The sequence below is a fragment of the Nicotiana sylvestris genome, chromosome 7, assembly GCF_000393655.2.
Source record: "Nicotiana sylvestris chromosome 7, ASM39365v2, whole genome shotgun sequence".
In the NCBI taxonomy this organism is placed as follows: Eukaryota; Viridiplantae; Streptophyta; class Magnoliopsida; order Solanales; family Solanaceae; genus Nicotiana; species Nicotiana sylvestris.
The window spans coordinates 111,755,702-111,827,790 of NC_091063.1; the positions used below are offsets into that span (position 1 = coordinate 111,755,702).

Consider the following 72,089-nt stretch of genomic DNA (forward strand, 5'->3'; position numbering starts at 1 on the left):
GCCTTGTTCAACATTTAAAATCATCATATTAAGCATGGACAATACATAATGGAGTCACAACAACCATAGTATAAGACTCACGGGCATGCTTGACACCAACGTATAGATACTCATCACCACACCTATACGACGTACTCAACACTTAACACATAGCAAATAAGACCACAACTCTTATTCCCTCAAGCTAAGGTTAGACCAAACACTTACCTCAATGCCACGAACACAATCAAGCCTCAACTACCGCTTTACCTGTCGATTCCACTTCCAATTCGCTTGCATCTAGTCACAATTTACTTAATGATATCAATAAATGCTAAATAAACCAATTCTAATGCATGAAAATAGGTTTTCAAATGATTTCCTCAAAAAGTCAAAAATCAACCCCGGGCACACTTGGTCAAACCCGAGGTTTTAACCAAAACCCGATCACCCATTCATCCACGAACTCAAATATATAATTTGTTTTGAAATCGAACCTCAAATCGAGGTCCAAATCCCCAAAATTTGAAAATCCTAATTCCTACCAAAAACACCCAAATTCCCATGAAAATCCCTAGATTTTATGATGAAATCTTGTTAAAAGATCGATTAGATTGAAAGAAATGAGTTAAAAATGACTTACTAATGATTTGGAAGAGTTCGTGCCCTTGAAAAATCGCCCAAAGATGTTTTAGGATTTGAAAAGTTGTAAAAATAAAGAAGAATCCCGTCAGAAATCCCATTTATCAGGTACAGATGTCGTAATTGCGACCAGGGTTTCGCAATTGTGAATCCTGAGAATTTTTGCTAGCTTCACAAGTGCGAAGAAACTTTCGCATTTGCGACCCCTGACAATTCCTGCCATCTTCGCAATTGCGAAGGAAGATGTCACATTTACAACTTCTGGGATTTCTGAGGTTTCGCAAATGTGAGCTAGGCTGGCCATGGCTTATTTCGTAATTGCGATCATCCCTTTGCAATTCCCATGCCATCAGACATCACATTTGCGATCTCTGATCTCGCATTTGCGAGATTAGGGGCCATAATACCCGAACTGAACCTGCAACAATTTTCCTAAATCCAAATACACTCCGTAGCCTATCCAAACTCACCCGATTCCTCGGGGCTCTAAACCAATCATGCACGCAAGTATAAAAACATCATACGGACTTGCTCGTTGATCAAATAATCAAAATAACATCAACAACTACGAATTCAACCTCAAATTCATAAAATTACACAAGAACATTGAAATTTCCATTTTCTCAAATAAAGGTCCGATTTATACCAAACGAACTCTGATTCATACCAAACTTCACATATTCGACTTAATTATTATTTTAAACTTGTACCGAGCTCTGGAACCAATAAACGGGTTTGATACCATCAAGAAATTGTATCAACTCACTTATAAAAGCCTTTATATTTACCAGCAAACAATTCTCTTTAAAAATTCTTTTCTCGGGCTTGGTACCTCGGAAATCGATTCTGAGCATACGCCCAAGTCCCATATTTTACTATGGACCCTACAAGACCGTCCAATCACGGGTCCGGGTCCGTTTACAAAGAATGTTGACAAAGTCAACTTTAATCAATTTTAAAGGCCAATTTCATAAAATTTCTTATATTTCACATAAAAGCTTTTCGGAAATGCGTCCGGACTGCGCACGCAAATCGAAGTGAGACGAAAAGAGGTTTTCAAGGCCTTGGGACACAGAATTTACTTTGAAAATGAGCGATGACATTTTGGGTCATCACACACCCTTATCACTCTGCTTATTCAACAACAGTGAGATACCACTGTTATGCCCCGCATAACAACAATAGTGAAATTCCAACCTTATACTCCACATAACAACAACCAAACTACACAACAATTCACAAATGCTAACATCACAACAACATGACATAACAACTCGTAACACAAGTGCCCATAGGCCACAACCTTTCCAAAGACCCAACAATATCAATAATTCCATAACGAATAGCTCACGGCTCAAACACAATATGTATAAAATCTCAATAATAACAAAATGAATGGGAAAGTAACTTAACAAGGAACAACACCCCCTTTAAACACAACTTCAATTAAAATAGAGTAATAACTTTTGATAACCTCAATTCTAATTAATTATTTAAGGATGAACTCGATAGTGAAAAAATTTCCATGAAATGGCACGCTTCGGATTCTAGTGTATGAGTTAGTCTAACAATGAAGGAAATGGCACGAACTAGTAACTATGTCAAAATACATGAATAGCCTGACAACAAAATGATATAATGTACAACAATTTCAACTAATAATAATTCAACAATAAGATTAATCATATAATTGTAAAAGTGGTAACAATTACAAATAAGGCATACATGAACAAACTCGACAAGTAAAGAATGTGACATGTAACGATAACTTCAAATAAAGCATGTGATATCATACACGACGAATAAAAGATACAACATGTGCTAAGAAATTCCAAATAAATACATAAAGGAAGACTAAGAGTCCCAACTGGTAAATCTTGCACATATAAACCCGAGTATGTACTCATCACCTTGCGTACATGGCTTTCACATGACACAAATAGCACAAATGACTCAAATCCTAAGGGATAGTTCCCCGATACAAAGTTAGGCAAGATACTTACCTCAAAGAAGGTAAACCAATACTATAAAATGACCTTCTCATGTGAAAAAACCTCTAGAAGGCTCAAATCTAGCCAAAATAACTTAATATCATAAATAAAAACCATAGGAAATAATTTCGGATGATAAAGATTTGATCTTTAATGAAAACTAAAAAGTAAACCCCGGGCCCTCACCTAGGAACCCGATAAAATTTACAAAATCCGAACACCCATTCTGATACGAGTCCAACCATACAAAAATTATCTAATTCCGACATTAAGGCAGTATTCAAATCATTATTTTACATTAAAAATTCTCATTTTTTCCCATTCAAATCACTAATTTAATAACAAAGATGGAATCATAAAATATAATCTAATACGGATAAAGAACACTTACCCCAATACAAAATGTGAAAATCCCCTTCAAAGTTGCCCAAATCTGAGTTCCATGGCTCAAAATGTAATAAAATGATCAAGACTTTTGAAATAGAGTACTTAATACACTTCTCTAGAGGTACCCTTCGCGATCGCGGTCACCAACCTCGCAATTGCGGCCATTTCTCTACGATTGCGATGAGCAAATTCTCATTACCCTTCCCAAGCGCTTCTAAGACAGTCTATAGTTGTAACGAGCTGGGCGGTCATTTTATGAATTTCAGCCCTATTTCCCCCATTTCTTCTTCTTTATATCTTGTTCAGTTGTATTATGTGGTATCGGGTTGGTTGGTTCGGGTTCGGAGTAGTTTTGGAGAGGTATGACACACTTAGTCTCTTTTGAGTAAGACTAAGTTAGAAAAAGTCAACCGGATATTGACTCATGTGCAAAAGGTATCGGATATGAATTTTGACGATTCAGATAGCTCCGTTAGGTGATTTTGGGCTTAGGAGCGTGTTCGGAATGTGGTTTGGAGATCTGTGATAGATTTAGGTGTGAATTGGCGAAATTGAAAATTTGACATTTTTCGATCGGCAGTGGAAATTTTGATATCGGGGTCGGAATGGAATTCCAGAAACTGGAGTAGGTCTGTAGTGTCATTTGGGACGTGTGTGCGCAAAATTTTAGGTCATTTGGAGTTGGTTTGATATGTTTTGGCATCGTATGTGGACTTTGGAAGTTTTCAAGTTCTTAGGCTTGAATCCGAGGTTGATTTAGTGTTTCGATGTTGTTTTGAGTGTTCCGAAGGTTGGAATAAGTTTGAATAGTGGTATATGACTAGTTGGTATTTTTGGTGGAGGCCCCGAGGGCCTCGGGATAAATTCGGCTGGCTAACGGAAGGATTTGGAATTTGGTTGAGCAGCTGAACTTTGCTGCTTCTGTCATTTCTGCACCTGCAGATTGGAAACTGCAGGTGCGAGCCTCGCAAAGAGAGAGAGGGGCTGCATATGCAAAGAGTTGAGGAGCTGAAGAGAACTGCAGGTGCGCACAAGGACCGCACCTGCGAGACCGCATGAGCAGGAAGCTGACCGCAGAAGCGGAATCCTAGGGTTAAGTGAAAACCGCACCTGCAATGGTTTTTCCGTAGGTGCGGTATAGCAGAAGCGACTCTGAGACCGCAGATGCAGAAAACACTAGACAGAAGGCATAAAAAGTTCTTCTTCATGAATTTTGCTAAGTTTCTCCATTTTTGAAGACGGGAATTGAGCTTGGGCAGTGATTTCTCAAGAGGGGTCAAGGGTTGTCAGTTAGGTAAGCCACTTAAGCTTTATTACTTGTGTTTATGACCATTTTTCCATTGTTTAATCATGATATTAGTGGAAATAGGGAAGAAAGTTGGGAGATTAGGGCTTGAGTTTTGGAGAGCTTTGAGTGGGGATTTGAGGTCCGATTTCGATGCTTTTTGTATGAATGGACTCATGGGAAGATAAGGATTCTAGTGGTGTGATTTTTATCGAATTTCGATATATGGGCCCGAGGGTCAGGTTTGGCCAATTTCGGGATTTTTGAGTTAATTTGATAATTTTTATATGGGTTTCATTCCTTTAGCGTGTATTGATAATAATACACTGATTTTGGTTAGATTGGGGGCATTTGGAGGCCGAATCGAGAGGCAAGGGCGTCGCGGGCTAGAGTTTGGCTTGGCTTGAGGTAAGTAATGCTTCCAAACTTGGTTCTGAGGGTTCGAAACCCTAAATTATGCATTCTATGATTACTATTGAGGTGACGCAAATGCCAAGTGACGGGCGTGTGGGCGTGCACCGTGATAGTTGCGACCTGGATCATTCCATGGCACCGCTTAGTAACTCTTTCTTGTTGATATCCGTGTTTCTATCATGTGGTTAAGTAAATGTGTTGTAAAAACATGTTAGATATCCTGTTAGGGCTTTATGCCGATGCTGTTGAGACCCGAGTGGTCGTTTCTTGTTGTCATCTCATTACATTCATTGATATTTTGTGCTCAGTCTTGCTCATGCATATCATATCATGTCTTAGTCTCAGTTGTGAGCACGTGATTTTTTGCCCTATATGAATTACTCTCATAAATTCAAGAAAAATAAATTTTCCCATTATTTGCAATTTCGTAGATTTTTCATAGGATTTTTGTTAAGTGTTTGCATTTTTCTGTGCATGTTTATAGTATAAAAATATCATGCATTGCATTTAGGTTTTAGTATACAGTCCCAGGATTGATTAACTGGTTATTTGTTTTGTTCAAAAAAGAAAATCACAAAAATTGGCTCATTTTTACAATTATTGTCTTTAATTTTAGATTATTGATTTTTCTCTTTTAATTTAGGATCAAATAATTTTTATAAATTTTGTAGTTTGGTAATTAGTTTAATTTTACAACTTAGACTAATTTGGGGTTTAATTTAAGATTTAATTAATAATAGAAAAGAAGAAAGGGGAAGAATAATAGAACAAAAGAGAAAGGGAATTGAGAAGAGGGTTTAATTTAGTGTTGAATTTGGGCGAGTGCACCCGACATTCCCCCTCCCCACCCCAAATTCGAGCCCAAAATCAAGTAACCCAGTCCAGGCCCCACTATAACCAAACAATACCGTTTCTATCTCTTTCCATCACAGCCGTTGATCTCATGTGATCTGACGGTTGTGAACTAGGCACCAATAAATATAAAACTGTGTGAAATCACTCCCCCCTACTTCGGAACCCCCATCTCACTCTCATCTCCCTCAACTCAGAAACCCTAGAGACCATCAGCCGCCCTTAAATTCTCTCCGCCACCTCCGCCGGCGGCGATGCCATGAACAACTCCAATCTGCTCCAAAATTACACCCTATAATCCATGTCCTCTCCTCTTCCTAAACCCCAAAACTATTTCCCTCGAATCCCTCTTAATCCTCTCCAATTTTAGATCTAGAACCAATACCGAAAACCCTAGTTCCTCCGAATCAACCCAAAGCTTCACCACACCATCTCCTCACTCCCCCCACCCCTAATATCTCACTGATTTCCCCCAAACAACCCCACAAAACTCCGCAATTCAAAGTTTAAGAGGGAGTTATGTTTGGTTCGAAGAAAACCTCCGAGCTGTCGTTCCATCAGTGCTCGAGTCCTGAACTACTTCCTGGTGTTTTCTTCTAGGATTAGGCTTTTAGGAGTCTTCTCTTTCAAATAGATTCGGTCAAAGCCATGCAAGACCAGATCCCTTGAAGGAGAAGACCTCTATTGGTCAATCATGGTGATGATGATATTAAAAGCGGTCCTGGTGTTTTCCACTCTACAAATGGTAAGGTCTCACCGTTTACCTCTCCATTGTTCTTCTCTTTTCTTCAGTATTCTTTCAGGTTGTTTTTCCATCCATAAATCTGTTTGTTCTTCATCTTTAAGAGTCGTCCCTGTTTCAGTCTTTGGACGTGTTTAAAATCAGTTTCATAGGGGGTTCGTTAGTTTGGTTTCAATTCATGGTTCATTAGGTTTTCATTCCTTTTGCTCTTTTGATTCTCCCTATTAAATAATAATCTTAGTGTTCATTTTAGATTTGTTAATTAATTCCGAAGCTTAATCATTAATTATAGTCAGTTTAGTTCATCATTTGAATTAATCCTTGTTCCAATGGTATTTTTCTGATTTTAGCTTATGTGAGAAGGATTTACGTTTAATTCGAGGTTCAATTGCATTTGTTGTGGTTTATTTGAGAATGGTTTGGAATGCATTAGTTTTTCTAGCACTTGTGAAAGTTCCATTTAGGGTTTCTTGTACAGACCAGTTCTTCATGAATTAATGTCATTCACCAGTTGTTAGATGCATTTCTAGTTTTGAATTTCATTTTTTTCAATCCATCTGAAGATATCAGCTTGTTTGTTTATATTCAGAACTTTAGGTGGTAATTGAATAGCTAGGAACTTAAACGGGTAATTTGGGGATTATTAACATGAAAGAATCTTTAGTAACTGATTGGGAAGCTTCTTAAAATGGACAGCTGCCCAAAATTGTTAGGATAAGAGGCTGAAAAATGAAAATATCTGAAAGGAAAGGGACAACTGTACATAAATCAGTTTTAAAAGATACCCTATGAGGGGTATTTTGGAAAAGATCCTATCTCCTTGCCTTGAAAGGCACACAACAAATTTCTGTTGCATAAATAAGGCCTTCCCCTCACTTTTCACACACAGAAAACAGACCTGAAAATCTTTCAAAAAATCTCTCAAATAGGAAGCTTTTTCTTTTTTCTGGTTTAAAGAAGAAAAAAAAGAAAGGAAAAAAAAATTGAACAATCTTGTTGATATTTCTGGATTTTAGAGTTCTTGTGACTTGAGACTGAAGCTGCTTGCTGACTATTTGCTGCCTTGCTCTCTATTTGTCGAAGTAGATGTGTTTTATTTGATATTTTGGAGCAGAATTTCAGGCACTAAGGTACACATCACTAAGGCACTAGAAGTGTTGCTTGAATGATAGAGTGTATATCTGTGTAGATTCTTATTTCACATGCTTGAAAACATATTATTCTTGTGCTCCAAATATATTAGTTGATATCTGCTGGGCTTAAGCTCTAAGTACACTGTTTTGTTTTTGATTATTCATGTCTAATATTTTGCTTTATGGTTTAAGTTGTGAGTATTGGCCAGGGGTCAGCATATGTGCAACATGGCTCTTGTTGGATCTGATCTCAACATGATCAGATCCATGAGAGTTAGAAGCAGAAATTGATATTATTCCTATGATGGAGGAGCTGGCAGCTTATGGAGGATTAGAATCTAAATGTAGATTTGGTTTTAGTAGTTTAGAGTAATTTTGTTTGTTATTTCATAGAACTAGGCTTATTAATCTCTATTTACTAGTTATTTGTTCTTTAATGATTCAAAGTTTTGTTAAAATAGTACTGAGCCTATATGTCAATTAATGTAATGTATATAAAGAAGTCGTAAGGGTCAGAGGTGAATGCTTCAATTTAGTTTATTTGGTGTTTAAACATGCTGGCAATCCCAAATGAGTTGTATAATGATTTAGGTACATGTTGACTTTCCAGTTTTGCCTCTATGTTATTTTGCCATGTTTGGGCTCAATGTCAAGCCCAAGAATATTCACCCTTATCCCTTCTTCTTTTCCTTGCACTTTACGTTTAATGGAATGGTTTGGTGACTGAAGCCCAGCATCCTGTTGGATCTGTGTTTGGCTTGATATCAATGCTGTGCAGTTGGCTCTCATTCTGAGAGATGGGCTCAATTTCGAGCCCAATCCAATGCATAACTCGCAAATCCCAGTTGGTCTGTAGCTGGTTCATTCTCTATTGAGCAATCAAAATTATTTAATTACCTTGATGTGTGGCTGTAATTAGGGCCTTAGATGGAACTTCGAGTTAGATAAACTTTGAGTGGATTCGTCAAGAGCCTTATAATCTCCTAATTGAACGTAGTTATTTTAGAGCGAGGTGTGCCATCCACAATTTAACCATTCATGGCCCTCGTATTAATCTTATGACTTAGAATATAAAAATGACAAATGCTCATAGTTGCTTTAGGCCCGTTTAATATACCATCGTGATTGCGTACACATTCGCGTGACAGGATTATGATTTTAAAAACAAAACTGGAGTATGCGTTCGTGCAATTTTGGCCAAACATTTCTTAATAATAACAACAAAGCGTTATTAATCGTGGATATGTTCGCGTGACATGATTTTTGACGCGCCAAACAAATGGGTACACGTGCGCGTGACCCGTTTCAAGATAATTTCTTAATTAAAAGAGGCCAATGCACATAGGTTCTAAAATCAGTAATTAGACAATTTGTTTAAGCCAAGTATGATCAAAGCGACCGTGCTAAAATCACGGAATCTTGGAATGCCTAACACCTTCTCCTGGGTTAACAAAATTCCTTACCCAGATTTCTGTATTCGCATACCGTAAATAGAGTCAACCCTCCTCGATTCAGGATTTTAACTGGTGACTTGGGACACCATAAATTATCCCAAGTGGCGACTCTGATTTTTAATAAATAATTCCATTTTGATTGTCACTTAAATTGGAGAAAAACTCTCTTATACCCTTTCAGGGGAGGTAAAAAGGAGGTGTGACATCAGTTATTATTATTTGGCACATCATATCATTGTTTCAGGCTAGTTTCATGACATTGTGAGCCCGTGTGTGTGAGACTGGAGAGTGATGACTGAGTGAGGCATGTAGCGACCCCTTTTTCCTCTCGAAATCGGGTTTATGACATTTGTAGGGCAACTCGTTCCTTTGGGGAACTGGGTTTTGCATTTTGAAGAGTCGCCACCTAATGATTTGAGGTGCATTAGGACACCAATGAGGTTCAGTTCTGAGTTTGTTTGGATAACCAGAGATTGGATAAGGGGTTGAAATTATCCCGAGGGGAAGGTGTTAGGCACCCCTCAGGATCCACTAGTGTGGTTCTCGGCCAGATAGTTTATTGTGAATTTAGCAAATATACAAGTACGAGCTCAAATATTAGGGGATTTAAATATATAAAAAGAAAGAACAATTAAAAGAAGAGTAAAAAGAGTTTGCTAATAAAAGAAAAGGGGGGGGTCCTAGGTTTATATTTAATATGGATCACGTCAATGCAATACCAGGTAATCACTCCTCAAAAGAAGGGTTACACATGACATTATCGCACCGGTCATCATATCCATATCTACCCTTCCCACCCTCTTAAGGTATTAAAGCGAGGATTGGTCTTGATTACTATTTCATGTTATTACCCGTCCCATTCCTATCAGTCCCGGAGGCACTTAGGACTACTTGTCCTAAAGGGTGGGATATTAAGCTGATTGGTTTCAAAGGATAAAAGTATAAGGCGACATACGAAACAAATAACACTGCACATTAGGGGAAAGCATGCAAGCAAATAAAGACTCAAGTATGCCTCTTCAAACAAAGCACATATATAACATGACTTGCACGTACTATTTAGGTCTGATAAAAAATACTAAAGACGAGGGGAGTTTGATTATTCAAGCAGACTTGTTTATTACATAACTCAGATAAGAAGTCTGAATCAGGCCTGCCTGCTCATTATAGCAATTAACAAAAAGCGGATTCAATTTTACAGCTATTACTCTAAGGCTTGCCTGAGTGTTTAGATGGGGTCCTATAGGCATGATATCTACTTAATTCAGAAGGTGGTGAAACAGTGATAACTCAAAACGAATTGCTTGAAATCCTATAGGCATGCTTGCTAAACCTTGTTAAAATAAGGAAATTAGGTTATTAAAAAAAAGGTTCAGAATGGACGAATTTTAAATTAGACTAGTTTCAGTTTCTGCAGATGACAGTATCCACTATCGCTGATTTTTACTCCTATGAACACGAGATCTAGGATTACTTATTTTAGACCTTATAGACATAATTGCTGATTTTAACCCTAGTATCTGAATAGTGTCAAACCCCTATAGGCATAATATTTAGTAGACAATAGAAACAGGCAGGTTCTTACTGGGAATTCCTATAAGTATAATTTCTATACATTATACCGATTTTAACATGCTACTGGGTTATAACCAATTGGGCACCAAAAACATGATATCTAAACGGTGACTAACACGCAGGATTTTAGATAATTCCTATAGGCAGGTTATCTAGATGTGAACAAGCAAGATTTAAAGTAAGTCCTATAGACATGGTTTCTAAATGTGATGTGAATATGCAGAATTAAAAGCATTCCTATAAGCATGTTTTCTAAATGCAAATTGAACATGTAGAAAACAAACAGTTCTATAGGCATGTTTTCTACCCTTGTGCATGCAAAACTACCCAACCCTTTTTCAGTAGCTAGCCCCAAATATTCATTACAAATTATTACAAACCGGGATTACTGAATTACATCAGAAGAGTACAAAGAAAAGTTACAACCAGAGGAAGCCTGAATCTTGACTTCCTCTCTGAGTTATGGAATAAACCACATCAAAATGCCATTGATCCAAAGCCTTCTCAGAATTGAGTGTGTCAGAGTTCCCCAAGGGCCTCAATAAGACCCCGGGCAGTGCTCACACCCAAATTACATAACCAGAATAGAGATGAGTTGCAGTGTGGAAATGCCAGCCCTCATGTGTCCAAGTTTAGAGGGAGCTCATGGGTCCCAAGGCAAGGATCACATGAGGGGGGCAGAACTTAAGTCTAAGAAGAGAGTGAAAGTGCAGAAACTGAGTTTTAGGAGCCGAGGGAATAAAGGAGAGGGGAAGGGTGATGGGAGATAGCCATTAACATTTCAGGGAGTCAATAACTTCACACAAAGGGGCACGGGATTGGGAATCCATTGCAAGGAGCCTATACACTTAGGCATGGATTAATTTTGGGCATGCAGAACAATAAGAAGTACTGACATGCCTGTAAATCAACCAGAACACACAACATATAAGAGAAACATGGAGGTTATAATCCTAAGAGGATCAAGTTTGGTTCATGCACAGCAATTTCCAATATTGTCATGCCCCAAACCAACCACAAGTATTAAACACATTGGGGTAGGGATTTTGGATTCACAGGTCATAATATATTTATTCAGAATAGGAGAAAGGAAATTACAGCATGATAAAGAATGGTACTGGGTTAAATACAAATAGTAAGAAGACAAGAATGCATGAAACAGTGGATAAGCATGTTGTTGTTGGTGCAGTAAACTTAATTAGAACATACCAGTAAGAAATGCAAATGCAGAAAATAAGCAAATTTTCCCATAGCCTAGCCTTGGCTTTCAGTCGGCTAGGTAAGGCAGCAATATAGTAGTAGCAAAGAAGAGAGAGAGGTTTAGTGTAGTATGTGTTTGAACTCAAGTGTTTATGCCTTGTGTTCGTGTGTTTGAAAGAGAAGAAGTGCAGGGTATTTATAGTTTTTGAAAACGAGTAAGAGAGAGGTAATAAGCTACAAACATGGAAACAATCATGATTCGGAATCAATTATACAAGTGATTCCATTTAATTAAGGGATCACTTGCTTAACGGGCATTGACAGGTTCAAAACAAGGAAAGAAATTAATTTGTCAGCAGGCTGACAATTGCCATAAAAGAAGTAGTAAAACATTAAGTAAACAATAGAGTCTAGGTACAGAAATACTCTAATTTTGGAAAGGATTCAGTAAGGTAAAATAGGAAAAGAAATCAGTTAACCTTAACAGGTGGGTGAAATCAGAATTTCACAAAGGAAAAGTTTGAAATCAGTCACAAGTTTGAAAATCAGTCAAAGAAGGAGACTCAACATATAAATAGGGTGCATAAACATTATATACGCGAGGCCAAACCTATTGGCAAAAGGAAAATAGCATACAATAGTAGCACAAAAAGAAAACTCAATGGATAGAAACACTCGAAGCATGATAGTCAATTGAATCAGTAGTGAAGAACATAGAATATCAAAAGCATGTGAAGGTCTCGCAGTAGCAGGTGAGGAAAACCCCTCTTGAAAAATTAGGGTTTCGAGCATACTTGAGTTCTAGAGGAAATAGGAACCCAGAATCAAAAGGATCACACAAAGGAATAGAGGTTTCGAAATAAAGAACTTCAGATTGAGCCTTGTACTTAAACTAACAGTCTCAGATCCAAAGCAATAGGGTTTTCAACAATAGAAGAATTTTAAAAGATGGATAAACAAACAAATCGGACAAAACTCAAAAAAACCAGCATTAGTCTAATAAACAATTCAAAAGGAATCAAGACTTTTACCATGCAAAATCAGGCAAAAGAATAATACGAGCAAACATAGCAAAACATGTCAAAAATCAAAGAAAAGTTTTTGAAATAACTTAACAGAACCCTAATTGAAAAGATAAGCAGTTTTGAAAGCAGAGTTTTAAAAGAAACTTCGAGAAAAACGCTTAAAAGTTTAGAGCAAACATAGATTTGAAACGGATCTAAGAGAAATCGAAGGAACCTTAGAAGGTAGGGTTTCAAAAGAACCCCAAATGATGAGAAAGGCTTTGAAAACCTTCGATCTAAGCATGAGAGTCAAAAGTCAGACTCGAATAGCCATGGCTGGCCTGGAGAAAAGTCAGAGACGATCGGAAAACAGTCATTAAGCAAAGATTGGACAAATCCCCTTCACGATTTGGTCATGAGACCACAGAATCGAACACGTAGAAGCCATGGGAGGTGGATACAGGTCTCCGATGACCTCGTAAGCCATAAATTTGGGAGGTATTAGGGTTGTAATTTGATGGCGGCGGCTAGGGTTTGAGAAGATTTGAGAGAGGATTGAGAGAGAATGGGGATTCAGAGGCGGCGGAGTTTGGAAATGAGGCTAGGGTTGGGGGTCATTGGAATTAAAAAAGGAAAAGAATCGTGAGGGTCGTTGATCTTTTAGATCAATGGCCAGGATTTAGCGGGTCTTGAGTCGGGTAGGCGAATTTAGGGCTTGGGTCGGTTCAGATGGCAATTGGGCTGGGTAATTGGGTTTAAATTGGGGGTCCAATTCTGGCTGTAATTGATATGCAATTGGGGCTAAATTTTAAATAACCACTTTTCCCTTATTTATTTTATAAAAAATAGCAAATTAATTTCTGAAAACAAATTGAAGGTACTAAAATGATTTTCAATACATAATTATCAATTAAAAATATTGGACTTAATTTTTAAAAATATAAATGCAATCAAATCTAAAAGAGGCTAATATTGCAATTATATGCAATTTAGCTTTAAAAATACTAAATGACTTTGTAAAAATATGCAAAAATCATATTAGCTATATTTTAGAATGACTATAAGAATCCAATAAATGAATCATCAAAATATTTTAGGGATGAAAATAAGGAAATAAATTGGTATAAAACCTTTTAAAAATTAAGGAAAAATAATAAAACAATTGGACACACTTATACATGCATACATATGCTATTTTGAAAGTATTTTACATAATAGAAAAAAAATTATATATATATAGGGGAAAATTGGGTATCAACAAGGCCGAGAGCCTGATTTTGATTGACAGTTATGGGATCGGGATGCACGCCGCAGCGGTTATGTTGATGATTATGATAGGACTTGGGCCGTAGGAGCCCCTCCGAAGTCTGTAGCATACCCCCAGTGAGCGCAGTTGATTATATTCAGGGATGGATCTTCCCTTGGTATGGAGATGCATCTTCTCCATGAGGCTGGTTGGCCTGTTCCTCGGTACTGGAGACCGATGGTCTGCGATGTGTATATATTCCGGGATGGATCTTCCCTGGGCCTTGTGATCCATATACAGTACCGAGGGGTTGTGAGGTTGTTATCATTGTTATTATCTGGAGATGGATCTTCTCCACAGGCTGGATTCGCCTTCCTCAGTACTGAGTGACTGCTTTCAGAGATGTATATATTCCGGGATGGATCTTCCTTGGGCCGTATGAGCCATATACAGTACTGAGTGGACGAGCATTTGAGATTGTGGGAACATGAGGCACTCAGCATGGTACATTCCATACAGCATGTGCACTGACTTATAAATGTAGCAGGGTCTTATTTCTTTACCATGTTCATATCTGCTCTATTCCCTGTTTTGAACTGTCTATTTAGCTGAAAGCATGCCTACTTTTCTGTATGTTATTTCTATTATCGTTGAGGAGGTTGAGTTTGTCACTACCTCTCAGTCCATAGTTTGGACTTGTTACTTACTGAGTTGGTGTATTCACGTTACCCCTTGCACCTTGTGTGCAGATCCAGGTATCTCGGGCCACAGTAGCGGTTGCTGATCATTTCAGTCATGGGCTTTTATTGGAGATAGCGAGATAGCTGCCTGGCGATCGCAGTCCCACCTTTCTCCTTCCTTATCTTCCTCTTAGTGTATTTGTTGGCCATTCTCAAACTATGTTAGTCATGTTTTATTTCGAACAGTTGTAGTATTTTGCTCATGAATTAGTGACACCCGAGGTCGGGCTTGTATTTTCCGCTTTGTTTTGATTTTTACTTTATGCTCCCTCTGTTCCAGTTTATGTGAACCTATTTCCTTTTTGGTCTGTTTCAAAAAGAATGATCACTTTCTAAATTTGATAACAATTTAGCTTAAACTTACCATTCTACCCTTAATGAGAAACTTTTATAACCACACAAATACTCTGGGGCCCTTTTTGACTTGTTTAGGACCGCAAATTCAAAAAGACTTCATTTTTTCTTAAACTGCATTCCCAGTAAAATAGGTTCACATAAATTGAAATGAAGGGAGTATCTTTTATCGAATTTCAGTTGAAAACATGGTTTTACTTAAGTTTTAAATGAAATATGGATTATTTGGAAATGAGTTGGCTGGACGAGTTTCACGATAGGCCCCATCACGACCGGGTTGGTTTTGGGGTCGTGACAAGTTGGTATCAAAGCCTAGGTTACATAGGTCTCGCGGGTCATGAGCAAGTTCAGTAGAGTCTCGCGGATCGGTACGGAGACGTCTGTACTTATCTTCGGGAGGCTGCAAAACCTTTAGGAAAAACTTCACATTCTTGAATTCTTGTCGTGCGAATCTATTGATTCTGGTACTAAACTTCTGTTATTCTATTCTCTCACAGATGGTGAGGACACGTGCTACCGGTCAGGACGGACGACCACCAGTACCACCAATTGGGACCATTAGAGGCCGAGGTCGCAATCAAGTCTGTGGTAGGGGCAAGGGTGTAGCCTGCACCGCAACTAGGATAGCACCTGTGGATCCACCAGCCGCCCCAGTTCATGATCAGGCTCCAGCGGGGGATGCTCTAGCAGTATTAGCTCAGGCACCGACTATGCCTATTGTTATTCCGAGTCTTTAAGAGACCTTGGCCCAGATTCTGACCGTGTGCACCAGTCTTGCTCAGGCGGTCACTGTTTCTACTACAACAGCTACTTCTCAGGCTGGGGAGACACTCAGACTCCCGCCGCTCGTACCCCTGAGCAGGTTGCTCAAGGACTTCATACACCAGAGGCACCACAACCTAGCTGGTTGTACCTGCTCAGGATTATGTGGTTCCAGTTATGCCTGATGACGAGCAGCGTCGATTGGAGAGATTTGGTAGACTTCAGCCTCTGACTTTGAGTAGTATAGAGGGCGAGGATGCCCAAGGTTTCTTGGATAAGTGTCAGAGGATTCTACGTACATCGGGTATTCTGGAGACTAGTAGGGTCTCGTTTACTACGTTTTAGTTCTCTGGAGCTACCTTTACTTGGTGGGAGGCTTATGAGAGGCATAGGCCTATTGGTGCAACCTCTTACCTGGTAATAGTTTTCCACTCTATTCCTTGAGAAGTATGTGCCGTATTCCCACAGAGAGGAGTTGCGCAGGCAGTTCGAGCAGTTGCGTATGTATGATATGACTGTGACGCAATATGAGATGAGGTTTTCTAAGTTAGCCTGTCATGCTGCTTAGTTGGTTCCTATAGACAGGGAGAGGATCAGGAGATTCGTGGATGGCCTCGCTTATCAGCTACGGACTCTTATGACTAGAGAGAGGGTCTCTGGTGCTTTTTTTAAGAAGGTGGTTGACATTGCTCGAGAGATAGAGTCGGTTTGCCACAAGGAGCGAGTTGAGAGGGAGGCCAAGAGGCCTCGGGGATCTGATAGTTTTGGTGGTGTTCCTTCGGGAGGTCAATTTCAGCATGACAGAGGTCGTTCATTCAAACATGCTCAGCCAGCCCATTCGGGCCACCATGGTGGATCATCTGGCCACGGTTCTCATAGTTCACATCAGGGTCACTCATTTCTCAGTACCCTTCTAGCTTAGAGTTTGACTCAGGCACCATCAGTTCAGGGCTCATCTATGCCTAGTTCTTCTAGTAGGTATCCCCGTGCTCGAGGCTCCCTTCAGTCCCACCGCCATTTGCTGGGAGAGGTTGCTTCGAGTCTGGAGATTTGGGTCATATCAAGAGGTTCTGTCCTTCGGGAAGTTCATCCCAGTAGAGGAGTCAGCCTTCGGCTTCAACACCAGTTATTCCCCACCCACCCAACTAGCTCGGGGTTGAGGTCAGTCAGCTAGGGGTCGCCCTAGAGGGGGAGGTCGATCAGGTGGTGGTCAGGCCCATTTTTATACACTTCCAGCCAGGCAAGATATCATTGCTTCAGATGCTTTGATCACAAGTATTGTCTCTGTATGTCACAAAGATGCCTCTGTACTATTTGACACTGGTTCCACTTTTTCATATGTGTCATCATATTTTGCTCATTATTTGGATACGCCCCACAAGTCTCTTGGTTCATCTGTTCATGTATCTAGTCTGGCGGGTGATACGATTATCGTGGACCATGTATATCGGTCGTGTATGGTGACTATTGGGGGTTTGGATACTCGAGTGGATCTCTTGTTGCTTAGTACGATTGATTTTGATGTGATATTGGGCATGGATTGGTTATCTCTGTGTCATGCTATTTTGGATTGTCATGCTAAGATAGTGACGTTGGCCATCCTGCAGTTGCCACAGATTGAGTGGTGAAGTTTGACTAATTTTGTTCCCAGTATGGTGATTTCATTTTTGAAGGCCCAACGGATGGTTGGGAAGGGTTGTCTTTCTTACTTAGCCTTTGTGAGGGATGTTAGTGTAGAGACTCCTACCATTGATTCAGTTTCGGTAGTGAGGGACTTTCTGAATGTGTTTCCTGCAAACCTACCGGGTATGCCACCGGACAATGATATTGAATTTTGTATTGATTTGGTATCGGGCACTCAGCCCATTTCTATTCCACCGTATCATATGGCACCGGCGGAATTGAAGGAGTTGAAGGAGCAGCTTCAGGTACTCCTTGATAAGGGTTTATTTGACCTAATATGTCACCTTGGGGTGCGCCGGTGCTATTTGTGAAGAAAAAGGATGGCACGATGAGGATGTACATTGATTACAGGCAGTTGAACAAAGTCACAATCAAGAACAAGTGTCCTTTGCCTCGTATTGATGATTTATTTGACCAGCTTCAGGGAGCGAGAGTGTTCTCCAAGATTGATCTCCTTTTAGGGATCACTAGTTGAAGATCAGGGACTCAAACATTCTTAAGACAACCTTCAAGACCCGATATGGTCATTATGAGTTCTTGTGATGGTTTTTGGGCTGACCAATGCCCCCAACAACGTTAATGAGCGTGTTTTGGCCTTATCTCGACTCGTTCGTTGTTGTATTCATTGATGATATTCTGGTGTATTCACATAGTTAGAAGGAGCACGCTGAGCATTTGAGAGTTGTGTTGCAGCAGTTGAGTGAGGAGAAACTTTATGCAAAGTTTTCCAAGTGTGAGTTTTGGCTCAGTTTAGTGGCTTTCTTTGGGCACGTGGTGTCCAGTGAGGGTATCCAGGTTGATCCGAAGAAGATAGAGGCAGTTCAGAGTTGTCCCAGACCGTCCTCAGGCACAGAGATTTGTAGCTTTCTTGGTTTGGCGGGTTATTACCGTCGGTTCATTCAGGTATTTTCATCTATAGCATCACCCTTGACCAAATTGACTCAAAAGGGTGCTCTTTTCAGGTGGTCAGATGAGTGTGAGGCGAGCTTTCAGAATCTCAAGACTACCTTGACCACAGCTCCAGTGTTAGTGTAGCCATCAACTTCAGGTTCATATACTGTATATTGTGATGCTTCCAGAGTTAGTATCGGATGTGTGTTGATGCAAGAAGGTAGATTGATTGCTTATGCTTCTCGTCAGTTGAAGCCCCATGAGAAGAACTACCCTGTTCATGATTTGGAGTTGGCTGCCATTGTTCACGCATTGAAGATTTGGAGGCATTATCTCTATGGTGTGTCTTGTGAGGTGTTTACTGATCATCGTAGCCTCTAGCACTTGTTCAAGTAGAAGGATCTCAATTTGAGGCAGCGGAGATGGTTGGAGCTGCTAAAGGACTATGATATCACTATCTTATACCATCTGGGGAAGTCTAATGTAGTGGTCGATGCCTTGAGTAGGAAGGCGGTGAGTATGGGCAGTTTGGCATATATTTTTGTTGGGGAGAGACCTCTTGTAGTTGATGTTCAGGCTTTGGCCAATCGGTTTGTGAAGTTGGATATTTTGGAGCCCAATCGGGTCTTAGCTTGTGTGGTTTCTCGATCTTCCTTGTTTGATCGCGTCAGAGAGCGCCAATATGATGATCCTTATTTACTTGTCCTTAAGGACAGAGTTTAGCACGACGATTCTAGAGATGTGACTATTGGTGATAATGGGGTATTGAGGATGCAGGGCCGAATATGTGTGCCCAATGTAGATGGGCTTCGGGAGTTGATTCTAGAGGAGGCCCATAGCTTGCGGTATTCCATCCATCCAGGTGCCGTGAATATGTATCAGGAGTTGAGACAGCATTATTGGTGGAGAAGAATGAAGAAAGATATTGTGGGATTTGTAGCTCGGTGTCTTAATTGTCAGCAGGTGAAATTTGAGCATCAAAGACTGGGTGGCTTGCTTTAGTGGTTAGATATTCCAGAGTGGAAGTGGGAGCGGATCACCATAGATTTTGTAGTTGGACTCCCACGGACTTTGAAGAAGTTCGATGCTATTTGGGTGATTATGGATCGGGTGACCAAGTTCGCGCACTTCATTCCTGTATGTACTGCCTATTTTTCAGAGCGGTTAGTAGAGATTTATATCCGAAAGATTGTTCACTTGCATGGCATCCTAGTTTCCATCATTTCAGATACAGGTACTCAGTTTACTTCGCAGATTTGGCGTGCCGTACAGCGAGAGTTGGGTACTCAGGTTGAGTTGAGCACAATGTTTCACTCTTAGACGGACGGGCAGTCCGAGCGCACTATTCAGACATTGGAGGACATGTTGTGTATTGGTGTCATTGATTTTGGGGGATCATGGGATCAGTTTCTACCGCTCGCAAAGTTTGCATATAACAACATTTATCAGTCGAGTATTCAGATGGCTCCATATGAGGCTTTATATAGGAGACGGTGGAGATCTCTAGCTGGTTGGTTTAAACCGGGTGAGGCTAGGCTTTTGGGTACAGACTTGGTGCAGGATGCTTTGGACAAGGTGAAGGTGATTCAGGAGCGGCTTCGTACAGTGCAATCGAGGCAAAAGAGTTATGCTAACAGGAAGGTCCGTGATATGTCTTACATGGTTGGGGAGAAGGTCCTACTGAAGGTTTCGCTTGTGAAGGGTGTTATGAGATTTAGGAAGAAGGGTAAATTGAGTCCTCGATTCATTGGGCCTTTTGAGGTGCTTCGAAGTATTGGGGAGGTGGCATATGAGCTGGCTTTGCCACCTAGCTTGTCTTGTGTGCATCCTATATTTCATGTTTCTATGCTCCAAGAGTATATTGGAGATCCATCTCATGTTTTGGATTTCATCACGGTTCAGTTAGACGGTGATTTGACCTACGATGTGGAGCTAGTGGCTATTTTGGAGTGGTAGGTTCGAAAGTTAAGATCAAAGATATAGCTTTAGTGAAAGTGCAGTGGAGAGGTCGGCCCATGGAGGAGGCTACTTGGGAGACCTAGCCGGAGATGCTGAGCAGATATCCACACCTGTTTGAGGCTTCAGGCATGTTTCTTGACTCGTTCGAGGACGAACGTTTGTTTAAGAGGGGGAGGATGTAACGACCCGACCGGTCATTTTATGAATTTTAGTCCCATTTCCCCCATTTCTGCTTCTTTATGTCTTGTTCAGCTGTATTATCTGGTATTGTGTTGGTTGGTGGGTTCGAAGTGGTTTTGGAGAGGTATAAGACACTTAGTCTCTTTTGAGTAAGTTTAAGTTGGAAAAGTCAACCGGGTATTAACTTATGTGTAAAAGGTCTCAGATGTGAATTTTGATGGTTCGGCTAGCTCCGTTAGGTGATTTTGGGCTTAGGAGCGTGTTCAGAATGTGGTTTGGAGGTCCATGGTAGAGTTAGGTGTGAATTGGCGAAATTGAAAATTTGGCATTTTCCGATCGGTAATGGAAATTTTGATATCGGGGTCAGAATGGAATTCCAGAAATTTGAGTAGGTCCGTAGTGTCATTAGGGACGTGTGTGCAAAATTTTAGGTCATTCGGAGTTGGTTTGATATGTTTTGACATCGTATGCGAAATTTGGAAGTTTCCAAGCTCTTAGGCTTGAATCCGAGGTCGATTTGGTGTTTCGATATTGTTTTGAGTGTTCCGAATGTTGGAATAAGTTTGAATAGTGGTATATGACTTGTTGGTATTTTTGGTGGAGGCCTCGAGGGCCTCGGGATGAATTCGGATGGCTAACGGAAGGATTTGGAATGTGGTTGAGTAGCTGAACTTTGCTGCTTTTGTAATTTCCGCACCTACAGATTGGGGACCGCAGGTGCGAGCCTCGCAGAAGTGAGATAGGGGCTGCATATGCGGAGAATTGAGGAGCTGAAGAGAACTGCAGGTGCGCACAAGGACCGCACCTGCGAGACCGTAGGAGTGGGAAGCTGACTGCATAAGCGAGAATCCCAGGGTTAAGTGAAAACCGCACCTGCAATGGTTTTTCCGCAGGTGCGGTGTCGCTGAAGCGACTCTGAGACCGCAGATGTGGAAACCACTAGACAGAAGGCATAAAAAGGTCTTCTTCATGAATTTTGCTAAGTTTCTCAATTTTTGAAGACGGGAATTGAGCTTGGGCAGTGATTTCTCAAGAGGGATCAAGGGTTTTCAGTTGGGTAAGCCACTTAATCTTTATTACTTGTGTTTATGACCATTTTTCCATTGTTTAATCATAATATTAGTGGAAATTAAGGAAGAAAGTTGGGAGAATAGGGCTTGAGTTTTGGAGAGTTTTGAGTAGGGATTTGAGGGGCCATTTGAGGTCCGATTTCGATGCTTTTGGTATAAATGGACTCGTGGAAGGATAAGGATTCTAATGATGTAATTTTTATCAAATTCCGAGACGTGGGTCCAGGGGTCGGGTTTGGCCAATTTCGGGATTTTTGAGTTAATTTGATAATTTTCGTATGAGTTTCATTCCTTTACCGTATATTGATGATAATATACTGATTTTAGTTAGATTCGGGGCATTTGGAGGCCGAATCGAGAGGCAAGGGCGTCGTGGGCTAGAGTTTGGCTTGGCTTGAGGTAAGTAACGCTTCCAAAAACCCTGAACTATGTGTCCTATGATTACTATTGAGGTGACGCAAATGCCAAGTGACGGGCGTGTGGGCGTGCACCGTGAGAATTGTGTCCTGGATCATTCCATGGCACCGCTTAGTAACTCTTTCTTATTGATATTCATGTTTCAATCATGTGATTAAGTAAGTGTGTTGTAAAAACATGCTAGATATCCTGTTAGGGCTTTACGCTGATACTGTTGAGACCCGAGTGGTCGTTTTTTGATGTCATCTCATTACATTCATTGATATTCTGTACTCAGTCTTGCTCATGCATATCATACCATGTCTCAGTCTCAGTTATTATTATTTGGCACATCATATTGTTTCGGGCTAGTTTCATGACATTGTGAGCCCGTGTGTGTGAGACTGGAGAGTGATGACTGAGTGAGGCTGAGAGCCTGATTGTGAGTGACAATTATGGGATCGGGCTGCATGCCATAGCGGTTATGTTGATGATTATGATAGGGCTTGGCCTGTAGGTGTCCCTCCGAAGTCTGTAACACACCCCCAGTGAGCGCAGTTGATTATATTCATGGATGGATCTTCCCTTAGTATGGAGATGGATCTTCTCCATGAGGTTGGTTGGCCCGTTCCTCAGTACTGGAGACCGATGGTCTGCGATGTGTATATATTCCGGGATGGATCTTCCCTGGGCCTTGTGAGCCATATGCAGTACCGAGGGGTTGTGAGGTTGTTATCATTGTTATTATCTGGAGATGGATCTTCTCCACAGGTTGGATTGGCCTTCCTCAGTACTGAGTGACTGCTTTCAGAGATGTATATATTCCCAGATGGATCTTCCCTGGGTCGTATGAGCCATATACAGTATTGAGTGGGCGAGCATTTGAGATTGCGGGCATATGAGGCACTCAGCATGGTGCATTCCATACAGTGTGCACTAATATATAGATGTAGCAGAGTCTCATTTCTTTACCATGTTCAAATCTGCTCTATTCCCTATTTTGAACTGTCTATTTAGTTGAAAGCATGCCTACATTTCTGTAAGTTATTTTTGTTATCTTTGAGGAGGTTGAGTTCGTCACTACCTCTCAGTCCATAGTTTAGACTTTACTGAGTTGGTGTAGTCACGTTACCCCCTGCACCTTGTGTGCAGATCCACGTATCTCGGGCCACGGTAGCGGTTGCTGATCATTTTAGTTGTGGGCTTTCATTAGAGATAGCGAGGTAGCCGCCTGGCGATCGCAGTCCCGCCTTTCTCCTTCCTTATCTTCCTCTTAGTGTATTTGTTGGCCATTCTCCGACTATGTTAGTCTTGTTTTATTTCGAGCAGTTGTAGTATTTTGCTCATGACTTAGTGACACCCGAGGCCGGGCTTGTATTTTCTGCTTTGTTTTGATTTTTACTTTATATCTTTTATCGTATTTCTGTTGAAAATATGATTTTACTTAAGTTTTAAATGAAATATGAATTATTTGGAAATGAGTTGGCTGACTAGTTCATGATAGGTGCCATCATGACCGGGTCGGTTTTGGGGTCGTGACAGTAGTATAACAGCCATAACATTTTATACAAAACTCCAAATGACAAGCAGTTTAATTTTTTGAAAGCTAGACTCAAAAGGCCACAATATTTTTAGATCATCTCCAAATTTCTTATAGATTGCAAGATATAAGCTTCCAAAGTCGGGTCAGTGACAACAAAATTTTCTCTATGCGATCGCAAAAAGGCTTCCGTGATCGCGATTCCCAGTGCCCAAACAACAAATTTGCTCTTCGTGAACGCAACCCAAAGTCCGCGATCGTGATGCATAACCCTGTGGCCAAAACTAGCAATTAAAAATGGCCTAGAAATGGTCTAAAACCACCTCGAAACTCTCCCGAGCCCCTCGGGACACCCGTTCGAATATACCAATCATTTTGAGAATTAGCGTCACGTTTGGTGGCTTAAGGTCTCTAGTAGCTTCGTGTTATGTATTATGACTTAAGCCACCGAATGGGACGCTAATTCTCAAAACGGTAATCCTCTCCCTCTTAAACAAACGTTCGTCTTCAAATGTGCCAAGAACCATTTCGAAGTCATCAAATCACTGAATGAACTTACCATACATATACTCGCGGGTGATCCCACGTCACCCCAATCCACATAAGCCCGACAACACCATCTAAACTGAATATAGTTCCTTCCACCCACACTAATAAACCTTTGAACCAAATTTTTTACCATCCGATCATTTCCCAAAAACCCAATTCCTACATCAACACACGATATCAACCTCAACCAGCTGCAACAACCCATTCCTACACTCACGTGGTACAACCACATGACGTAACACATCAAACATATGCCCATAACAATACCTCTGACTACCATAGCTGCCCAAAATCAAATCCAACATCGACAATTAATTTCATATCAGCTAGAACCCTGTTTCCAAACCTCCAAGACACTGGCAACTATGCAAGAAACATGAAGATCCTATGGTCATTCACTCAAATCAACAAGTTACATATAACGCCACTTGGGCACACATCTCACAAGCTAAAACCCAATAAGCACAATGCAAATAAGACTAAATATGCAAAGAGAAATACATGAGAGAATTATCAAACAAGCTCGACAAGCACAACTCCCTATCAGTACCATACTACGAATCGATTCCAACTAGGGAGAATCAAATCATATGAACTTATCACAAGGATCTCATACTAATATAAACCTACCGCGGCACGTAGCCCGGTTCAAACATATCAAATCACATGAAATGCGAGGATCCCATCCATCCCCATCTCTGAATCACAGCTAGAATACACATCATACCAACCGAACCCTTCCACTAATTCAATTCCGCGTCACAACATGTAATGAACTTCCTATATCAATAGAGTATCTAAATCACAAATTGTAACCAACCCATCTAGAAATCACATCAAAACCTACTGTAATGAGTAACAAAAAAGTCACTTCTAGTCTCATAGCTCTCAATAGTGAACAAAACAAAATGATAGACATATGATACCTGATGGTAGACTATAATTACATATTTTAGTCGCTTATTTCACTCTAATTTAATGCACTTTTATTGTGTTTGAGCTTTAATCTCTAGTTCTTTGAACTTATTGTGTGTTTTATGCCTTGTAGGAACGATTCTGAGTTATGTAGATGTTGTGGAACTAATTCGAGCTATTTGGAGATTTGAAGTCTGAGTAAAAGCCCAAGGTATTAAGTTGTGATCGTGTTCAAGGATCGAGGATCAATTCTGGATCGTCAAAATTCAAGGAAGAAGCAACCGCTGAAGAAATGCACTAGTGCGAGGCACTGTGCGATGCATTAGTACAAATTTTTGTCAGAAATTTCCAAAGTTCAGAGACTGAGTTTTTTGTGGTCTAATAGGAAAAAGCATTAGTGCGGCGCACTGCGACACATGGAAAGCATTAAGTTTGCAGGTTTTCCTATTTCGGCTAGGAAAGGGAGATTTCGTCTAGGTCCAACCCTACTTGGAATAAATACATGGAAAAAATGTTATTTTCTAACTTTTGACATACTTTAGAGAGGAGGGAGAACACACCACGCTAGGAGGAGGCTTCTAACTAGTTTTTCTCTCTTCTCTTCTCTTAGTTTCATAGTTTATTAGTTCTAGAGTTGTGAGGTGCTACATGAATGTTGTAGTTTGAATCTTGAATTGTCCTTGTTATATTATCATACTAGTTTATTTATTCAATATTGCTCTTAATTATTTGATTACTTTATTATCAATTGAATACTATCTACGAATCTAGGATTGAAATCGAGAGAAGGAATTCTAGATTGCATATAAGATTGAGTAGAGCAAGATCTTGAACTCGAGTATCGAGAACGAATTTGTGGTTAGGATAGGAATATACTTAATCACCTTGCTTGGTTATTATACGTGAATTATAAATGCGTTCTTGTTAATCCTAATTCTTTAGGAATATAGGCATTAAGTTAGCTTGAATAGGCGAGTTGTACTTTGGGAGAAGGCTATGAGCAATATTAACTCTGTCAATCAATAAACTAGATAAATTAATTGGACAATTTAGGTAGAAAACTCAACGGGATTGTTAGCTAACCCATAGCTTTAGAATATTCTCTCCCATTGAATTCATTTTTAAGCTTGTCTTTGTTTTCTTAAATCTCTTAATTTGTTACTCTAGATTACTTTTAGTTAGATATTTATAGTTATATATTCGCTTGGATAGATTAATTGTTTGGGTTTAATTTAGTAAATAGTTAATCATAAGTCCCTCTGGGTACGATATCTGGACTTACAATCCTATATTACTTGTCGACCATATATACTTGCGTGTGTGTTTGGGAGCAATAAGTTTTTGGCCCCATTGCTGGGGACTTAGAAATTAACTAGTCTACTAGATTAAATTTTACTTTTTGTCTATTAAAGTTTAAATTTTAGCTTAATTTAACATTTCATTATCTTTGTTTACATGGCATCTTGGAACGAGAATTTGTCAAATATTGGTTATTCTTATTTTGGTGATCCTTGTCCATATTGTGGAGGACCACACTTGTGGCAAAATTGTGAATCTCAATCTTATATGTGGAATTTTTGTAATGTGTGTGGTTGTCAAGGTAGCCATTAGGATGGTTTCCTAATTCTTATTATCCCTCTCAGAGCTCTTATTATAATGTTTCTAATAATGTTTATGAGTTTGATAGGAGCAAGGACATGGAGGATATGGAATGTGTTGCCCGTATTATGGACATGATGAGGCAAGTAGCAGCTGAGCGACAGGACATGATGAGAAAAGTAGCCGAGCAACAAGTTGTTGGCGCCTTAGCGATCAAAGGACTGTAGGCTAGAATGGACGAATTAATGGCCAATTTTCAAGAAAAACCTCAACTCGACGAAGAGAGCGAGTTCCCACAAGAAGATAACTTTGAAGAAGCAGATATCGTGAGTCAATATTGGCTAGAGGAACAAGCTCAACTGGTAAAATTTCATGGGGTTCTACGTAATGGTTTGTCAAATATGGCAGAATATCTTATAAACAAAAGAAATGAGCTCAGGCAAGAGATAGAACAATTTGGCTGAGATATCCATGACGTGCAGGCTCAATTGAATAAAAAGTTTGAGGCATTTGATGACCTACAATAAATTTTTGTGGATACTGGCCAGCTTGTGGGGCGGAAAAAGGAATTCCAACTACTTGACAAAAATATTATTAATAATGCCAAGGTTGACGAAGTGCGCAAAAGTGAGGATGTCAAAAGTGAAGTGATTCTAGAGTTGGAGCACATTGGGCCTCATTCTAACCATTTTTCAACATTGTGTTTGGTTGGTGACATGAGAATTGATCCATTCAAGCCTATGGAGGAGTCAATGAATGGGGAACAAAGTGCTTATATTCTGAAATTTATGATGCCAAGGAGACAAAATGACATCCCTCACTTAAAGGCCAAAAAGTGCAAGATGCGATATCTATTGCTTGGTTTCTTTATTTTTACACCACCACCCAATGAACGTGACAGAAAAAATGATGCAAAATTGGGGGCACAATTCATATCCTCAAAGTGAAAGGAAAAATGGTGAAAGTGACGGCATCGTGCTGTGACGTTAAATCAAGCACTTGTTGGGAGGCAACCCAATTCTATTTTTTTCTTTTTCTTTTGTTTTATTTTTTATTTTATTTGTGTTATTTTTTTTGTAGTATTATTTTTGTGTTTTGTAGGAGTAGGAGCATAGAGTCAAAGCCAATAGGCATGTGCAAAATTGAGCAGGCAGTTAAAACTAAGTGTAAGATGCCCGCACAAAGGACCATATATGGGGAAAGTCTGAGTATCCCGTGAGATGCTATTTCTTCGGTCATTGGCCTACCAGGGAGTCTCTTTTACCCTCTTGTGATTTATAGTGTGCATGAGGGATATTGCACAATTTTAAGTGTGGGGTGAGGAGATTATCCGAGTGATTTTCTGTGCTATCTTAGCTTAATATAGTAGTTTTTGTTGAAAAAAAACCAAAAATTGGGACTTTTCCCAACGATGGATATCCTAGATAGTTTTCTTGAAGGATTTAAGTCAAAAGAAAAAGGACAAAAAGATTTTCTTTGTAGGTAGTGTAGTAATTCTCCCTTGGTTTTTCTTTTTGCCGCGGTTCTTTTTCAAAGGTTTTGTTTGAACCGGGTATAGTTAGTTTTTTTAGAAGTAGGAGCCATTGTGCTGTGATTGGAAATGAAGCAATATTTCTTGACTTTGTTATGCCTTGAGAATAGTGAGTACTTTGGTGGTGACGCTTAGGCTCAGTTTTTAACTCTTGTATAAGTACCTTAAATTGTATGATCTTAACTTTGCTTAACTACTTTGACTAGAGTATCTTGATGAGTCCAATCCTGAGTGAGTTATGTGTTGTGTGTGTGTGAGGTTTGTGTGTTATTCTGTGTATTGCATTTGATGTCTAGAACTTGTCCCGTGTGTTTGCAAAGCGAATTAGTAGTTTCGATCAGTCTAGGAAGTGATATAGGCATTTCTTTATTGAGCAAGATATATATAGTTAACCCACCTAATTGTTATATATCGTAGTTAAACCTTTGAGCCTATAATCCTGTTTCTTTGGCAATCACATTACAAGTCTTATCCATTTGTATGAATTGACCATCTATTTGAACATTTTCACCTCTCATGAGCACTTGGAATTGTTATGAACTTTGTAAAAGTTAAAGTGCGGAATGGTTGGTTTGGCTTTTGAGTGGAACAAATGAAATAAGGAGAAAGGTGCATTGTTTTGAAAAAGTAAGAGCCACTTGAATTAAAAACGAAAAGAAAGAAATATAGTTATATTGTTGTGAAAAATATTCCTTGAAAGTGGTAACTCTTGATATAATTATGCTTAAATAAGTAGGGCTGATGTATATTGATATGAAGGTGGAGTTTGGTTTGACATAAGTGTAGGGTTTTAAATGTTAAAGTGTATATATTAAAGTGCTTAGGGGGGTGTAGTCACTCTTATATCCAAATGTATCATACCCGTCCCACAACCTACATTACAACCAATTAAAGTCCTACTTGATCTTAGATTGAATGAGCTCGATTAGTAGAGCAACACATTACGGGCAAGCCTATTGTGCATCTTTTGTGGCATATGAATGTTGTTTCTGAGAGTGAGAGAATTCTTTCTATATTGAGTTCCTAATTGTTCTTAAATTTTATTGAGTGTGGAACTACTCTCTTTTGTTGTGTGAGGGCACTTGATTCATAAAGGAAAGGTAACGGATGGCTAACGGAAGGATTTGGAATGTGGTTGAGTAGCTGAACTTTGCTGCTTTTGTAATTTCCGCACCTACAGATTGGGGACCGCAGGTGCGAGCCTCGCAGAAGTGAGATAGGGGCTGCATATGCGGAGAATTGAGGAGCTGAAGAGAACTGCAGGTGCGCACAAGGACCGCACCTGCGAGACCGTAGGAGTGGGAAGCTGACTGCATAAGCGAGAATCCCAGGGTTAAGTGAAAACCGCACCTGCAATGGTTTTTCCGCAGGTGCGGTGTCGCTGAAGCGACTCTGAGACCGCAGATGTGGAAACCACTAGACAGAAGGCATAAAAAGGTCTTCTTCACGAATTTTGCTAAGTTTCTCAATTTTTGAAGACGGGAATTGAGCTTGGGCAGTGATTTCTCAAGAGGGATCAAGGGTTTTCAGTTGGGTAAGCCACTTAATCTTTATTACTTGTGTTTATGACCATTTTTCCATTGTTTAATCATAATATTAGTGGAAATTAAGGAAGAAAGTTGGGAGAATAGGGCTTGAGTTTTGGAGAGTTTTGAGTAGGGATTTGAGGGGCCATTTGAGGTCCGATTTCGATGCTTTTGGTATAAATGGACTCGTGGAAGGATAAGGATTCTAATGATGTAATTTTTATCAAATTCCGAGACGTGGGTCCAGGGGTCGGGTTTGGCCAATTTCGGGATTTTTGAGTTAATTTGATAATTTTCGTATGAGTTTCATTCCTTTACCGTATATTGATGATAATATACTGATTTTAGTTAGATTCGGGGCATTTGGAGGCCGAATCGAGAGGCAAGGGCGTCGTGGGCTAGAGTTTGGCTTGGCTTGAGGTAAGTAACGCTTCCAAAAACCCTGAACTATGTGTCCTATGATTACTATTGAGGTGACGCAAATGCCAAGTGACGGGCGTGTGGGCGTGCACCGTGAGAATTGTGTCCTGGATCATTCCATGGCACCGCTTAGTAACTCTTTCTTATTGATATTCATGTTTCAATCATGTGATTAAGTAAGTGTGTTGTAAAAACATGCTAGATATCCTGTTAGGGCTTTACGCTGATACTGTTGAGACCCGAGTGGTCGTTTTTTGATGTCATCTCATTACATTCATTGATATTCTGTACTCAGTCTTGCTCATGCATATCATACCATGTCTCAGTCTCAGTTATTATTATTTGGCACATCATATTGTTTCGGGCTAGTTTCATGACATTGTGAGCCCGTGTGTGTGAGACTGGAGAGTGATGACTGAGTGAGGCTGAGAGCCTGATTGTGAGTGACAATTATGGGATCGGGCTGCATGCCATAGCGGTTATGTTGATGATTATGATAGGGCTTGGCCTGTAGGTGTCCCTCCGAAGTCTGTAACACACCCCCAGTGAGCGCAGTTGATTATATTCATGGATGGATCTTCCCTTAGTATGGAGATGGATCTTCTCCATGAGGTTGGTTGGCCCGTTCCTCAGTACTGGAGACCGATGGTCTGCGATGTGTATATATTCCGGGATGGATCTTCCCTGGGCCTTGTGAGCCATATGCAGTACCGAGGGGTTGTGAGGTTGTTATCATTGTTATTATCTGGAGATGGATCTTCTCCACAGGTTGGATTGGCCTTCCTCAGTACTGAGTGACTGCTTTCAGAGATGTATATATTCCCAGATGGATCTTCCCTGGGTCGTATGAGCCATATACAGTATTGAGTGGGCGAGCATTTGAGATTGCGGGCATATGAGGCACTCAGCATGGTGCATTCCATACAGTGTGCACTAATATATAGATGTAGCAGAGTCTCATTTCTTTACCATGTTCAAATCTGCTCTATTCCCTATTTTGAACTGTCTATTTAGTTGAAAGCATGCCTACATTTCTGTAAGTTATTTTTGTTATCTTTGAGGAGGTTGAGTTCGTCACTACCTCTCAGTCCATAGTTTAGACTTTACTGAGTTGGTGTAGTCACGTTACCCCCTGCACCTTGTGTGCAGATCCACGTATCTCGGGCCACGGTAGCGGTTGCTGATCATTTTAGTTGTGGGCTTTCATTAGAGATAGCGAGGTAGCCGCCTGGCGATCGCAGTCCCGCCTTTCTCCTTCCTTATCTTCCTCTTAGTGTATTTGTTGGCCATTCTCCGACTATGTTAGTCTTGTTTTATTTCGAGCAGTTGTAGTATTTTGCTCATGACTTAGTGACACCCGAGGCCGGGCTTGTATTTTCTGCTTTGTTTTGATTTTTACTTTATATCTTTTATCGTATTTCTGTTGAAAATATGATTTTACTTAAGTTTTAAATGAAATATGAATTATTTGGAAATGAGTTGGCTGACTAGTTCATGATAGGTGCCATCATGACCGGGTCGGTTTTGGGGTCGTGACAGTAGTATAACAGCCATAACATTTTATACAAAACTCCAAATGACAAGCAGTTTAATTTTTTGAAAGCTAGACTCAAAAGGCCACAATATTTTTAGATCATCTCCAAATTTCTTATAGATTGCAAGATATAAGCTTCCAAAGTCGGGTCAGTGACAACAAAATTTTCTCTATGCGATCGCAAAAAGGCTTCCGTGATCGCGATTCCCAGTGCCCAAACAACAAATTTGCTCTTCGTGAACGCAACCCAAAGTCCGCGATCGTGATGCATAACCCTGTGGCCAAAACTAGCAATTAAAAATGGCCTAGAAATGGTCTAAAACCACCTCGAAACTCTCCCGAGCCCCTCGGGACACCCGTTCGAATATACCAATCATTTTGAGAATTAGCGTCACGTTTGGTGGCTTAAGGTCTCTAGTAGCTTCGTGTTATGTATTATGACTTAAGCCACCGAATAGGACGCTAATTCTCAAAACGGTAATCCTCTCCCTCTTAAACAAACGTTCGTCTTCAAATGTGCCAAGAACCATTTCGAAGTCATCAAATCACTGAATGAACTTACCATACATATACTCGCGGGTGATCCCACGTCACCCCAATCCACATAAGCCCGACAACACCATCTAAACTGAATATAGTTCCTTCCACCCACACTAATAAACCTTTGAACCAAATTTTTTACCATCCGATCATTTCCCAAAAACTCAATTCCTACATCAACACACGATATCAACCTCAACCAGCTGCAACAACCCATTCCTACACTCACGTGGTACAACCACATGACGTAACACATCAAACATATGCCCATAACAATACCTCTGACTACCATAGCTGCCCATAATCAAATCCAACATCGACAATTAATTTCATATCAGCTAGAACCCTGTTTCCAAACCTCCAAGACACTGGCAACTATGCAAGAAACATGAAGATCCTATGGTCATTCACTCAAATCAACAAGTTACATATAACGCCACTTGGGCACACATCTCACAAGCTAAAACCCAATAAGCACAATGCAAATAAGACTAAATATGCAAAGAGAAATACATGAGAGAATTATCAAACAAGCTCGACAAGCACAACTCCCTATCAGTACCATACTACGAATCGATTCCAACTAGGGAGAATCAAATCATATGAACTTATCACAAGGATCTCATACTAATATAAACCTACCGCGGCACGTAGCCCGGTTCAAACATATCAAATCACATGAAATGCGAGGATCCCATCCATCCCCATCTCTGAATCACAGCTAGAATACACATCATACCAACCGAACCCTTCCACTAATTCAATTCCGCGTCACAACATGTAATGAACTTCCTATATCAATAGAGTATCTAAATCACAAATTGTAACCAACCCATCTAGAAATCACATCAAAACCTACTGTAATGAGTAACAAAAAAGTCACTTCTAGTCTCATAGCTCTCAATAGTGAACAAAACAAAATGATAGACATATGATACCTGATGGTAGACTATAATTACATATTTTAGTCGCTTATTTCACTCTAATTTAATGCACTTTTATTGTGTTTGAGCTTTAATCTCTAGTTCTTTGAACTTATTGTGTGTTTTATGCCTTGTAGGAACGATTCTGAGTTATGTAGATGTTGTGGAACTAATTCGAGCTATTTGGAGATTTGAAGTCTGAGTAAAAGCCCAAGGTATTAAGTTGTGATCGTGTTCAAGGATCGAGGATCAATTCTGGATCGTCAAAATTCAAGGAAGAAGCAACCGCTGAAGAAATGCACTAGTGCGAGGCACTGTGCGATGCATTAGTACAAATTTTTGTCAGAAATTTCCAAAGTTCAGAGACTGAGTTTTTTGTGGTCTAATAGGAAAAAGCATTAGTGCGGCGCACTGCGACACATGGAAAGCATTAAGTTTGCAGGTTTTCCTATTTCGGCTAGGAAAGGGAGATTTCGTCTAGGTCCAACCCTACTTGGAATAAATACATGGAAAAAATGTTATTTTCTAACTTTTGACATACTTTAGAGAGGAGGGAGAACACACCACGCTAGGAGGAGGCTTCTAACTAGTTTTTCTCTCTTCTCTTCTCTTAGTTTCATAGTTTATTAGTTCTAGAGTTGTGAGGTGCTACATGAATGTTGTAGTTTGAAGCTTGAATTGTCCTTGTTATATTATCATACTAGTTTATTTATTCAATATTGCTCTTAATTATTTGATTACTTTATTATCAATTGAATACTATCTACGAATCTAGGATTGAAATCGAGAGAAGGAATTCTAGATTGCATATAAGATTGAGTAGAGCAAGATCTTGAACTCGAGTATCGAGAACGAATTTGTGGTTAGGATAGGAATATACTTAATCACCTTGCTTGGTTATTATACGTGAATTATAAATGCGTTCTTGTTAATCCTAATTCTTTAGGAATATAGGCATTAAGTTAGCTTGAATAGGCGAGTTGTACTTTGGGAGAAGGCTATGAGCAATATTAACTCTGTCAATCAATAAACTAGATAAATTAATTGGACAATTTAGGTAGAAAACTCAACGGGATTGTTAGCTAACCCATAGCTTTAGAATATTCTCTCCCATTGAATTCATTTTTAAGCTTGTCTTTGTTTTCTTAAATCTCTTAATTTGTTACTCTAGATTACTTTTAGTTAGATATTTATAGTTATATATTCGCTTGGATAGATTAATTGTTTGGGTTTAATTTAGTAAATAGTTAATCATAAGTCCCTCTGGGTACGATATCTGGACTTACAATCCTATATTACTTGTCGACCATATATACTTGCGTGTGTGTTTGGGAGCAATAAGTTTTTGGCCCCATTGCTGGGGACTTAGAAATTAACTAGTCTACTAGATTAAATTTTACTTTTTGTCTATTAAAGTTTAAATTTTAGCTTAATTTAACATTTCATTATCTTTGTTTACATGGCATCTTGGAACGAGAATTTGTCAAATATTGGTTATTCTTATTTTGGTGATCCTTGTCCATATTGTGGAGGACCACACTTGTGGCAAAATTGTGAATCTCAATCTTATATGTGGAATTTTTGTAATGTGTGTGGTTGTCAAGGTAGCCATTAGGATGGTTTCCTAATTCTTATTATCCCTCTCAGAGCTCTTATTATAATGTTTCTAATAATGTTTATGAGTTTGATAGGAGCAAGGACATGGAGGATATGGAATGTGTTGCCCGTATTATGGACATGATGAGGCAAGTAGCAGCTGAGCGACAGGACATGATGAGAAAAGTAGCCGAGCAACAAGTTGTTGGCGCCTTAGCGATCAAAGGACTGTAGGCTAGAATGGACGAATTAATGGCCAATTTTCAAGAAAAACCTCAACTCGACGAAGAGAGCGAGTTCCCACAAGAAGATAACTTTGAAGAAGCAGATATCGTGAGTCAATATTGGCTAGAGGAACAAGCTCAACTGGTAAAATTTCATGGGGTTCTACGTAATGGTTTGTCAAATATGGCAGAATATCTTATAAACAAAAGAAATGAGCTCAGGCAAGAGATAGAACAATTTGGCTGAGATATCCATGACGTGCAGGCTCAATTGAATAAAAAGTTTGAGGCATTTGATGACCTACAATAAATTTTTGTGGATACTGGCCAGCTTGTGGGGCGGAAAAAGGAATTCCAACTACTTGACAAAAATATTATTAATAATGCCAAGGTTGACGAAGTGCGCAAAAGTGAGGATGTCAAAAGTGAAGTGATTCTAGAGTTGGAGCACATTGGGCCTCATTCTAACCATTTTTCAACATTGTGTTTGGTTGGTGACATGAGAATTGATCCATTCAAGCCTATGGAGGAGTCAATGAATGGGGAACAAAGTGCTTATATTCTGAAATTTATGATGCCAAGGAGACAAAATGACATCCCTCACTTAAAGGCCAAAAAGTGCAAGATGCGATATCTATTGCTTGGTTTCTTTATTTTTACACCACCACCCAATGAACGTGACAGAAAAAATGATGCAAAATTGGGGGCACAATTCATATCCTCAAAGTGAAAGGAAAAATGGTGAAAGTGACGGCATCGTGCTGTGACGTTAAATCAAGCACTTGTTGGGAGGCAACCCAATTCTATTTTTTTCTTTTTCTTTTGTTTTATTTTTTATTTTATTTGTGTTATTTTTTTTGTAGTATTATTTTTGTGTTTTGTAGGAGTAGGAGCATAGAGTCAAAGCCAATAGGCATGTGCAAAATTGAACAGGCAGTTAAAACTAAGTGTAAGATGCCCGCACAAAGGACCATATATGGGGAAAGTCTGAGTATCCCGTGAGATGCTATTTCTTCGGTCATTGGCCTACCAGGGAGTCTCTTTTACCCTCTTGTGATTTATAGTGTGCATGAGGGATATTGCACAATTTTAAGTGTGGGGTGAGGAGATTATCCGAGTGATTTTCTGTGCTATCTTAGCTTAATATAGTAGTTTTTGTTGAAAAAAAACCAAAAATTGGGACTTTTCCCAACGATGGATATCCTAGATAGTTTTCTTGAAGGATTTAAGTCAAAAGAAAAAGGACAAAAAGATTTTCTTTGTAGGTAGTGTAGTAATTCTCCCTTGGTTTTTCTTTTTGCCGCGGTTCTTTTTCAAAGGTTTTGTTTGAACCGGGTATAGTTAGTTTTTTTAGAAGTAGGAGCCATTGTGCTGTGATTGGAAATGAAGCAATATTTCTTGACTTTGTTATGCCTTGAGAATAGTGAGTACTTTGGTGGTGACGCTTAGGCTCAGTTTTTAACTCTTGTATAAGTACCTTAAATTGTATGATCTTAACTTTGCTTAACTACTTTGACTAGAGTATCTTGATGAGTCCAATCCTGAGTGAGTTATGTGCTGTGTGTGTGTGAGGTTTGTGTGTTATTCTGTGTATTGCATTTGATGTCTAGAACTTGTCCCGTGTGTTTGCAAAGCGAATTAGTAGTTTCGATCAGTCTAGGAAGTGATATAGGCATTTCTTTATTGAGCAAGATATATATAGTTAACCCACCTAATTGTTATATATCGTAGTTAAACCTTTGAGCCTATAATCCTGTTTCTTTGGCAATCACATTACAAGTCTTATCCATTTGTATGAATTGACCATCTATTTGAACATTTTCACCTCTCATGAGCACTTGGAATTGTTATGAACTTTGTAAAAGTTAAAGTGCGGAATGGTTGGTTTGGCTTTTGAGTGGAACAAATGAAATAAGGAGAAAGGTGCATTGTTTTGAAAAAGTAAGAGCCACTTGAATTAAAAACGAAAAGAAAGAAATATAGTTATATTGTTGTGAAAAATATTCCTTGAAAGTGGTAACTCTTGATATAATTATGCTTAAATAAGTAGGGCTGATGTATATTGATATGAAGGTGGAGTTTGGTTTGACATAAGTGTAGGGTTTTAAATGTTAAAGTGTATATATTAAAGTGCTTAGGGGGGTGTAGTCACTCTTATATCCAAATGTATCATACCCGTCCCACAACCTACATTACAACCAATTAAAGTCCTACTTGATCTTAGATTGAATGAGCTCGATTAGTAGAGCAACACATTACGGGCAAGCCTATTGTGCATCTTTTGTGGCATATGAATGTTGTTTCTGAGAGTGAGAGAATTCTTTCTATATTGAGTTCCTAATTGTTCTTAAATTTTATTGAGTGTGGAACTACTCTCTTTTGTTGTGTGAGGGCACTTGATTCATAAAGGAAAGGTAATGCTTGACCTCTACGTTAGAGTAAGTGAGTGGGTTGTGAAAAATGTGTGGTGCTTATGAATCAAATCTTGAGGTGATGATGTTATATTATTGTGCTTAGTCTATTTTAAATATTCTTAGGGTAATGAGTTAGGAGGATTGTTTAATAAGGTTGTGTCTATATAAAGTGTAGTTTGATTGCTCGAGGACGAGCAATGGTTTAAGTGTGGGTGTTGTAATTACATATTTTAGTCGCTTATCGCACTTTTATTGTGTTTGAGCTTTAATCTCTAGTGTATTGCACTTATTGTGTGTTGTATGTCTTGTAGGAGAAATTCTGAGTTATGTAGATGTTGTGGAACTAATTCGAGCTATTTGGAACTTTGAAGTCTGAGCAAAAGCCCAAGGAATTAAGCTGGGATCATGTTCGGGGGTCGAGGATCAATTCTGGACGTCAAAATTCAAGGAAGAAGCAACCGTTGAAGAAATGCACTAGTGTGACACACCTTGCGACACATTAGCGCTAATTTTTGTCAAAAAATTTCCAAAGTTCAGAGATTGCATTTTTTGTGGTCTGAAAGGAAAAAGCATTAGTACGACGCACAGTGCGACTCATCGAAAGCATTAAGTTTGCAAGTTTTTCTATTTCGGCAAAGAAAGGGAGATTTCGTCTAGGTCCAACCGTACTTGGTATAAATACATGGAAAAAATGTTATTTTCTAACTTTTGACATATTTTAGAGCGGAGGGAGAACACACCATGCTTGGAGGAGGCTTCTAACTAGTTTTTCTTATCTTCTCTTCTCTTCTCTTAGTTTCATAGTTTATTAGTTCTAGAGTTGTGGGGTGCTACATGAACATTGTAGTTTGAAGCTTGAATTTTTCTTATTATTTTATCATATTGGTTTATTTATTCAATCTTGCGCTTAATTACTTGATTTCTTGATCACCAATTGACTACTATATACGAATCTAGGATTGAACTCAAGAGAGGGAATTCGAGATTGCATATAAGATTGAGTAGAGTAAGATCTTGAACTCGAGTATCTGGAAAAGATTTGCGGTTAGGATAGGAATATATGCTTGTTTATTATACGATAATTATAAATGCGTTCTTGTTAATCCTAATTCCATAGGAATATAAGCATTAGGTTAGCTTGAATAGGCGAGTTGTACTTTGGGAGAAGGCTACGAGCAATATTAACCCCATCAATCAATAAACTAGACAAATTAATTCGACAATTTAAGTAGAAAACTCAACGGGATTGTTAGCTAACCCATAGCTCTAGAATATTCTCTCCCATTGAATTCGTCTTTAAGCATGTCATTATTTTCTTTAATATCTTAATTTGTTACTCTAGATTACTTTTACTTAAATATTCATGGTTAGATATTTGCTTGGATAGATTAATTGTTTGGGTTTAATTTAGTAAATAGTTAATCATAAGTCCCTATGGGTACAAAATCTGGACTTACAATCTTATTTTACTTGTCGATCACTTATACTTGTGTGTGCTTTTGGGAGCAACACTACCACTATATAATCTCCCAAAAGGGGTAAACACATAAGCAGAGCACAAAATCATGAAACTCACCCATATGTGAAGCAAGATAGGAGGACTCATCCATAGAAAGCATATCAACGGGTCAGTACTCCCCCTCTAGGGCGCCCTCTACCCGCCTGTCTTCCACCCCTATCTAGTTGTTCAGGTGGAGTAGTAACTAGAATGGAGCACTTAGCCTGAGTGCTTTGATAAAATCCGCCCCTCCCGAGTCTGGGAAAATCTCTCATGATGTGCCTAGTATCACTACACTCATAAAACCCCTACTACGTGTGTGGCTGCTCATATTGAGTTCGTGCCAGATAACTGGTATAACCGCTGTAGGAACTCTGTGCCGATGGTGCACTAAAATATTACTGCCCCACATGAGTACCCTAACTAACTGGAGTACCACGAGTATCCTGAAGTGCGGACTGTACTGCCCGACTGCCCGAGCCTCTGCCATGATGGGTCATAGCTAAATAGTAGAATCCACTAAGCCCTCCAGAACCTCGAGACCTCTTGGTTTCCTTAGCCTCCCTCTTCTTATCCCGAATACGATCTAACATCCTGGCAATCTCCACCACCTTCTGAAATGGAGTATTAGTCTACTACTCCCGAGTCATGATGAATCAAAGATCATAACTGAGCCCCTTAATGAATCTGCGGACTCTCTCTCTGACTGTAGGAACCAAAGTAGGTGCATGGAGGGATAACTCACTGAAACTTATGGCATACTCTAATACCTTCATGGTGCTCTGATGCAGTTGCTCAAACTCTGTACGCTACGCATCCTAGAGGGTCTAGGGAACAAACTCCCTCAAGAACATCTCTGAAAACTGAGCTCAAGTGGGTAATGCTGCATCGGCTGGTCTACCCTCCTCATAAACCTGCCACCACTGATACGCTACTCCCAACAGCTAAAATGTAATAAAAGCAACAACGCTCACCTCCACAATACCCCATGGTATGGAAAATATGGTGACACTTCTCTAGAAAATACTGTGCATCCTCAGTAGTTATGCCACTAAAAGTAGGTGGACTATACCTCTTGAACCTTTCAAGCCTTTTCTGCTCCTCCTCTGATGCCCCTGGCCTGACCTCAGGCTGAACTGGAATAACAGGTTGCACCAACACCACACCCGGAACCTGACCAATACGAGCCCGCTACTCTGGAGTACGGGCAGTGAGAGTCTGAGCTTCTCCCCCAATCTGTGAAGTAGTTGGTGCAACGGAGATTAGTCCCACCTGAGCCAATGTATCAAACATGTTCAGGAACTGCGCTAAAGTCTCCTGAAGTCAGAGTGTAACAACAAGCGCCTATGGTGCATGTCCCCCAACTAGAGCTACTGGCGGCTCCTCAGCTGCTGCTCTAACATGTGCTTTAGCTACAATGTGTGTCCCTCCCCTTCCTCTACCTCAGCCTCGGCCTCGCACGGCTCTAGTAGGGGGCGCAGTTGTCTACTCAACTGATCCGGTAGCCTGTCTCCTCACCATCTGTGAGAGAATAGATATACAAAGGCTCAAACTTAGAAATCAACAAATTCGCACGACATGAATTAAAGAAGTGGAGTTTTCCTAACAGTTTTGCAGCCTCTTGAAGATAAGTACAGAAGTTTCCATACCGATTTGCAAGACTCTACTAAACTTGCTCGTGACTCGTAAAACCTATGAACCTAGAGCTCTTATACCAACTTTCCACGACCCCAAACTCCCTCCATGGGATGTCGTGATGGTACCTAGTCTTTAAGACTAGGTAAGCCAATTACTAACAACGATTAGGCAAATTTTTAACAATAATAATTTGAAACATCGTCTAATACGAATACTGAAACAAAAGCGTAATAAGCGTACATGGCAATAATCATAACAACCACCTAAGATTTGGTAATACAAAGTCGCAAACTGTAGCTAAGTACATGGAATGATCTCAAGGATCTAAATACAATACAATTCAAATAACAAACTGACAGTATAACATAAGGAAAGTACTCCAAGGGACTGCGACGATGAAGCAACTCTACCTTGAATCCTCGCGATCAACAAGCTAACTTTGCCTGGGTCCGATATCTCCAATACCTGGCTTTGCACAAAAATGTGCAGAAGTGTAATATGAGTACACCACGCTCGGTACCTAGTAAGTATTAAGACTAACCTCGGTGGAGTAGTGACGAGGTACATGTCAAGACACTCACTAGACAAAATAACCTGTGCAGTATAGAAGTATAAAGCTAATAATGGGAAGCAGAAATCAGTAAACGGCAACAAAATAAACATGCGATAAAGACGGTAAATAAAAAAGGGACACTGCGAATTATCATTGAAAACAATTAAGGAACGCAAAGGACAACCAACTAATCAAGTTGTTCTACACAAGTTTCACAACGAAATAACCCCGTGATACTTTATCTCATAGTCACGAGTCTCAACCCACCATCACATACTCACGGAACCTCATGCCCACATCTCGAATCACAACCGCACAAACATGCCCTAATGACTATAGATCGAACATATCAAATTTTTACAGTATGATGGATTTCTGTTCATGGCCTAGCTGTACCTACCGTCCTTTTTTTGGGATCAATATCAGCAGGCATGCTAATTTCCTAATCCTCCCGGCATGATCACATGCTCACAATCACAATCTACCTGGTATGATTACAGGCTCGCAATCACAATTCGCCTAGCATGATCACATGCTCAATATCAACATGAAAATAGATAATACAAGAACACGTGAGCATGATAAATGAATGTCAAGTTTCATATTCATGAGCTAGTAAGTGGCTTGCTACGGTGTATGCTTCTGCGAGTGTACTACTACAACCCAAGTTAACAAGTAATATCAAAGACATCAAGTAGTTCATCGAAGCAACAAAACAAGTCACGCAAGGTGTATGATATACACAAGGAAAAACACACAATCACAAGAAAATCACCAACACAATGTCCCCAAGCCATCACATCATCCCTGACATTGCCACCATTATCCCTCCGACAGCCACATGTATCACTCTGCCCTGACATTATCATTAGCCACCCTTATCTCTCTTATAGCCACCCATATCACTCTGTATAATAACCACCGTTGTCTCTCCGTCCGGACAATAACACAGTAGCCACCCGTATCACTCTGTTCATTCAACAACGGTGAGATGCCACCATTATGCCTCGCATAACAACAACGGTGAAATGCCACCCTTACACTCCGCATAACAACAACCAAACCACACAACAATTCACAAATGCTAACATCACAACAACACGACATATCAACTCGTAACACAAGTGTCCATAGGTCACAACCTTTCCAAAGACCCAACAATATCAATAATTCTACAACAAATAACCCATGACTCAAACACAATATGTATAAAATCTCAATAACAACAAAATGAATGGGAAAGTAACTCAACAAGGAACAACACCCCCTTTAAACACAACTTCAATTAAAATAGATTAATGACTTTTGATAACCTCGATTCTAATTAATTATTTAAGGATGAACTCGATAGTGAAAGAATTTTCATGAAATGGCACACTTCGGATTCTAGTGTATGAATTAGGTTAATAATGAAGGAAATGGCACGAACTAGCATATATGTCAAAATGCATGAGAATAGCCCGGCAACAAAAGGATATAATGTACAACAATTTCAACTAAGAATAATTAAAAAATAAAAGTAATAATATAATTGTAAAAGTGGTAAAAACTACAAATAAGGCATAAAAGAGCAAACTCGACACGTAAAAATGTGACATGTAACGGTAACTTCAAATAAAGCATGGGATAACATACACGACGAATAAAAGATACAACAATGTGGTAACAAATTCCAAATAAATACATAAAGGAAGCCTAAGAGTCTAAACAGGTAAATCTTTCACATATAAGCCCGAGTACGTACTCGTCATATCGTGCACATGGATTTCACACGACACAAATAGCACAAACGACTCAATCCTAAGGGGTAGTTCCCTCACACAAAGTTAGGCAAGATAGATACCTCAAAGAAGCTAAACCGTTACTCTAAAATGACCTTCTCGTGCGAAACAATCTCCAGACGGCTTAAATCTAGCAAAAATAACTCAATATCATAAATAAAAACCATAGGAAATAATTCCAGGTAATAAAGATTAGATCTTTAATGAAAGCTAAAAAGTCAACCCAAAAAGTCAACCCAAAGCACGTATCTCAGAACTCGATAAAAATTCACAATATCCGAACACCCATTCTGATACGAGTCCAACCATACCAAAATTATCCAATTTCGACACCAAAGCGCCCTTCAAATCATCATTTTACATTAAAATTTCTCATTTTCTCCCATTCAAATCACTAATTTAATTTTAAAAATAAAGATGGAATCATAAAATATAATCAAATTCGGATAAAGAACACTTACCCCAATCCAAAGTGTAAAAATTTTATTCAAAATTACCCAAATCCGAGCTCCATAGCTCAAAATATGATAAAATGACCAAGACCTTCAAAATAGAGGATTTTAAACACTGCTCTAGAGGTACCCTTTGCGATCGCGGTAACCAACCTCGCAAACACGATTCAAAAAATTTTCAGCACAAATTTTACCCTTCGCTATCGCGGCCATTTTCCCGCTATCACGATGAACAAATTCTCATTACCCTTTCCAAACTCTTCTTAGACAGTATGTAGTATAATAACCATAACTTTTTGTATAATACTCAATATGTCAAACAGTTTACTTTCTGAAAACTAGACTCAAAGAGCTACAACTTTAATTTTAGATCATTTCCAAATTCTTTATAGATTGCAAGATATAAGCTTCCAAAATCGGGTCACTGATAGCAAAATATCCTCTTCGCGATCGCAAAAAGTCTTCCGCGATCGTGACTCACAGTGCCGAAATAGCAAATTTTCTCTTCACGAACGCGAGCCAAAGTGATCACGATGCATGTCCCTCGGGCAAAAAACCCGTAATTAAAAATGGCCAAGAAAATGGTCCAAAAGTACCCCGAAACTCATCCGAGCCTCTCGGGACCTCATCCGAACATACCAACAAGTTCTATAACATAACGCGGACCTGCTCGAGGTCTCAAATCACATCAAACAACATCAAAACTAAGAATCACACCTCAAATCGAATCATATCAAATCAACTTGGAATAATCTCAAATTTTACATGCAAGTCCCAAATGACATAACGAAACTATTCCAACTCTCGGAACCGCAATCTGAGCTCGATATTCACAGAGTCTACTCCCAGTCAAACCTCTCAACCTTCCAAACCTTCAACTTTTCAATTTCGCCATAATGCATTAAATCAGTCTACGGACCTCCAAATCCAAATCTAGGCATACGCCTAACTCCAAAATAACTATATGAAGCTATTGGAGTCATCAAAATACCATTCCGAATTTATTTACACAAAAGTCAAAATCCGATCAACTCTTATCGCTTAAACTTCTAAGACAAGAGTCATCCTTCCAAATTAATTCCGAATCATCTGAAAATCAAGTTGGACCACACACGCAAGTCATAATACATAACACGAAGCTACTCGAGACCTTAAGCCACCGAACGGGATGCTAATTCTCAAAATGACTAGTCGGATCATTACAGATGCAAATATAGTAGTCAGTACAGATAGTCTTGTGGATTATAATTAAGTAAAAAAATTTTTTGATGAAGCACAATAAAAAATTTCTTTGAAAATGAAATATGCCCAAATATTTTAAGTTTTAATAGAGGTCGTACTAATACCTCTTTCAAACAGGGATGGAGATCATTCTCTTTCATTTTTACTTTACTCCTTTTCACTATTTTTGTCATTTCCTTGCCATATACTTTTTGGAGGCCCATCTTCTACATATTCTCTCACTCGGCATCTCCATCTGCCTAATTCTCATGAGAATCCTGCTATGAATTTATTTACATAAAGAATATTTGTGTTTAACATAATATTTTTAACGGAAAAGGGTCTGATCTATCTCTCTACTATGATCAATTGTTTAATGTTGTCCCCCGTTATACTATTGTGCCATAAAATTCACTGTCATCTTACTATCCTAACAAATTTATCCTTAATTAGACGGAGGTGACACGTGGCACTCATCCATATCCTTTTTACATCTGGACATATATTAAGCGACCCGCTCCATAAAACCCCATACCCATAACTCGTAACCCGTGATTTATAACACAATACCCTCAAACCCACCTAAAAAAAGACCCGTTTATCTTTTATGAATTCATTAGTCTCTAAGCATATAATATGTACCATAAAAATAACACGTGGCTAAACAACACAAAAATCAAAAGATAAAAAATGGTGAACTTCACTTTTAGTGTCAAAAATCACCGGCAACCAAAGCCATTATTCCGGCAGCAAACCCTTACAGACAACAAGCACAACACATGTTAGTACTAGAATAGCAGCCGGCTACTAAACCCATTTACTCCTAACTCGAACATCCACCATTCTTCTAAATCGCCTCCGGCAACCAATGAATCGGGAGTAAAAAATGCTCGAAATGAAGATGTGAACCGAGAGATCTCTTCCTCTTGTTTGGATATACTGACATCTCAGATTTCGATTCGTTTCAACTGTGGGAAGTCCTTCAAAAATCCGAATCTTGCTGGTGGTGAAAAGGAACTCCGATCATTTTACTGTCCCAGGTTCCACGAATCTGAAAAAATAAATCCGGCAAACTTGACATCGGCGACCATGGAGGTTCCGCCCATTCTCGGCCAAATTTTGCCACTAAGTGAACCAATTAGTGATTTAATTTTGCTCAAAATTGAGTTTTGATTTTGTTAAATACATATGGGTAGAAAGTGTGCATTGGCAGTTATGTGGTGGTGCATAGGCGGAGGTGAGTTGAAAAGAAAGATGAACAAAAGAGACAAAAGGAAAAGGAAAAAAAAAAGTAGACTTATTTGCTGGAAATGTATTAATCGGGTCATCTTTTTAGGGGTATTGGGTCGGGTAAGATTATAAAAGAACCCGGATGGACTAATTGTTACGGGTTATGGGTATATGGGTTTCATGGAACGGGTTATTTATTATGTGCCCAGATGTAAATGTCACGACCCTAAATCTGGACTCGGTCGTGATGGCGCCTATCGTGAAATAAGGTCAGCCAACACAACATCCAATTTATTTAAACAGATATAATAATTCAATTTAAGTCATTAACATGATTAAATCCCAAAAGAACAGTGAAATAGTATAATTTGCGGAAGTAAATATCACACCTCCTTTTTACCTACACCTCCGTAAGGGAGTATAAGGAGAGTTTTTCCAATTTAAGTGATATTATTCGAAAATGGGATTATTTATTCATTTTTATTCAGAGTCGCCACTTGGGATGGTTTGTTTTCTAGTGTCCCAAGCCACCGGTTTATTTTAAAATCCCAAATCGAGGAAATTTCGACTTTCCTTTTGAAGTCTGCGAACCAGAAATTCTGAATAAGGAATTCTGTTAACCCGGGGGAAGGTGTTAGGCACCCCCGGATTCCGTGGTTCTAGCACTGTTGCTTAAACTATTATAATTGGCATATTAACTGATTTTGATACATGTTTTAGCCTATGGTACATTTAAACTTATTTAAATCGCTTTTAATTATTTTAAGGAAGATTTAACGTTGTTTAAAACAAGTCTTTGGATCGCGCCACATGAAATGCACCTGCAATCCGAAACACATTTTATTCAACGTTGTTAAGATTTGGATTTGGTTCACATGAAATGCACACCCGAGTTTAGGAAAGTAATATTATTAAAATACGCGCCTAAAGCAACTACGCGTTTTAATGTGAGGGCCATGGAAATTCACTAAATGGCACGCCTCGATTTTTAAAAGGTTAAAATTAATAAATGAGGGCCATACGTTTTGAGATTTTATTTGGCACGGTACACCTCGAATCCAATTTTTAAAACGAACTCAAACTAACTTTTTGAGGGCCATAACTATATCTTACTTAATATGGCACGCCTCAAATCTACTTTTAAGAACCCAACTAATTAATTAAGGAAGGCTTAATGGAATTCTAATTATTTTTAACTAAAGGTTCGACCTTACATATCAACTAACAAGCATCGTGTTGGATGTCCGATCAACTAAAGGAAGGGCGCTTCAGCAACGACAACTAAATGAACCTATTTGCAAATGTCTTCACGCTTGGGCCCAAAATGAGCCCAATTCTTAACGGAAGAAGGACGTCCAAAGACGTATAACATACAATTGAATCTGAGAATGAAACTTTCATTAACTGGGCCATCATTAGGCCCAACTTTCAGAACCATACAATCGTACAAAAATCGATTAAATGCCAATCAACCAAGACTGTGTGAAACATGAAATTGAACTAATATTTACTTCTGAATTTTTAACTATTTAAGCATAAATCCACTAGCTGAACATTCTGAATTTTAAGCGCCAATTCCAACTTAAACATGTTCATAGGTAAATCAATGCATGCTTTTGCTCTTAAAATAACCTAAACCATTTCCTTTTCTTTTATCATGACTCTATGCTAACTACTACTTAAGAAGCAATCAGCTGCCCATTGCATGAACACAACACTATGTTATAACATCCAAATAAATTACATAGCAGGAAAAGGTCTACTACAGCCTACCCTACTTAACATGATTGAACGCAGAATCTGACTACTGATTCGATTAAACAGGTTTTCATTAAGATTTTGTGATAGTTCAAGATCAAATACAATAATAAGAATTCAATTGTCAAAAACCAACATCTAACTATAAGATGCTTGGTAGAAAATTTGGATTCCCACTAAGGTATAAACCAAATACAGCTCTTAGAAGAGTATTATGATCAGCCAGCAAAATATAGTGCATCAAATAAACTTTATAACCACGTGATTCAGGAAAAAATGAAGCTAATCTATGAATCAGAACAGGTTGAGGCTATGTTTAAAGCTCCAGATTTCCATTTCATGCTTCAAGTCAAACCTTACATGATGTAGAATTCAGAAATATGTACCTGAGTATAGCAAAATAAATCAGAAATTTAGCCTGAGATTAGGAGGAAACAATAGCAGTAGAAAATAGCAATGTAGCAGTGCCTTTTAAAATTCCAAACTCAAGACCATTTTCAACCAACAATGCCAAACAAAACCCAGCTACTTGATTTTGATCTTTCAGAAATTCTAATGAACCAAATAAAGCAAAAACCAAAACCAAAAAACCAAATTTTCAACCAAAATTTCAGTGTTTTTTAGAGCTTGGAAAAGAACCCCCCCCCCCCCCCCCCCGCCGCCGCCATCAAAATCTCTCCCTTTTTTTCTCAAAAAATCCCTCTTGAGCTTCAAGTAATAATGCCTTTATAGGCAAGCTTCTAGGGCCACAGAAAAAGTTCAGGTTTTGCACTTTTACCCTTTTGAAATTTTCAATTTTGCTGTTTAATCCTTAGTCTAAAATCAGTTTTCAGATTCATCCCAACACCCACCTTCTAGGCAGCTTCCCATTCAGTTATTAAAGATTTCCTAACTTAGAATTCCTAAAATAACCCCTAGACCCTCTGTTTTTACTTATAAAACCAATGAGTCAAATTAACCCAATGGTTCAAACTAGACCTGATCTACAAGACCCGGGCTGAATCCTTTCTCCTGGGCCTCTGTCTAACAGAGCCCATATAGAATCGTTAGGCTAGACAGAATTGTCCAAGAGAAATTCGGATTTCCTTTCTTTGGAAACTAAAAAAAATGAAATAACATAAAGAACAAAGAAATTAAACGACATACACGAATAACCTTGATTTTAAAGCACATAAACAGAACTAATTTAAAACAAAACAGAAAGGACAAAGTGAAAGGGGATGAAGACTAGAACTTAAAACAAAAAGAGGAAGAAGAGTAAAAATGAAAGGAAGGAAATGAAGCCGAAAATACCTAAAATCAGGCGGGTAAAATCTTGAAAACCTTTAAAGGAATCTTCGATTTTTAACCGAAACGGGCCTTAATCGTGTGTTCTCAAATGAGAACACACGAATAAGATCGATTTCGGCCTCAAAACTACATCAACTTACTGATTTGGGGTCTTGGTATTTTAGGGCTCCGATCTTCGATTTAAGATTCGAAGAGGATTAGGGTGATTCGAGGGAAAATGGTTCCGGATTGGGGAAGAGGGAGCCATGGAGATTCCTTGGTATAGATTTGGGGTTGAACAGAGGTGGCGCCGCCACCGGAGAGAACAAGGGCAGCGTTAGGATTTCCCTTTTAAATCAAGATTCGAAGCGTTCCAGACAGGTTCGAAAGAACAGGAGTGAGGATTCGAAACGGGGAGGTGAAGGGGAGTCTGGTGTGTTGATTTGGTGTTGATTGGGACTGGCGCCGCCACCGGAGATGACAAGGTTTTGAGGGCAATGCTCTAGGGTTCGTGGTAATGATCTCTGAGGAGGGGAGTTGAAAGAGATGGGTCGAGGGGGGGTACGGGCGTTTGGACATATATATATTAAGAGGCACCCCAGTTCCGGACCATTGGATTAAAGAGATCCAACGGTCGTGATCAAAGGGTAATCAGAACGACGTCGTTTCGGTTCCGAGTGAGGCAGACCAGGTTGGACCCGGGTTTTGGGACGGGTTTGGGCCAATTTTAACGGATAATGGATGTATAACACTTGGGCCTGGGGAAAGTTCAATTGTAATAGCCCAAAATCGAATTTCTTTTATTTCTTTTCTTTTTCCTTTTTCTTTTTAAATTAAAATAAAACCTAAATTAATTTTTTAACTAAATTAACCTACCCGATTAAATTAATCACTCATCATAGTATTTACAATAATTAATTAAATCCTAATTTAAAGAAAAACTATAAAATTCAAAAATTAAAGAGTTAAAATGCAAAAATGAACTATTTTTTATAATTTTCATATTTTATAAAACAAACTAATTTACTAATTAATCTAAAAAATATATAATTAAATCCTAAATGCAATGCATGATATTTTGCTATTTTTCATGATTTAAATAAAATTAATTATGCACACAAAATGTAAACAAATACGAAAATTGAGCAATTAATTCCTAAAAACCAAATAATAAAAAGAAAAAAAATCCTAATTTTGGAGATTCTGTAGGAGTAATTCATGCGAGGCAAAAATCACGTGCTCACAGCTTCCCCTCTTTGCTTAGAGACACGAAGGGTTTTCGGGCAAAGACAAAATGAGCAATTATGAGGGATTTTTGCCCGTTTGGAAACTCCATGAGAAGCATTTTTGAAAAGACTCTGACCGAACCTTGCTTCAAGGTTGCCTACATATCCTTGGCTATAAATGAATCAGCTCAGTGTAGTTCTGGAAGTTTCGGTAGCTGGGACTACCAGGAGTTATGATTTCATTGCTGCTGCTGCTGTTACTGCTCGCTGACCTCTTTATTACACCGAAAAAGAAAATCCAAAGCTAAGCTAGCTAGGCCTATCAACTGCGAGTTACAAAATTCCTATCTAAATCTCTTAAAACTTGATCTTGAGTCTTAACTGATTTTGCTGTGGACCCCGATCGGAATCTTGATGCTCGCAAGTTGTAGGTACTGATTTTTTCTTCAGCATTGGATCAAGGTGGGACAGGCGAAACTTGTGACTTCAATTATTTCTTGAGCAGTCCGCATCTTTCTCCGCTTCAACCTTTTGAATTCACTTCTTTTGTTCTTTTTCTTCTTTTCTTTATTCTGAATCGAGATTCATTCTTTCGGTCATCTCGAACCCTGTGTCTCGAGGTAAAACCTTCTCAGACACCAAAACAAGCAAACGAATGAAATTTTTCTATCCCAGTTTTCACTAGGAAAATTTTGTGAGTTATTTGCAACAAAATCTAAGCTATTCCAGGGGATGGAGCCCTATATCTAAAATGTCAACTCGGGGATTGGAGCCCTAATGTTGGCAAAAAGGCGACTAGGGAATGGAGGCCCTATGTCTAAAAAGCTCAACTCAAGGATTGGAGCCCTAATGTTGGCAAAAGGCGACTAGGGAATGGAGGCCCTATGTCTAAAAAGCTCAACTCAGGGATTGGAGCCGTAATGTTGGCAAAAGGTGACTAGGGAATGGAGGCCCTATGTCTAAAAAGGCTCAACTCAGGGATTAGAGCCCTAATGTTGGCAAAAGGCGACTAAGGAATGGAGGCCCTATGTCTAAAAAGGCTCAACTCATGGATTGGAGCCCTAATGTTGGCAAAAGGCGACTAGAGAATGGAGGCCCTATGTCTAAAAAGGCTCAACTCAGGGATTGGAGCCCTAATGTTGGCAAAAGGCGACTAGGGAATGGAGGCCCTATGTCTAACAAAGCTCAACTCAGGGATTGGAGCCCTAATGTTGGCAAAAGGCGACTAGGGAATGGAGGCCCTATGTCTAAAAAGGCTCAACTCAGGGATTGGAGCCCTAATGTTGGCGAAAGGCGGCTAGGGAATGGAGGCCCAACTCAGGGATCGGAGCCCTAATATTGGCAAAAGGAGACTAGGGAATGGAGGCTTTATGTCTAAAAAGGCTCAACTCAGGGATTGGAGCCCTAATGTTGGCAGAAAGGCGACTAGGGAATGGAGGCCCTATGTCTAAAAGGCTCAATTCAGGGATTAGAGCCCTAATGTTGGAGGCCCTATGTCTAAAAAGGCTCAACTCAGGGATTGGAGCCCTAATGTTGGCAAAAGGCGACTAGGGAATGGAGGCCCTATGTCTAAAAAAGGCTCAACTCAGGGATTGGAGCTCTAATGTTGGCAAAAGGACAACAGATTAACGTTGGGAATCTAAGCTATCATTTTGTTTGGATTTTCTTCTTTTTCTTTCTCTCTTTTCGTTTTCATTTCATTTTTAATAAAATGCAGGAAAGAACTTGGAGGAAACGTCCTTTTTGGATTAATCATTTGCTGCAAAGCTGTTTCTAGCTCTTGCACATCTTTTCCTTTTCGGCTGCACCTGCTTCTTGCAAGGTTGCTTGGATTGCACCTGTTTCAAACAAATAACAATTTTTAGTTTGAAACGGTGGTCGATTTTGTGGCCTTCATTGCGTTGATCACTTGATCTCGGCCCAACTCTTTTGGTGAGAACCTCTGCTGCTTGCGGGCTTACTGAAAACTGATCTCTCTCCTGAGATCGAGGAACTCAACTTTTCAAACTTCCTAGACGATGACTCAACGTGCGGGGCTTTATACTTTTCACTTCATCCCACCCTTTTAGGGCTTTTGACTTTGGATTTCTTTCATTTTCAAAAATTCTGGCTTCAGAGCATCAACTATCATGGCCAGTCGGGATCGACTGATGCAACCGCTGAGGCTGGGTACTCTTCTTTGATTTGGCTTTTATCAAATGGAAACCTGTAAAACCAATCTTGTCACCTTGTCTTTTTATCAGTTTCGGAACGGAGTTAGACCGAAAGGGATTCACGGAAAAGTAAACAAAGGACAAAAAGAACGAATTTAAAGGAGGAGCGTCCCTTTTGGGAGGGAAGGAAGGATTTATTTGGGGTGCATACGGGCTTCAACAAACATGACATGCTTCTTGGACTGGATGTCCAACCCGAACAAACTTCCCTAATTCCTCATAAACTCATTGTGAACCATATTTCAAAATCGAGAAACCTAGCAGGACTCCAATGGTGGCAAGGGTATCTTCTTTTCGATCAACAGCGCCCTTTGCGGGTTTTCGCCAATCGACCTCTCTCATTTCTCTTATCATCATCACCTAATAGTTCTCTTTACGAGGTTTCACTAACCAAGCTCTCTCTTTTTCAATTTCTCTGCTCACCGTCACCTTATGGTGTGCGTATGTTTTCACCGATAAAACTCTCTCATTTTATTTCTCTCATTTTGATTGTATCAGATCCAAACAGTTGTGTTTTCTAATTCCGATGCCTTTGCTGATTGATCAGAAGGACTTGAACAAGGTTTGGGTAAAAAGAATCTGGATGAAATTACAACTTTGGAACCGTTCAGGCAGGCTCATTGCCAAACCATTATAACATCTTCCCCAGTTTCACTTTTGGGGAAAATTGTATTTTTGTTTTGGTGTGACTGAACCCCAGGGAGAGGCTTCCTACATATCCTTTCGGAATCAAGTCGAACGTAGTTCAGGGAAACATTTGTTTTGTTGTTTTTGCTCTTGCTTTTTGCTTGCTTTTTTTTTAACACTTTACGGTTCCCAAGAGGGTAATCAAAGAAGAGTAACCATCTCAAATGGGTTTGCAAAGGGTGGGGAGTGTTTGGGTAGCGAGAATGAAAGCCTTCGTCATTCCAATCGGACAAAGTTGTCACTGCAGAAAAGCTAAACATAATACCTTTTGACTGCATCCGCATTTACAGCTGTTTCGGGATCATTCCCTTCGATATTTCCCAGATACAATGCCCCTTTTGGCAATATCTTTCTGATGATGTATGGGACCTTCCAATTAGGAGCAAATTTTCCTTTCTTTTCCTGGTGATGGGGCAGGATGCGCCTTAAAACGAGTTGCCCTACTTCAAAATTTCTAGGCCGCACTTTCTTGTTGTAGGCACGGGCCATTCTTTGTTGGTACAACTGCCCGTGGCAGACCGCGGCCATTCGCTTTTCATCGATCAAGGTTGACTGTTCTAGCCAGGTTCTAACCCACTCACTGTCTTCAATTTTAGCTTCAACGATGATCCGTAGAGAGGGGATTTCAACCTCCGTGGGTATTACGTCTTCAGTGCCATAAACCAAAAGATATGGGGTGGATCCAATTGATGTGATCATAGTAGTGCGATATCCCAACAATGCAAACAGTAACTTTTCTTGCCACTGCCTGGAACTTTGAATCATCTTTCTCAAAATCTTTTTGATGTTTTTGTTTGCTGCTTCGACGGTACCATTGGCTTTGGGCCGATAAGGAGTAGAGTTCCGGGGCATTATCTTGAATTATTCACATATCTCTCCCATCAAATGACTATTCAAGTTGGCAGCATTGTCGGTGATAATAGTTGCAGGAATGCCAAAACAGCAGATAAGATTGGAGTGCACGAAATCTACCACAGCTTTCTTAGTGACGGATTTGAGAGTGATGGCTTCAACCCATTTCGTGAAGTAGTCAATAGCAACTAGTATGAATCTGTGCCCATTTGAGGCTTTTGGCTCGATTGGCCAAATGACATCCATAACCCAAGCAACAAATGGCCAAGGTGCTGACATGGGATGCAGTTCTGTAGGAGGTGCATGAATCAAATCACCGTGCACCTGACACTGATGACACTTCCGTACAAAGCTGAAATAGTCCTTTTCCATGGTCATCCAGTAATAGCCCGCTCGAAGGATTTTCTTTGCTAAAACATGCCCGTTTATGTGGGGTGCGCATACTCCCGCGTGTACCTCATGCATGATTCTTCCAGCCTCTTCCGCGTCAACACATCTCAATAAATTGAGGTCCGGAGTTCTCTTGTACAAGACATCACCACTCAAAAAGAAACCACTCGCGTGCCGCCTAATGGTTCTATTCTGGTCTCCACTGGCTTGCTCGGGATATTCTTGCATTTTCAAAAACCTTTTGATGTCATGATACCATGGTTGGGTATTTTGTGTTGTTTCAACCGTATTACAATAACCATGCCTTTCCCGAATTTGGATTTCCAATGGATCAATGTAGGCAATGCCTGGGTACGGCAGCATTGAGGCTAAAGTGGCAAGTGCATCAGCTAGTTCATTGTGAGCGAGGAATGCACCTGAACTCTATTGACTTGAATCATTTGACAAGTCCTTCCACATGTTGCCTATAAGGAATAAGCTTGACGTCTCGGGTTTCCCATTCTCCTTGAGCTTGTCGAATAATCAAATCTAAGTCTCTCATGATTAACAGTTCTTCAACATCTTGGTCGATTGCCATGTTCATGCCCAAAATGCAAGCTTCGTACTCGGTAGTATTATTTGTACAGAAAAACCGAAGCCTAGCTGTGGCCGGGTAATGCTGACTGGTGGGCGAGATCAAGATTGCCAACTCCAACACCTTTTGCATTTACCGCTCCATTGAAGAACATTTTCCAAGTGTCGATGTCTTCGGATATTGCCTCAACTGAGTTTACCTCTTCATCCGGGAAGTAAGTATTCAAAGGTTGGTATTCATCATCGACCAGATTTTCAGCCAAGTGATCCGCTAACGCCTGGGCTTTCATTGTCGTGCGAGTGACATATACTATGTCTAATTCTGTAAGCAGGATCTGCCACTTTGCTAGCCTCCCAGTGGGCATTGGCTTCTGGAATATGTATTTTAAAGGATCCAACCTGGTTATGAGGTAAGTGGTGTAGGCTTGCAAATAATGCCTCAGCTTCTGAGCGACCCAAGTCAAAGCGCAGCAGGTCCTTTCCAACAAAGTGTATTTGGCTTCATAACTGGTGAATTTCTTGCTCAGATAGTAAATAGCCTGCTCTCTCTTTCCGGTCACATCGTGTTGCCCAAGGATGCAGCCGAAAGAATTTTCCAAGACTTTCAGGTACAAGAACAAGGGCCTCCCTGGCTCAGGCGGGACCAAGACTGGAGGATTTGACAGATATTCCTTGATTTTATCAAAAGCTCCTTGACATTCATACGTCTACTTGACTGCTGCGTCTTTCTTCAGCAATTTGAATATGGGTTCACATGTGGATGTCAGCTGGGCAATGAATCGACTGATGTAGTTCAGTCTACCCAACAGACTCATAACATCCTTCTTGGTTTTTGGAGGAGGCAAATCTCGGATAGACTTTATCTTTGTTGGGTCTAACTCGATGCCCCTTCGACTGACAATGAATCCCAAGAGTTTGCCGGATGGTACCCCAAATGCACATTTGGCTGGGTTCAACTTCAAATCATATTTGCGCAGCCGCTCAAAAAACTTTCTCAAGTCCCGAACGTGGTCGCCCTGGGTTTTGGATTTGATGATTACATCGTCCACATACACCTTTATCTCTTTGTGCATCATATCATGAAAAATGGCAGTCATGGCCCTCATATAGGTTGCCCCAGCGTTCTTGAGACCAAATGGCATGACTCTGTAACAGTATGTACCCCAGGGTATGGTAAAAGTTGTCTTCTCTGCATTTTTTTCATCCATCAACACCTGATGATATCCTGCGTAACAATTCACGAAGGACTGTATCTCATGCTTGGCGCAGTTATCAACAAGGATGTGGATGTTCGGCAAAGGGAAGTTATCTTTGGGACTTGCCTTGTTTAAATCTCTGTAATCCACACATACCCGGGTTTTACCATCTTTCTTTGGCACTAGGACTACATTAGCTAACCATGTGGTGTACCGGACCACTCGGATCACCCCTACTTTCAACTGCTTCGTGACCGCTTCTTTGATCTTGTCACTGATATCAGTTTTGAACTTCCTTTGCTTTTGCTGGACTGGGTGACAATCGGGGTATGTTGGCAGCTTGTGAACTACCAAATCAACACTCAGCCCGGGCATGTCGTCATATGACCAAGAAAAAACATCTTTGAACTCAAACAGGGGTTGGATTAATGCGTCCCGAGTTTTTCCGTCTGTGAAAATGCTTATCTTGGTTTCCATGATTTCTTCAGAACTACCCAAATTAACTGATTCAGTATCATTTAAGTTCGGCTTAGGTTTATTCTCAAATTGTTCCAATTCTCGATTTATTTCCCTAAAAGCCTCCTCTTGAACGTATTCTGGTTCTTGGTTCATTATTTCGCAATTAGACAACATGTTTGGATCTGGGAATGAAGTCCGCAAGCATGTCATGTTATTTAAAGCTGCATTATTAGAACTGAAAGAAAAGAGAAAAATGACAAAATCAGAAAGAATAAAGAAAGATGAATGATGAAATATTGATTTCATTTCTTGGAATTTGAAGATAACATGGTTTACATTGGAAAATTAAAAGACAAGAAGCTAAATGAAACATCCAAGTTACACCCTGAAATAACTCATGATTCAGAAAAGGTGGCAGGACAGGTCTACCGGGACTCCCGCATGATCGGGAATGGCGTAGCCTTCCAGTTCTGCAGCTTAGCGTTAGGTCCCATATACAACACCTCAGCGGTGCTTGAGCCTTCCCCTGGCTGAACCATGTGGGCTTCATACAGTATCTTCCTCATCGCCCCACAGATCTCTTCAATCTCTTCGGCCGTGAAGACCTCATATTCTTCTTCCTCATGGTAATTTGGCTTGACAAATGTTCTATATAGATGCGGCACCGGCTGAGGCAAGACCCAACCATCATTTTTTCTATCATTTGCCCATTTTACATCAGCTAGAGTGGGTCGGAAGCCTATCCCAAAGAACATTTCACTGGCGATCAGGGTGACAGGTTCAGTTATTCCTTGCAATGATTTCCCGAGCCCCTTCCCCGGTTTGAAGCCATGTCTGATCATTTCTTTGGCCACCATGATTGATGCATTAGAAAGAAAGGGTTGAGGGCAAGGGTTTCCCTCTTCGTACTGGTCTACGACCACAATTTCAAAGGCTTGGTAAACTATGTGCTCACTCCCCTCTCTCGCTTCAAGACATGGGACTGATGGGTCCCGATAAATTGATAGCTCGTCTTCCCCATGGACTATAATATCTTGATCTTCATGCTCAAATTTTACCATCTGATGGAGGGTAGAGGGTACTGCCCCCGCTGCATGAATCCATGGCCTTCCCAAGAGAAAATTGTAGGATGTGTCCATGTACAGAACCTAGAAGGTTACTTCAAAGTCTACTGGGCCGATGGTCAAAATCAGATCGATCTCTCTAATTGTGTCCCTTTTTATACCATCAAAAGCCCGTACACAGACATTGTTGGGTCGAATTCTTTTGGTCCCGATTTCCATGCGTTGTAGAGTTGAGAGTGGGCAGATGTCTAACCCAGAGCGTCGGTCCAACATAACCCTTTTCACATAGTACCCTTCGCATTTGACTGTTAGGTGCAGGGCTTTGTTATGCGCGGTCCCTTCTGGGGGCAAGTCATTTTTGCTGAAGGAAATCTAGTTAATTGCGAAAAACCTTTCTGCCATCCTCTCCAACTGTTCTATAGAAGTCTCAATAGGAACATATGCTTCGTTAAGGGTCTTGATCAATACCTTCTGATGTTCGGTGGAGTTCATCAGTAAAGCCAACAAGGAGACTTGTTCGGGAAATTTTCGAAGCTGGTCGATCACCTCATAATACGCCATTTTCATCTTTTGAAAGAAAGTCTCCGCTTCTTCGGCACTCACGGGCTTCTTAGATGGGAAGCGCTTTCGAGTGGCATTGTTCACCTCTTCCAAGTTAGAATACTTTTCAACGGGGTTATTTTATTGAACTTCTCCTGAGATTACTTTGCCCTTATAGGTCACCACCATTTTATTGTAGTTCCAGGGCACAGCGGTAGGATCTGTCATGGGACTTTGTGGCGCGCGTCCAATAACCACGGGCTCACTCAGCCTTGGTGGATTAATTAGCCCCCGCATCACATAGGCTCCCTTGGGCACATACATTTGGGCTGCCTTGTTCAGCTCGAATCTCCTAGGAGGACTCAAAGTCATCTGTTTTTCTTTGTAGCCCCGAGGGACATAGAGAACAACATCTTTGGGAGGTGTTGCCCCAATCCCCACTTCAACTTTCTTCTCGGATTTTGGAGGGGTGGTTTTGTTCTTTTTCTCCCCTTTGTCTTACTTCGGGGCAACTTTTGGTTTATTTTCTACGTCAGCAATGGTAATGATGGACTTCAATGCCGGGTCAAATTCGTTGGCCTCACAAATCATTCCAATTATCGGCCCGTTGTTGTGGGCCGGCAGTGGGTTGTTAGTCACATTGGGAATATCTTCATCCCTTAGTACTATCTTCCTTTGTTCTATCAAGTTTTCCACGGCTCTTTTCAGAGTCCAACAGTCATCCGTATCATGCCCTTCTGCCCCTGAGTGATAGGCACATCGGGTACCGGCTCTATAAGCAGATGATGTTGGGTTTTGCCTGGTTTGAGGAACCGGCTGTAGCAGACCCATTTGGACAAGCTTTGGAAACAAACTGAAGTAGGATTCACTGATTGGTGTGGAATTTGGCCTTCTAGGTGGCTCACGAGGGGGAAAATTGTTTTGTGGAGGACGGGGGTTGTAGTGGATTTGGTTAGGAGGCTGGTTTCTAGGAAATGGAGCTTGGTTACGGTTGGCTTGTTGCTATGGACGGACATAAGGTCGAGCATTCATGACCGTGTATGGATGAGGAGCATAGGCCATGTCTTGGTGGGGGTAATAGTGTTGCGGGGTCCTTTCTGGGAGAAGGGATCTGAGAGTACGGTGTTTTCTTGTACCCGACAGTTCCATGGATGTTTCTTCCTTTTTCTTGCCTTTTGCTATTCCTTTGGACCCACCTTGAATGGCTTGGGAAGTAGCTCTGATAGCGGATTGGCTTAGAATTCGACCCATTTTCAACCATTTCGCCAATCTTGATGGCTTCAGCGAACGGTTTACCCATGACAGATATCATATCGGCTTTCTGAGCTTGTAAGAAAACCGTGACCATTTCGACCTCATCCATCAGAGGGTTTACCCTAGATGCCTGCTCTCGCCATTTAACTGCATACTCCCGGAAGCTTTCCGAGGATTTCTTTTTCAAGTTCGTCAATGAGTTCCTATTTGGAGCAATATCAATGTTGTACTGGAACTGCCTGATGAAGTATCTAGAAAGATCATCCCAGATGTGCCAGCGGGATATATCCTGGTCCATATACACTCAGAAGCGATGCCAACCAAACTTTCTCCGAAATAGGGCATGAGCAGTTCTTCCTTTCCACCGGCCCCTCGCAATTGATTGCAATATTTCTTGAGATGAGCAATAGGATCACCGTGCCCATCGTACTTCTCAAATTTTGGGGTTTTGAATCCCAATGGTAGGTGCACATGGGGAAACACACACAAGTCGGCATAGGATACACTTTTCTGTCCACTCAGGCCTTGTATGCTTTTGAGACTCTGTTCCATACTTCTCATCTTCCTCACAATCTCTTCTTTCTCAGGATTTTTGGCGGTCTTTTCTTGCCCCGCAGTGAACTTAAATTATGGCGGCTGAAAGTAAGTATAAGTGGGAAACTGAGGAGGTTCCATTTGGAAGGTAGGTGTTTGGAAGGTGAAATCTGAGGGGTCAAAACTGGGCCTAGGCAGTGTAGGTTGTGTCATGGCCGAGCATGGGGGAGCAGTGAAGATATTCGAAGCTGCACCGGACATTGACACCTGGGGGCGAACCTCAGAAGGTGTTCCCACAAAATGAGCTGAAATAGTTGGGTGTCCTAGTGGGGTATTTGGGTGACTGATCGGTATGATGGAGGTACCGCTTGCTCTAGGAAAGAGTTCGGGGAATCCCGGGATGGTGCTTGGTCGTTCTCTTCCATTTGCCCAAGTGTCCCACATCTCCATAACTCGAAGACGCAAGATTCTGTTTTCTTCGGCGGTTGCCAATTCTGAGGTCTGGATGCCCGAGATTGGGCTATCATCCGTGATGGGAATTGTTGGTAGAGTCATTTCTAAAGACATTCCGATGCTCCCCTTTGATCTAGTAAAGTATGGGTGCGAAGCCAGGTTACTACAAAAACCAACCACCGTTCTATAAAAACCTGGACTGAGTATAGCAGCAAACAGTTAGTTTGAAACAAATAACAGATAGGTAATCACATGTTGGGGTGTGATGCACCTATACAGTTAAATGTATTTCTACATGTTTTGCAACGGTTGCATATTTCATCCCAGCTTTACTTACTACTTTTTTTTTATTTTTTCCTTTCCCTTTCCAATTCCACTCTCTCTCTTTTCATCTCTCTTTTGCTTTTATCAACATTTTTCTTCTTTTGGTTATTCTTTCTCTTCTCTTTTTTTTTGGGTTATGATCGAATCCTATGTAGATTGCCTACGTATCATGACCCCGCATGAATCCGACCAAGCGCAGTTCTAAGGGCGTTAAAATGTAAACCTAAATAACAAAATATTTTGGGATCTTCAATTTTTCTCGTAAAAGGGAAATACTCTAGATTACAACGATTCAAAACTAAAAAGAAAAAAATAGACTCCAATAACAAAATGACAATACAGACTCAAGAACTGACTAACAGAATCGAAAATAAACAAACAGACTCCAACAGAAAAGAAAGATACAGACTCAAGTAAAAATCAAGAATACATTAATACTCCTGGTGCCCGCGGGACATCATTCGGTTTTGCCGCGGGCCTAAATGCGAGATCCCCTTGCAGTCGCTCGAAATCACTCATAACTTGGCGGACAAAAGTCATTACTGCAGCGAAAAAGGTGGTATGAGTCATGTCTTCGCACGCTTGGAATTTCATGGTAATGTATTCAGCAATGGTTCTGATCCTTTCTCTAATTCTGCCTTTTTCCTGAAGCAACCGCTCTATCTACTGATTCCGGGCTTCTAATACTTGAGAGTCATGAATGTGTTAATCTTGCAACTGCTGCATTCCTTCCTCCATTTGAGCCATCAAATCATAACAGTATTCTCTATCGGCTTTGAAATCTTTAGCCTGCTTGGACGCCTCGTTCTCGAGAGTGGTTACCTTTCTTCTTAGGCTAGTGATAGTCCCTTCATAGTTCCTCTTCATTTGTTGCACAAACCGTGCCCGCTCTTCTGCCTTCTTTGTCCATTGTGCCCGGATTTTCGCTAGACTAGCTTCAGACTTTTCTAGGTCTTCTTGACATTCGAGGGCTTTCTTTTTCAGACCGCTTATAAGTCTTTCGTCAGCCCGGCTTCTTTCTGGGTTTCTGGCAGGTATTTTCATCTTCCGAATCTGAGCTTTGAGGGCCTCATTTTCCTGAGTTAGTTTTTCTTTTATCCCTCGTCTGCAGCGGCTTGAACACCATTTTCAAACTGAAGCTCCATGACTCGCCTTTCTAACTGGCTTATTTTGGCCTTATACTCGTTTTCTTTGGTCAACTAGTCTCACTGCACTTGGGCCCCATCGGTGAACTGTTGGACATAGGGTCTCTTTGCAGGACTTTCAGGAATCTGGAATCTTTTGCCGAACCAGAAAATATACTAAGGGTCCACTTCACCTCTGGCTAGATCTCACACCATGGTCTTAGGTTCAAGAAATCTACATTCATTCCACACTTGGCGAATATTCCCTTCTGGAAATGTGGCTTTCGGGCCCAATTCAATGACATACCTAAGAAGGCTACCATAAAAGCTAAACCCCGCCTTGCCTCCCATTTGTCTTTATTTCCGACGCGGGTTAGACTAGTGTTCGACTCTTGAAAACCTCGGGAGTTACCATATCGATGATACCAGAACTGCAGCGTGCAATACCCTTCAGATAAGTTTCTGTCCTGAATATCCCGACTAATACTCAGCAAATCTAGAAATCTGTGGGGAGATACCGGTCTTGGTGATAATGGATATCGACTTCTAAGGTTTCCATTAAGGCCCGCATAACCTGCAACCTCCTCCAATGTAGGTGTGAGCTCAAAGTCAGAGAAACAGAACATATTGCGAGTCGGGTCCCAAAAAGGTATTAAAGTTTCAATTATGTCCGACCTTGGCTTGACGTTCAATAGTCCGACAAGGCCTCCCAGAACTCTTACCACTGTTTCTCTACTGCCTTTTACTAGATCATTCCACCACATGTGGAGCTTTAAGGGGATCTCATCAAGGACTGTGAAGGGTTCAATTTCGTTTGTGCTCATCCTGCACATTTATTAAGGTGATTTAATAACTCATTTTGACCCAAAAGAGTAACACCATTTTTCAAAGTTTTGCTCCAAAAATAAAACCCGATTTTGCAGATACGACCTTTCAGCACTTCGGGGAAGAAGATTTTAAGGTTGTGCCTGTTAACCGTTAAAAATGAACCAAGGTGGTTGTTCTTGCAAAAACAACTTTCCGAGGCCCTTTTTGGGGACATTCGGCTTATTTAAACAAGAATGGCATCACCCGACTTATTTGTGACAAAAACTAAAATTTTATTGTTTTTGGGCTATTTTTTGCAAAAAAAAAAAAGGAAAGTTGGATCCGATGAGGGTTGCCTACGTATCCCACATCCGGTGAGAATCAAACTGGCGTAGTTCGGGCAGATTGGATGAAAATACACCAACTGTTTTTTTTTAAACTGAAAATTTTCGGCAGAGTTTCAGCATATTTTGGACACTGATTTTTCAAAACAAGTAATTATCTCTCCGAGCCCTCACATTGAGTTTCTTTTCCCAACTTTTCTCCTATTATTCATAAGTCGGTCAACATGCAAATATGAAGCAAATACATGCACAAGTAGCAAGTAGGATGCATCAGGTACACCTGTCCTAGACAGACCCAACCCCTGTGTTAAGTCTCCAAGGTTAAATGCACGTGATGCAAACAAACGTTCTTACTAGGGATCCAGCATGAGTCTTTGTTATACTAGGTTTAAAACTTGGGTCTATTGTTCTAGACTTGGCTTACCCGAGCGGACAAATCGAGCCGAGGGGGGGCAACGTACCGGGAATACAGAAGAGAAGCCACACGAAGTGCACCCTTCTCCATGATTTAGAAGACTCAGAGAGAGGAAAGGTTTCATAGCAGTTTATATACAGTTCACAAAATATCAAAGAAGTAAAAGCATTTAGCACATTAGGCTCAAACATGTAGGAAAATCAGATAATAGATAAAGCCAATCATAACAGCTATTCTAAGCTCGAATTCTTGAACCCTGAACCAGAGATTCTGGGTTCGATCCCCAGCAGAGTCGCCATAGCTGTCACACCTCCTTTTTACCTACACCCCCGTAAGGGAGTATAAGGGGAGTTTTTCCAATTTAAGTGACATTATTCGAAATAGGATTATTTATTCATTTTTATTCAGAGTCGCCACTTGGGATGGTTTGCTTTCTAGTGTCCCAAGTCACCGGTTTATTTTAAAATCCCAAATCGAGGAAATTTCGACTTTCCTTTTGAAGTCTGCGAACCAGAAATTCTGAATAAGGAATTCTGTTAACCCGAGGGAAGGTGTTAGGCACCCCCGGATTTCGTGGTTCTAGCACGGTCGCTTAAACTATTATAATTGGCATATTAACTGATTTTAATACATGTTTTAGCCTATGGTACATTTAAACTTATTTAAACCGCTTTTAATTATTTTAAGGAAGATTTAACGTCGTTTAAAACATGTCTTTGGATCGCGCCACATGAATGCACCCGCAATCCAAATCACATTTTATTCAACGTTGTTAAGATTTGGATTTGGGTCACATGAAATGTACACCCGAGTTTAGGAAAATAATATTATTAAAATATGCGCCTAAAGCAACTACGCGTTTTAACTTTGGGAGGGCCATGGAAATTTACTAAATGGCACGCCTCGATTTCTAAAAGGTTAAAATTAATAAATGAGGGCCATGCGTTTTGAGATTTTATTTGGCACGGTACACCTCGAATCCAATTTTTAAAAGGAACTCAAACTAAGCTTTTGAGGGCCATAACTATATCTTACTTAATGTGGCACGCCTCAAATCTACTTTTTAGAGCCCAACTAGTTGATTAAGGAAGGCTTAATGGAATTCTAATTATTTTTAACTAAAGGTTCGACCTTACTTATCAACTAACAAGCATCGTGTTGGATGTCCGATCAACTAAAGGAAGGGCGCTTCAGCAACGACAACTAAATGAGCCTATTTGCAAATGCCTTCACGCTTGGGCCCAAAATGAGCCCAATTCTTAACGGAAGAAGGACGTCCAAAGACTTATAACATACAATCGAATCTGAGAATGAAACTTTCATTAACTGGGCCATCATTAGGCCCAACTTTCAGAAACAAACAATCGTACAAAAATCGATTAAATGTCAATCAACCAAGACTGTGTGAAACATGAAATTGAACTAATATTTACTTCTGAATTTTTAACTATTTAAGCATAAATCCATTAGCTGAACATTCTGAATTTTAAGCGTCAATTCCAACTTAAACATGTTCATAGGTAAATCAATGCATGCTTTTACTCTTAAAGTAACCTAAACCATTTCCTTTTCTTTTATCATGACTCTATGCTAACTACTACTTAAGAAGCAATCAGTTGCCCATTGCATGAACACAACACTATGTTATAACATCCAAATGAATTACATAGCAGGAAAAGGTCTAGTACAACCTACCCTACTTAACATGATTGAACGCAGAATCTAACTACTGATTCGATTAAATAGGTTTTCATCAAGCTTTTGTGACAGTTCAAGATCAAATACAATAATAAGAATTCAATTGTCAAAAACCAACATCTAACTATAAGATGCTTGGTAGAAAATTTGGATTCCCACTAAGGTATAAACCAAATACAGCTCTTAGAAGAGTATTATGATCAGCCAGCAAAATACAGTGCATCAAATAAACTTTATAACCACGTGATTCAGGAAAAAATGAAGCTAAGCTATGAATCAAAATAGGTTGAGGCTATGTTTAAAGCTCCAGATTTCCATTTCATGCTTCAAGTCAAACTTTACATGAGGTAGAATTCAGAAACATGTACCTGAGTATAGCAAAATAGATCAGAAATTTAGCCTGAGATTAGGAGGAAACAATAGCAGCAGAAAATAGCAATGTAGCAGTGCAGAAACCAGCAACTCAAACCAAGCCTTTTAAAATTCCAAACTCAAGACCATTTTCAACCAACAATACCAAACAAAACCCAGCTACTTGATTTTGATCTTTCAGAAATTCTAATGAACCAAATAAAGCAAAAACCAAAACCAGAAAACCAAATTTTCAACCAAAATTTTAGTGTTTTTTAGAGCTTGGAAAAGACCCCCCCCCCCCCCCCGCCGTTTCTTAATCTCCCCTTTTTTTTTCTCAAAAAATCCCTCTTGAGCTTCAAGTAACAATGCCTTTATAGGCAAGCTTCTAGGGCCACAGAAAAAGTTCAGGTTTTGCACTTTTACCCTTTTGAAATTTTCAATTTTGCTGTTCAATCCTTAGTCTAAAAGTCAATTTTTCAGATTCATCCCAACACCCACCTTCTAGGCAGCTTCCCATTCAGTTATTAAAGGTTCTCTAACTTATAATTCCTAAAATAACCCCCAGACCCTCTATTTTTACTTATGAAACCAATGAGTCAAATTAACCCAATGGTTCAAACCAGACCTGATCTACAAGACCTGGGCTGAATCCTTTCTCCTTGGCCTCTGTCTAACAGAGCCCATATAGAATCATTGGGCTAGACAGAATTGCCCAAGAGAAATTCAGATTTCCTTTCTTTGGAAACTAAAAAAAATGAAATAACACAAAGAATAAAGAAATTAAACGACATGCATGAAAAACCTTGATTTTAAAGCACATAACAGAACAAATTTAAAACAAAACAGAAAAGACGAAGTGAAAGGGGATGAAGACTAGAATTTAAAACAAAAAGAAGAAGAAGAGAAAAATTGAAAGGAAGGAAACGAAGCCGAAAATACCTAAAACCAGGCGGGTAAAATCTTGTAAACCTTCAAAGGAATCTTCGATTTTTAACCGAAACGGGCCTTAATCGTGTGTTCTCAAACGAGAACACACGAATAAGATCGATTTCGGCCTCAAAACTTCATCAACTTACTGATTTGGGGTCTTGGGATTTTAGGGCTCCGATCTTCGATTTAAGATTCGAAGAGGATTAGGGTGGGAAGAGGGAGCCATGGAGATTCCTTGGTGTAGATTTGGGGTTGAACAGAGGTGGCGCCGCCACCGGAGAGAACAAGGGCGACGTTAGGGTTTCCCTTTTAAATCAAGATTCGAAGCGTTCCAGACAGGTTCGAAAGAATAGGAGTGAGGATTCGGAACGGGGAGGTGAAGGGGAGTCTGGGGTGTTGATTTGGTGTTGATTGGGACCGGCACCGCCACAGGAGATGACAAGGTTTTGAGGGCAACACTCTAAGGTTCGTGGTAACGATCTCTGAGAAGGGGAGTTGAAAGAGATGGGTCGAAGGGGGGTACGTGCGTTTGGACATATATATATTAAGAGGCACCCCAGTTCCGGACCGTTGGATTAAAGAGATCCAACAGTCGTGATCAAAGGGTAATCAGAACGACGTCGTTTCGGTTCCGAGTGAGGCAGACCAGGTTGGACCCGGGTTTTGGGACGGGTTTGGGCCAATTTTAACGGGTAATGGGTGTTTAACACTTGGGCATGGGGAAAGTTCAATTGTAACAACCCAAAATCGAATTTCTTTTATTTCTTTTCTTTTTCCTTTTTCAATTTCAAATCCTTTTTCTTTTTAAATTAAAATAAAAACGAAATTAATTTTTTAACTAAATTAACCTACTAGATTAGAAATCACTCATCATAGTATTTACAGTAATTAATTAAATCCTAAATTTAAAGAAAAACTATAAAATTCAAAAATTAAAGAGTTAAAATGCAAAAATGAACTATTTTTTTATGATTTTCATATTTTATAAAACAAACTAATTTACTAATTAATCTAAAAAATGTAAAATTAAATCCTAAATGCAATGCGTGATATTTTGCTATTTTTCATGATTTAAATAAAATTAATTATGCACACAAAATGTAAACAAACACGAAAATTGAGCAATTAATTCCTAAAAACCAAATAACAAAAAGAAAAAAAATCCTAATTTTGGAGATTCTGTAGGAGTAATTCATGCGAGGCAAAAATCATGTGCTCATAGTAAAACACAGCCCGACATCGGGGTGTCACCAGTCATGAGCATCTAACATAAGTCTAAGAGTATGGAAAAGACTAAATAGTCTACTACAATTCAGTGCAAAAGAAGATAAAGATAGGAAGGAGAAACATTGGGCCTCGAGCACCGAGCAACTACCTAGTGATCTCTGCACGGTCTGCTGGAAGCAATCAACCTTCGCTAGCAGGGCCCGAAGCTCCTGAATTTGCACACAGGGTGCAGAGAGTAATGTGAGTACGTCAACTCAGTGAGTAATAAAAATAAATTAAGGTTGAGCGATAAGAAAACACATAAAATCACGCAAAATGCTACAAAGAGACAGTGAAAAACCTTTGCAAAGCAACAAAATAGTAAAATCTCATAAAACACCTTAGTTTAGTATAAGCTTCTTTAAAACATCTTTTAACAGTTAAACAAGTGAATGAAAAGCAGCGAGAAAAGACAAACACATAAATTCATCCCCTCGGGCACGATATCAACAGAATCAGCCCCTCGGGCAATAACATGGAACAACATAGCCCCTCGAGCTATATCACATATCACACTGGGTACCCGCGCTCACTAGGGGTGTACAGACTCCAAGAGGAGCCCCTTACGGCCCAAGCACAATATCAAGCCACCTCGTGGCATAATCAATAGGCTCTCGGCCTCATATCAAGCCATCTTGTGGCGTACAACTCAGGCCCTCGGCCTCATAATCATGAATCAGCTCAATACCGCTGCGGCGCGCAGCCCGATCCCAAAATAACCTCACAATACAGGCCATCGGCCCTACTCAGTCAGAAATCTCTAAAAAGCCACTTGGGCACAGTAAAATATGAAGCTCAGTTCAAAATATCATTTAAGATGTCAAAATAGAGTAAACATGGTTGAGTTATAAAAATAATAGATTATAGCATGACTGAGTGCAAGTATAAAGTCAAAATAGTGAGGAATAGTAGTAAAAATCTCCTAAGGGTCCAAAACAGTTGGCACGAGGCCCAAATATGACATTCAGCCCAAAACATGATGATAGCAAACAGTTTCCAATCAAATATGCAGTAATACAGTCATTCGGGACGGACAAAGTCACAATCCCCAACAGTGTACGGCTCCACGCTCGTCATCTAGCGTGTGCGTCACCTCAATATAGCACAACGATGTGTAATCTGGGATTTCATACCCTCAAGACAATATTTACAATCATTACTCACCTCTATCCAGTTCAAACTCTAGCCCGCGATGCCTTTACCTCTCGAATTGGCCTCCGAATGCTCCAAATCTAACCAAAATCAGTGCAAAATCATTAAAATATGCTAAGGGAACAAAGCCCACTCGAAAGAAATCAAATTACGACACAAATTCCGAAATTGCCCAAACCCGACCCCCAGGACCACGTCTCGGAATCCAATAAAAATTACATCAATAGACTCCTTATCAATCCCCGAGTTCATTCATATCAAGAGCATCAAAATCCAACCACAAACGGCCCCTCAAATCCCAAATTCTAGGTCTCCAATTACAAGCCCTAGTTCTTTAATATTTAGGCTTAAATTCTATAAATTCCATGGTTAATTAGGTAGAAATCACATTAGGATTGAGTATTAAGTCCATAAACCTTTAGCTACACAACTCTTCGCGAACGCGGCCACCACGCGCCTAATCTGACCTGGACCCACCTGCTAGCTTTTCCTCTACGCGAACGTGACTAAACACACGTGAACGCGATGACCATTGAGCTCAACCCTTCGCGATCGTGGGACCTCCTTCGCGAACGCGAAGGCCAACTTCACAGCCTCCCATCTTAACCCTTCGCGAACGCGAGGGCCCACTCGCGAACGTGAAGGCCAAAAATCTGCAACACTCACAACAGATTTTCTCAACTTGAAACGATCCGTTTAACCACCCGAAACTCACCCGAGGCCCTCGGGACCTCAACCAAACATACCAACATAGCCCATAACATCATTCAAACTTGTTCCAACCTTCGAAATGCTCAAAACAACATTAAAACACCAAATTTACATCGGATTCAAGCCTAAAAATTCCAAAATCTTCCAAATTTTACTTTCGATCAAAAAGTCTATCAAACCACGTCCGAATGACCTGAAATTTTGCAGACACATCCCAAATGACACAACGGACTTACTGCAACTCCCAGAAATTCATTCCGACCCCTATATCAAAATCTCACCTACCAACCGGAAAACGCCAAAATTCCAATTTCGCCAATTCAAGCCTAAATCTACTCCGTACCTCCAAAACATATTCCGATCACGCTCCTAAGTCCCAAATTACCCCTCGAAGATATCCGAACCATCAGAACTCACATCCGAGCCCTTTATCACATAAGTCAACATCCAGTTGACTTTTCCAACTCAAGCTTACTCAAAAGAGACTAAGTGTCTTAAACCTTACCAAAATCTCTCCGAACCCGAGCCAACCAACCCGATAGCATAAAATACAGCTGAACAAGGCAATAAGAAGCAGAAATGGGGAAAATAGAGCGGTAACTCATGAAACGACCGGCCGGGTCGTTACAGTAAAAAGGGCATGGATGGGTGCCACGTGTCACCTCCGTCTAATTAAGAATATATTTGTTAGGATAGTAAGACGATATGAAATTTTATGGTCCAATAGTATAACGGGGGACAACTTTAAACAATTTATCATAGATGGACAGATCAGACCTTTTTCGTATTTTTAATGGTAATAGAACGTGATAAATCGTCCTCAACTTACTTGATTAAAAGTTGGATTCAAACTCATCCATTTATTATAAAAAAAAAGATCCATTCATAACATAACTAAGATATATCTCTTTTTTTTTTTTTTTTTGGATAAAATAATTTATATTTCTATGCTTTTTCAAAAGTTCTCAATAATTTTGCAGATGTTTATACGGAAATGTATTACTACTAAATAGTTTACAATAGGCTATATAATTACTGCCTATATTTTCGTTAACCACATCTCTATCCACATCCAACAATATATCCATGTTGTCTAACAACGTTCATTAAGTTACTTTTTTTTTTCTCAGCATTTTTTCAATAATTTCTTATTACATTTAAAAAAGAAAAATTATATCCCAAGGATATGAAGATAACTACTACCTATATTTTCTCTAACCACGTTCTCTTATCTAAATCCACATCCAACATAAACTTATCGTAACTCCTTTTGATAACTGCATGATAGATATGTTAAATTAAATTCAAAAACATTACATCAAAATAACTACATTTATTACATTATCTTAAAAGTATGACTTATTATCTTAAGCATAAATGGTTTATAAAATTCAGTTAACTTTTTAAAATTCAAACAAAACCAATAACTTATTATTAACTAAATAATTAATTATTAACTAATTATGCTATGTGACTTTTTTTCTAAACTACCATTTGGCTTAATGTGGTGCTTTTTTTTTTGTTTCTTTTAATAATATATAGAATCCTACTGACTGAATAAAAAAAACATACGTCCTACTTCGCATATTATAGATACTAACCCAGCATGACTGCACAATAGTTTTACTAATAACTTTCTCAAAAAATGACATCCAAATAATTCAACGAAAAATAAAAACAATAAATCAGAGAGAGAATTGATCGAAAGTCGCTATACAATGGTAACTTTTGTAGATCTTATGTAATATCAATCTTTGTTAGTAAAATACAAAAAGAAGGCAACTGTGATTTTAAATAGTGAATAATTCTACTGCAATACTCTAGACATTAATAAATGAGGTTATAATTTGGATTAATGTCATTTTATTAATTCTTACTTAAATATTAAATATAATAGTCAACACTTACTAGATTCTAAACATTAACTATGAGGTTATAATTTATATTAAATGATTTCGCAGGAGGTCTCAAATTATCTTCGTATAAGGTGCAATGTAATTGGTTCAGCTTGTCAAGCTATTACAAATGAGTCTAGCAGAGACCAAAAAAAAGTCTATTCCATTATTAGATCTTCAAGCTTAATCTATTCCGGATCCATCCTGAACCAAAGAATGGGCCAAGCTAAGGGCATCGCTTGTCATCATGCTCAATCAGTAATCGGCTGGCTTCACATATGAGGATCAGTCTTAGCCTTATGAAGGGAGAGGACTCTTTGCACGGAAGATATAAATCAAGAATCTATTAACATATTTACAAATTCAATCCAGAAAATATAACATTTCACTTTTCGTTACTATCCGGGAGTCAAGAATTTTTACACTATTATGTAATTTAACTTTCTATAGGGTGTGTTTGGTATAAAGGAAAATATTTTTCAAAATAAGTGGTTTTATCCTTTTTCCTTATGTTTGGTTGGTGAGAGAAAAAAAAATTCGAAAAATATTTTTTAGTAATTGATTGGTGAGTAAAAAAATATTAATTTGAAAAACATATAATCCAGGCAAATACTATAGGATGGGGATGTGGGCAGGTGGGGTGGGGGTAAGGGAATGGGTAGGGGTGGGAAGTTGGTGGATTGGTTGGGGGTGGGGTGGGAGTGGGTGGTGGGCATGGAAAATAGGGCGGGGAAGGTTGAAAAGAGTTTAGGAAAATACTTTCCCTCCTCTTGGTAGGAAAAATATTTTCTTCCAATTGAAGAAAAATAAGTTCCTTAGGAAAATATTTTTCAAAACATTTAAGCCAACCAAATATTGAAAACTTCGTACCAACCACACCCATAAGCTATAACATTTTATTACTTTATTTTCCAAGTTATTATATCATATCTGTTATTAAGAATTACCTCTTTTTATATAGGATCAACTAAATCTAAT

General features: G+C 39.7%; 2 protein-coding genes across 2 annotated transcripts; one reads left to right on the forward strand and one right to left on the reverse strand.

Moving 5' to 3' along the window:
• Positions 1 to 19,993: 19,993 nt before the first annotated feature.
• On the forward strand, positions 19,994 to 26,769 carry LOC138873625 (uncharacterized). The gene is made up of 2 exons (XM_070152099.1): positions 19,994 to 20,235; positions 26,631 to 26,769. Exons 1-2 carry the CDS (start codon positions 19,994 to 19,996, stop codon positions 26,767 to 26,769), a joined length of 381 nt encoding a protein of 126 aa, XP_070008200.1.
• A 24,746-nt stretch (positions 26,770 to 51,515) lies between these two features.
• On the reverse strand, positions 51,516 to 53,628 carry LOC138873627 (uncharacterized). The gene is made up of 2 exons (XM_070152100.1): positions 53,042 to 53,628; positions 51,516 to 51,714 (listed from the first exon to the last, which is right to left on the reverse strand). Exons 1-2 carry the CDS (start codon positions 53,626 to 53,628, stop codon positions 51,516 to 51,518), a joined length of 786 nt encoding a protein of 261 aa, XP_070008201.1.
• Between the last annotated feature and the right edge of the window lie 18,461 nt (positions 53,629 to 72,089).

Coding starts and splice junctions, on each gene's coding strand:
- LOC138873625 (XM_070152099.1), top strand. CDS start 19,994: ATGGTTGGGGAGAAGGTCCTACTGAAGGTTTCGCTTGTGAAGGGTGTT. Junction 20,236..26,630: donor TTGGATTTCATCACGGTTCA/GTTAGACGGTGA, acceptor TGAGTTTGATAG/GAGCAAGGACATGGAGGATA.
- LOC138873627 (XM_070152100.1), bottom strand. CDS start 53,628: ATGCCCCGGAACTCTACTCCTTATCGGCCCAAAGCCAATGGTACCGTC. Junction 51,715..53,041: donor AATGCGGATGCAGTCAAAAG/GTATTATGTTTA, acceptor TGTTTGAAACAG/GTGCAATCCAAGCAACCTTG.